This window comes from Chiloscyllium punctatum, chromosome 1 (genome assembly GCF_047496795.1).
Source record: "Chiloscyllium punctatum isolate Juve2018m chromosome 1, sChiPun1.3, whole genome shotgun sequence".
NCBI classification, from domain to species: Eukaryota; Metazoa; Chordata; class Chondrichthyes; order Orectolobiformes; family Hemiscylliidae; genus Chiloscyllium; species Chiloscyllium punctatum.
The window spans coordinates 125,136,869-125,208,957 of NC_092739.1; the positions used below are offsets into that span (position 1 = coordinate 125,136,869).

Here is a 72,089-nt window from a genome sequence, read left to right on the forward strand (position 1 = left end):
TATTCATGATGAACTGGCAGATTGTTGTTCTTTGACGGAAGGGCTTTAAGTCTGTGGCTATTGTGTATTAAAAGATACTGCTGGGGAACAAACAAGGCATTTTTACTCATTTGGTGGGTCAGAATTCTGAGAAGATGAAGAACACAACCAGATGTAGAATGAGGTTCCTCTTTACTCTGCTTTGAAAGTATCAAAAATATACACTATTAAGTGCCGCAGATGTCTGATGTAGTGTTATGCCTTATTTGGGTATCACGCTCGAAATCAAGTTGACTACTTTCAGAGTCGTCGCAGAAGTTGAATATTTTAAGAAGCATGCATAATCTCTCAATTCACCTGACTTTGAGACCCAGGTTGACACAAAACGTGAACCAAGTTTCTGTACTTTAAAAACTTGCTGTTATTACAAGTAAATATACTTGGTGAACCATCAGCATTTTACTCTGCTAGCTGAAACTCTAATCCCTCCTGCACACACACTCACAGATAAGAAATAAAAGATGGGTCTTATGGGCAGAAGGAACAACTGGGAAAGCAGTTCAGTGGCCTCTGTTCATAGGATCAGCTGAGATGGTTCTTATGCTGATCAGAATAATATTGCTTCTTTGTCTTCCGTCATGGGATGCTTTCATTGGTTTTCAGCAGGATCAGGGTGACTACTCTCTGATTTATAAATTAAAAACCATATTTCTTGTAGTAATTCCTGAAAATAAAGTAAGTTGTTTTTTTTCCAGATTTAAAAGTGTATTGTACTGCAGAGAACGGAGACAGCTCTTGGGCTGCTGGTAATTAGATAACTTCTTCCTACCTACTTCATAGTCACAAACTGATAAGTTACCTGGGACCACATCATAGAACTGTTCGCAGGTGGAAGGCCTTTGCCATGACAAATGGTCACTCATTCACAGATCAATGATTTACTTGTTGCCAGCTGAATCTCCATTTGCACACATGCCTGACTTGGTTGCACATTTTTCCAACTATTGTTTAGACCAGCAGTGGTAAACAGTAATTAGAATGAATATGTTTTTAAAAAATGCAATAATCTTTTATTTTAAAATAACTATTTCCCATTTCAATGCACAACTAAAATGTCTTTACACGAGAAACTATCACCTTGTCTTTATTCATATCATCATCAACAGAACAAAATATATTACAGCCCCCCCCAGCTTGTGCCAATCCAGATCCTCTATCTGAACCTATCATGTATTTTCCAAGGATCTGTATCCCTCTGCTCCTTGCCCATTCATGTATCTGTCTAGATACATCTTAAATTATGTTATCATGCCCACCTCTACCATCTCCGCTGGCAATGCATTCCAGTAACCCACAACCGTCTGCATAAAGAACTTTCCACACATATCTCCCATAAACATTTCCCCTCTCACCTTGAACTCATGACTCCGAGTAATCGAGTCCCCCACTCTGGGAAAAAGTTTCATGCTATCCATCCTGTTTATATCTCTCATGACTTTGTAGACCTCAGTCAGTTCCCCGCTCCCCCCCTCAACCTCCACCTTTGTAATGAAAATAATCCTAATCTACTCAGTCTCTCTTCATAGCTAGTGCCTTCCCTACCAGGCAACATCCTGGAGAACCTCCTCTGCACCTCTCTAAAGCATTCACATCCTTCTGGCAATGTGGCGACCAAACTGCATGCAATACTACAAATGTCACCAAACTAAAGTCCTACACAACGGTAACATAACCTGTCAACTCTTGTACTCAATTCCATAACCTATGAAAGAAAGCATGCCATATGCCTTTTTGCCCACTCTATTGACCTGCATTGCCACTTTCAGGGTATGTATATCACAGACAACAGTGGTCTCAGCACGGATCCCTGTGGAACACGACTGGTCACAGTTCTTCATTTTGAGAAACTCCTTTTCACTCATACTCTCTGTCTTCAGTTGCCCAGCCAGTTCTCTATCCATCTAGCTAGTACATCTTGGAGCCCACGCGACTTCACTTTCTCCATCAGCCTACCATGGGAACCTTATCAAATGCCTTGCTGAAATCCATGTATATACATCTACAATCCTTCCGTCATCAATCAACTTTGTCACTTAGAATCATAGGCTCATAGAGATGTACAGCATGGAAACAGACCCCACAGTCCAACCCGTCCATGCCGACCAGATATCCCAACCCAATCTAGTCCCACCTGCCAGCACCTGGCCCATATCCCTCCAAACCCTTCCTGTTCATATACCCATCCAAATGCCTCTTAAATGTTGCCTCCACCACATCCTCTGGCAGCTCATTCCATACACATATCACCCTCTGTGTGAAAAGGTTGCCCCTTAGGTCTCTTTTATACCTTTCCCCTCTCACCCTAAACCTACACCCTTTAGTTCTGGACTCCCCGACCTCAGGGAAAAGACTTTGTCTATTTATCCTATTCATGTCCCTCATAATTTTGCAAACCTCTAAAAGGTCACCCCTCAGCCTTCGACGCTCCATGGAAAACAGCCCCAGCCTGTTCAGCCTCTACCTGTAGCTCAGATCCTCCAATCCTGGTAACATCCTTGTAAATCTTTTCTTAACCCTTTCAAGTTTCACAACATCTTTCCGATAGGAAGGAGACCAGAATTGCACTCAATATTCCAACGGTGGCCTAACCAATGTCCTGTACAGCCACAACATGACCTCCCAACTCCTGTACTCAATACTCTGACCAATAAACTAAAGCATACCAAATGCCTCCTTCACTATGCCATCCACCTGCGACTCTACTTTCAAGGAGCTATGAACCTACACTCCAAGGTCTTTTTGTTCAGCAATACTCCCTAGGCCTTACCATTAAGTGTATAAATCCTGCTAAGATTTGCTTTCCCAAAATGCAGCACCTCTCATTTATCTGAATTAAACTCCATCTGCCACTTCTCAGCCCATTGGCCCATCTGGTCAAGATCCTGTTGTAATCTGAGGTAACCTTCTTCACTGTCCACTACACCTCCAATTTTGGTGTCATCTGCAAACTTACTAACTGTACCTCTTATGCTCGCATCCAAATCATTTATGTAAATGACAAAAAGTAGATGGCCCAGCACCGATCCTTGTGGCACTCCACTGGTCACAGGCATCCAGTCTGAAAAATAACCCTCTACCACCACCCTCTGTCTTCTACCTTTGAGCCAGTTCTGTATCCAAATGGCTAGTTCTCCCTGTATTCCATGAGATCTAACCTTGCTAATCAGTCTCCCATGGGGAACTTTGTTGAATGCCTTACTGAAGTCCATATAGATCACATCTACTGCTCTGCCCTCATCAATCTTCTTTGTTACTTGTTCAAAAAACTCAATCAAGTTTGTGAGACATGATTTCCCACGCACAAAGCCTTGTTGACTATCCCGAATCAGTCCTTGCCTTTCCAAATACATGTACATCCTGTTCCTCAGGATTCCCTCCAACAGCTTGCTCACCACCGAGGTCAGGCTCACCGGTCTATAGTTCCCTGGCTTGTCCTTACCACCATTCTTAAACAGTGGCACCATGTCTGCCAACCTACAGTCTTCCGGCACCTCACCTGTGACTGTCAATGATGCAAATATCTCAGCAAGAGGCCCAGCAATCACATCTCTAGCTTCCCACAGAGTTCTTGGGTACACCTGATCAGGTCCTGGGTATTTATCCACCTTTAACCGTTTCAAAACATCCAGCACTTCCTCCTCTATAATCTGGACATTTTGCAAGATGTCACCATCTATTTCCCTGCAGTCTAAATCTTCCATATCCTTTTCCACAGTAAATACTGATGCAAAATATTCATTTACTATTTCCCCCATTTTCTGTGGCTCCACACAAAGGCCACCTTGCTGTCTTTGAGGGACCCTATTCTCTCCCTAGTTATCCTTTTGTCCTTAATGTATTTGTAAAAACCCTTTGGATTCTCCTTAATTCTATTTGCCAAAGCTATCTCATGTCCCCGTTTTGTCCTCCTGATTTCCCTCTTAAGTATACTCGTACTTTCTTTGTACTCTTCTAAGGATTCACTCGATCTATCCTGTCTATACCTGACATATGCTTCCTTCTTTTTCTTAGCCAATTTATTTAGTCATCCAGCATTCCCTAAACCTGCCAGCCTTCCCTTTCACCCTGCCAGGAATATACTTTCTCTGGATTTTTGTTATCTCATTTCTGAAGGCTTCCCATTTTCCAGCCGTCCCTTTACCTGCGAACACCTGCCTCCAATCAGCTTTCAAAAGTTCTTGCTTAATACCGTCAAAATTGGCCTTTCTCCAATTTAGAACTTCAACTTTTAGATCTGGTCAATCCTTTTCCATCATTATTTTAAAATGAATAGAATTATGGTCGCTGGCCCCAAAGTGCTCCCCCATTGACACCTCAGTCACCTGCCCTGTCTTATTTCCCAAGAGTAGGTCTAGTTTTGCACTTCTCTAGTAGATACATCCACATACTGAATCAGAAAATTGTCTTGCACACACTTAACAAATTCCTCTCCATCTAAACCTCTAACAATATGGCAATCCCAGTCGATGTTTGGAAAGTTAAAATCCCCTACCATAACTACCTTATTATTCTTACAGATAGCTGAGATCTCCTTACAAATTTGTTTCTCAATTTCCCTCTGACTATTGGGGGATCTATAATACAATCCCAATAATGTGATCATCCCTTTCTTATTTCTCAGTTCCACCCAAATAACTTCCCTGGATGTATTTCCGGGAATATCTTCCCTCAGCACAGCTGTAATGCTATCCCTTATCAAAAATGCCACTCCCCTCCTCTCTTGCCTCCCTTTCTATCCTTCCTGTAGCATTTATATCCTGGAACATTCAGCTGCCAGTCCTGCCCATCTCTGAGCCATGTTTCCATAATTGCTATGATATCCCAGTCCCATGTTCCTAACCATGCCCTGAGTTCATCTGCCTTCCCTGTTAGGCCCCTTGCATTGAAATAAATACAGTTTAATTTATTAGTACTACTTTGTCCCTGCCTGCCCTGACTGTTTGACTCACTTCTGTTCTCAGCTGTACCCATCTCAGATTGATCTCTTTCTTCACTATATCCCTGGATCCCACCCCCCCACCTTACTAGTTTAAATTCTCCCAAGCAGTTCTAGCAAATTTCCCGGCCAGTATATTAGTCCCCTTCCAATTTAGGTGTAATCCGTCCTTCTTGTACAGGTCACTTCTACCCCAAAAGAGGTTCCAATGATCCAAAAATGTGAATCCTTCTCCCATACACCAGCTCTTCCGCCATGCATTCATCTGCTCTATCCTCCTATTCCTGCCCTCACTAGTTCGTAGCACTGGGAGTAATCCAGATACTACTACCCTTGAGGACTTCCTTATTAAATTTCTGCCTAACTCTCTGTAATCTCCCTTCAGAGTTTCAACCTTTTCCCTTCCAATGTCATTGGTTCCAAACTTGCTCAAAGCATTCTATTAAGCTGGTCAGACATGACCTTCCTTGCATAAAACCATGATGCCTATCACTGATAAGCCCATTTTCTTCCAAATGGAAATGGATCCTATCCCTCAGTATCTTCTCCAGCAGCTACCCTCTCACTGATGTCAGGCTTACCAGTCAATAATGATCTGGGTTATCCTTGCTACCCTGCTTAAACAAGGAGACAACATTAGCAATTTGCCAGTCCTCCAGGATCTCACCTGTGTTCATGGATGCTGCAAAGATATCTGTAAAAGCCCCAGCTATTTTCTTTCTCCTTTCCCTCAGTAACCTGGCATGCATCCCATTCAGACCTGGGACTTGTCCTCCTTTAATGCCTTTTAGAATATCCAATACCTCCTCCCTCCTTATGCTGACTTGACCTGGAGTAAGCAAACATCCTGGAGGACTAAGGGGCAACTTTTTCACGCAGAGGGTGATACGTGTATGGAATGAGCTGCCAGAGGAAGTGGTGGAGGCTGGTACAATTGCAACATTTTAAAGGCATCTGGATGGGTATATGAATAAGAAAGGTTTGGAGGGACATGTGCCAGGTGCTGGCAGATGGGACTAGATTGGGTTGGGATATCTGGTCGGCATGGACGAGTTGGACCGAAGGGTCTCTTTCTGTGCTGTACATCTCGAAAACTCTATGACTACTCAGGTTTGTTAACATCTGGTGTTTTGAGACCCAGAAGTCCATATGTGCCTTTCCCTTCCCAACCCATCATGACTACAGTGTAGGCATTACACTGTAATGGGCAACCTTGTCTATGTATCCTCAGCTCCATGTCTGAACATAAAACCACTGAATCCTTCCACCTTTGGTGGGAAGGTGGCTGTGATATGCTCCAGAACAGCAGTGATGTCTTCAGAGGCAGCAAGGCTGCAGAATTGCTTGGACAACCTGTGAAGCCTGGAGTGGGGTTCTTGTTTCTGCATGGAGTGGGATCCTGGTGGTGGCATTGTGTGGGCTGGGAAACAAGGAGTGGGATCCTGGTGGTGGCGTGGCGTGGGCTGGGAAACACTGAGTGGAATGGTGGTGGCAGCATGGCGTGGGCTGGGAAACATGGAGGGAACTTTGGTGGTGGCATGGTGGGCAGGGAAACACGGTGTGGGACTGTGGTGGTGGCATGGTGTGGGCTGTAAACATGGAGTGGGTTTGTGATGGTGGCAAAGAGTGGGTTGGGAAACACAAAGCGGGTTTGTGATGGTGGTAAAGCATGGGCTAAGAAACACGGATTGACTTTGGTGGTGGAATGATGGGAGGGGAAACACGAAGTGAGACTGTGGTGGTGGCATGGCATGGGCTGGGTAACACGGAGCAGGATTTGGGTGGTGGCATGCAGTAGGCTGGGAAACAGTGAGTGGGACTGTGGTGGTGGCATGGAGTGGGCTGGGAAACACGGAGCGGGGCTGTTTTGGTGGCATGGTGTGGGCTGGGAAACACGGAGCAGGATTTGGGTGGTGGGCATGGAGTGGGCTGGGAAACAGTGAGTGGGACTGTGGTAGTGGCATGGTGTGGGCTGGGAAACAGTGAGTGGGACTGTGGTGATGGCGGCATGGCAAGGACTGGGAACCACAGAGAAGACTCTGGTGGTGGCATTGTGGGTGGGGATTGAACAGAGATGAGCAACCTCTTCCAACTCCCAACAATGAAAGAAGTTGCAATAGCCAAATATTCCTCATTTCTTACGAACAACCAACTCCTTGATGGATAAGAGTCTTAAACCTCAGGAATACTTGAACTGTAACATTATTGGCTGCAGCCAGGTCAATGTACTTTGAATTGGATGACGCCAAAGTTCAAGACAATGTGCAGTGATTGTGGCAGGATCTGGCCTGCAGAGATGATTGCTCACTTACACCTATCTTGGAAGTGGGAGATTGAAATGAGTAATGATTTCACACATTTCTGGATGTTCATTCTATCTTTCAGCTTTTCAAGGGAACGCACTGTCACATAAGGCATGTTGACTCTCTGTCATGGTGTTTGGCCTGTCGATAATGATGCCATAATACGCTGACTCCCTTTGGTTCGACTCAGGAGATATTTGTTTGCTGACACCAACCTGTACAAACAATGATGGACATTGAATGGCATATTTACAAAATAATAGCTGAATGGCAACCAGGGTAAATATCTGGTGATCTTCAGCCACCTGGTACAGACTCTAACTTACAAGTTGGGAATTGGTTTCATCTAGTTTTGTGGGGAAGGTAAGGAGAATTGGACTTGACATATACAAAATGCAGAGCTGAAAATGTGTTGCTGGAAAAGCACAGCAGGTCAGGCAGCATCCAGGCAGTTTCTTGAAGAAGGGCTCATGCCCGAAACTTTGATTCTCCTGCTCCTTGGATGCTGCCTGACCTGCTGCGCTTTTCCAGCAACACATTTTCAGCTCTGATCTCCAGCATCTGCAGTCCTCACGTTCTCCTTATACAAAATGCAGGCTTGGACTTCAATGAGATGCAAATGCATGGAACAGGGTAGTCACCACTCAGGGACAAGAGTATGAAGTCATCATTTAAAACTTGAGGGGAAAATCACAAATTTTTTTCTCGGCTCGTGATTTTGATTTTTTTCATTCTCTCCGTATTTCCCAGCTTCCTCTCCATTTCTCATGGCACGTCATCTCTTTCTTCTGTTATCTCTTTCTTCACAAGAAAAGATGAGACAAAATACCAGTCTGGCAATGTTGCGGAACAAAGACTATAAAGTGAATAAGAAGTTTAAAGAAATTTGTATTAGTAAAGAAATAATATTGAAAATAATAAGGGACTGGTATGCATCCATACGTTATGAGAAAGATGCTGAAAAAGATATCGATGGATATATTTTGATCTCTGCAGAGGAATCATATCGAACTCAAAATGTTAAATCAGTTTTTCTCTCCACAGATGCTGCCAGATCTGCTGAGTTTCTCCAGCTTTTTTTTATATTTTAGATATCAAAAATAGTTAAAAAGAATCATGGATTTGTGAAACGGAGATCACATTGATCAAATACGTTAAGAGTTGTTCGATGATGTAATCTCCACGTTGGATGAATGAAAGCCATAATGTGTTTGTGAATTCAAAATAACATTTTGCTAGTTGCCAACCAGATAGATTGTTACTTAAAATTAAAGGTCCCTGAAGTGGAGGTGGTTGTTTACTATCTGGCACAATGGCAGTCTCCCCATCTCCCAGCCAGAAAATCTGAATTCAAGTCCATCCTACTCCAGAGATGTATCACAGCATATGGAGAAAGTGAAGAAGAAACTGCAGGAAGATGCCGCACAAAAGGACTTGAGGGCACTGCAGCTAGATTTTCTCATTCAACAGCTGCGAAAGATCCTATTTCACTATTTTGGAGAAGAGCAGAGGTGATACCCCTAACGTTCTGCCAATATGTATTGCTCAATCAACATGACAAAACAGATTATCTGAATATTATTACATTGCTGTGTGCAAATCCACTGCAGGGTTCCCTGCATTACACCAGTGATTCAACTTCAGAATAATATAATTGGTCATGGAGTAATTTGAAACCCTGGTGGTTATGTAATAGAATGCAAGTCTTGCATTCTCTCTAAGGAGACTGAGCTACATGAAATACTCACTAACTGCAGTACTTGGACTTAGTTTTCTTTATACTTCAATTCCTTAGTAATTAAGACTAATTTAGCATTTGCTTTCTGAACTGCTCCTTTACCTATTTCTTAACTTGCTGTGATTTCTAATGACACACAAGTCCTTCTGCATTCCAACATTGTTACACAAGGCAGTCAACACTATTCGTCACCGTGGCGTAGATTTGCTGTCACAATCCTCTTTTACCTTGGGATCTACAGGGCTTGTTTTACCTGGTGTGATGGAGGGAAACTAGTTGTTGAACAAATGGGGAAGAAGTTTTTGCCTTAAACACGATGCAGTTTACTTTTTTCTCTTTTTCTATGGCCCAGCCAGCACAGAGTTAGTTCCCTAAATTGAGGAGATTCTAAATCTCCTAGATATAATACCACCTCCCCCCAACATCTTTAGTGCTATTTCCTGGTTATGTCTTTATTTTTCTTTCTTTTGATTTTCAAACCCCCACACTACCGTCTAACTGCAGTAGTGCTAATATTTTCCCCAATGTTGTGCGTGTACAGGTGTGAGACAGAGTGATAGACAACAGGTGTACAAATCTTTATTCGATTTCCACCACCAGGAAGCAAGGAAACACTCGAGTGGCCAGTGACAAAAGAGAGCTTTAAACTGGTGCCTCCTAAGAATTTGGAATGTTAAACCAGAACCTTAGACCGCTCAGCCACCATGATGCAGTTTATTACTGCAGCAAAAACAAAATCAGAAATTGCTGGAAAACTCAGCAGGTCTGGCAGCAGAGTTAACGTTTCAGGTCAGGAGTGTCAGTTCTGAAGAAGGGTCACTGGACCCGAAACTTTAATTCTGTTTTCTGTCCACAGATGCTGACAGACTTGCTGAGTTTTTCCAGCAATTTATGTTTTTGTTTCTATGTTTTTGATTTTCAGCTTCAATTGTTCTTTTATTTTAATAGTTTATTGCATGTTAACAAATATGTGCAAGTTACACTCATGTGAAAAAACATTATTTTGGAGTCTATGAGGAGGGCCTGGAAGGCAGGTCTTACTCTTTTGAGATCATAAACTGTTCTCCTGCCAAGTTCATATAACATTATCCAAACACTCACTTATATTAAATATTATAGCCTGTGTAACAGTATCCACTTAGAATCATAGAATCATAGAGATTTAAAGCATGGAAACAGACCCTTCTGTCCAACTCATCCACGCTGACAAAATATCTTGAATTAATCTAGTCCCATTTGCCAATATTTGGTCCATATCCTTCAAAACCCTTCCTATTCATATACCCATCCTTTTAAATGTTGGAATTGTACCAGCCTCCACCACTTCCTCTGAAAGGTCATTCCAATGTGTACCACCCTCTGTATGAAAAGGTTGCCCCTCAATTCCCTTTAAAACTTTTCCTCTCTCACCTTAAACCCATGCCCTCTTGTTTTGGACTCCTCCACCCAGGGGAAAGGACCTTGACTATTCACCCTATCTATGCCCCTCATGATTTTATAAGCCTCTATAAGGCTTATAAAACTCTCAGCATCTGACACTCCTGGGAAAACAGCCCCAGCCTATTCAGCCTCTATGTATAGCTCAAACCCTCCAACCCTGGCAACATCCTTGTAAGTATTCCCTGAAGGAAGACCAAAATTGAATGCAGTATTTTGAGAAGACAGATTGAGCTTCAGTTTAATGCCCCATCTGAAAGATGACATCCTCAAGAGTGTAGAATTCCCATTTGGTTTTGCATTTGAGTGTCAGACCTGATTATTTTGCTTAAGTCTTAAAGGTGCAACTTGAACTCAGAACTCTGTGATGCAGAGATGAGAAGGCACCATTTGAGTCATGGTCATCACTTCTAAAGGAGAAGGCATACAGCCTTAAGACTTCAATAAAGGCAGTAGTACATTTCCTGAAATGAGGAGATTGATGAGGAAAGATTGAATAGATCAGGTGTAGGTTCACAAGGGTTTAGAAGAATGATCTTTATGTAACATACATCATTTTTAAAGAGCTTTGCAATGCACATACTGGAAGGCTCAATGCCCATTTGACAGGTGATAGGATTCTGCTATTAGAATTGAGATGAGGAAGCTTTCTTCTCAGGGTTGTCATTTCTTTAAATCCTATAGCCATGGAACTGTAGATATTCAATGATTACATTTACAAAGGGGGTTTATAGATTTTTGGATCATAAGAGAAACAAGGGATATTAAAATAGTATGAGAAAGTAGAGAGTGAGGCAAAAGATCAGCAACAGTCCTTTTGAAAGGCAGAACAGGCATGAAGGTCTGAATGACTGACCCTGACACCTCGACCTTATTTCCTTACATAGCTAGTTGAACAAAATTAAGAATATAAAATAGTATTTTAAAATGTTCTAAGCCAATTAATAATTTTGTTAAGTAATTGCAGTCAGTAATTGTACCACTGTACTGCTGCAGGAGTCAGTTATCCAAATTCACATTATTACAGGATATTGAGTGAGTTAACAGGATATCGAACATATAGCATTCTTAAGGGGCTTGACAGGGCAGAATGAGGAGGAATGTCTTCTCTCAACAGTAGTGAATCTATGGAATTCTTTATTGCAGACTGCTATCGAGGTTGGGTCATTAAGTATATTCAAGGCTGAACTAGATAGATTTTTATTCAGTAAGATTTTGGGAAAAGGCAGGAAGGTAGAGTTGAGGATTATCACATCAGCTACAGTTTCATTGAATGGTGGAGCAGACTTGATGAGCTGAAGGGCTGACATGTTATGGCCTTTTATGATCTTAAATGTGGATGAGTTAGGGATGACTGTTTTTCATACAATAGAAAAACATGTTTTCAAAATCAACTCCATTATCAATTTTTGTAGAGGTGCGAATTTATGTAAAGTGTCATATTTATTTGAACTGAGTGCTCTCAAAAGTCTGGACTGGTGCAAAAATCATCATTGTGGGAAGCAAGTAATTTATTATGCGTGATAGGCAGTTCAGTGATTAAAAATCTCTGCTTTCAACATTTTCCATAAAGTGATATAGAAGCTGTTTAATTATATTTTTATGATTTGCCTGCATTTGGGGGTAGCTGTCAAGCACAAACACATCACATTCATTCAAGAGCTTCATGGGGGTTAGCTTCTATTTGAAGAAAGTCTTTATGACCTGTACATGGAATATCTACAAATATATACATTCTGGCCAATGTATTTTATGTTGATGATAAAAACTTACTTGTTAAACCATCAAATCTACAGAATTATTTCAGAACCATCAATATTTGGTAGTAAAATCAAAACTTATAGAATTTATTTGGAGATGTTTATAACAGAGCAAATGAGTGAAAGGACTGGCTCACTCTTTGATCATTGATTTGGATTAAATATGAAATGTAAGAAAATGTAGATGAAGTGTTTTCTCTTAAAGCTCCTCCTCTATCTTTGTATCTTCCCATATGCTGCTGCCAATCTACAGTAATAGTAATTTGCTGCAAGTGAATTGCTTAAAAGACAAGCCTTTTACTGTGGCCATGTGTAGAATGACCATTTATTAATAATGTCAGAATTGGCCGTGCATCACAAATTCTACAAAGCACTAATTCAAACGTTAGTGTGAATCAATGTTAATCCCAAGTGTTTGCTACCTCAAAGGATTATGAAATCCACACTAAATTTGATAAATATCCCACTAATTCTGAATAAATTAAAGTTTAACCTGTTAAACTTGTATTTCTAGGTGTAAGAGGCTATTTGAGGTAGACTCAAGCAAGGAATTCATCCATGTCAGGAAATCAATGAGCCCCTATGTACCCAGTGCTTTTCTGGATTATGAATTGTTGTAAAAGCTTTCCTCTTTGTGACTACAGAAGTACTGAATAATATAAAAAAGAGTGCACCATCCTGTGTTTCATGTTGCAATATTATAATTCAGTAACAGTATAATTGCATAGAAGAAGGGTTTAGATGCCAAGTGCTAGCAAATGGGACTAGATTACATTGGGATATCTGGTCAGAATGGACAAGTTGGACCGAAAGGTCTTTTCCTGTGCTGTACATCTCTTTGACTCTATGACTATGACTCTAAGACAAGCAGAAGGCTGGAAGAGCACAGCAAGCCAGGCAGCATTGGGAGGTGGTGAAGTCCCCCTGTTTCGGGTATAACCCTTCTTCAGGAAAGGTATACCTGAAACGTTGACTTCTCCACCTCCTGCTGCTGACTGGCTTGCTCTGCTCTTCCAGCCTCCTCTTTGTCTGCTTGGATTTGAGCATCTGCATTTTTTTTTGTCTCTTACTATAATTCCCTGTGGATGCAGGGAATTTGAATTCATGGAAGAAATGGCCTATTAATATTATTGCTAGATTGTTACTCCAGAGATTCAGATATTGTTCTAGGGACCCAGGTAATGTTCCAGGGACCCGGATTCAATTCCAGCAGATAGTGGAATTCGAATTCAATAAAACAAAGTCTGGAATTAAGAGTCTATTGCTGATCATGAAACAATTGTTGAATGTTGGAAAAACCCTTCTAGTTAACTAATATCCTTTAAGGAAGGAAACCGCCATCCTTACCTGAATTGCCCTTCATGTTACTCCAGACCCACATTAATGTGGTTGACTCTTAACTGCACTCTAAGCAATTATGGATAATAAATACTGACCTAGACAGTGACACCCACATTCCATGAATAAAGTTTTAAAAAGTAAGAATGGAAGATGCTGGAGAAACTCAGCAGATTTTTCAGCACCTGTCCATAATTCGGTAGAAGACTCATACATGCCCAAATGTTAATCTTGTTATTTTCACCACAGATGCTACTATGTTTCTACAGTACTGTCTGTAGATAGTATATATGAAATAACATCTCAAATTCAATATTGTCTCAGAAGTTATTTCCAATTATGTCCCAACATTTTCTGACTCTAAAAGTCTTGTTTATGTATCATTATCTATCAAGACTTCCTCCCTTTTTCTCCTCAGTGTTGCCATATTGCATGTTCTTCCTCTGCCCTGCATCTGCACTCCTTCCAATTCAATATATCCATTCCAATCTACCTAATGATGTAGCAAGCATTCAACATGGCAAGTCTATCTCAGTTGAAAAATGTCCTGGCATTACTAGCTAATAACAAAGACCATGGACAGACATATCTACTCTGACCTTTCCCAAATAGATTGGGCCCTGGGATTCTTCACCTATTGATTACAGAGATGCCACCATTTCTTTCTTAAAATCCTCCTTAGCCATAGAAGATGGTCTGGAGTCCAGAAAGTTATACTAATTTGATTCATTGTTTGAAACAAAGTTGATTTATATAACAGACAACATGAAATTAAACTCAAACCTCATTAAAAGAACTATTAACTTTAATACAAATAAACACCAAGTGTCAGAATGAATGTGGTTTGGTTCAGGATGTGATTAACAGTGGCAGTAACAACAGAAGTAAAATCATTCCAGGGAACTGAGGCTAAATGTAAATTATTTCTGATGGTTAAGGAGGTGAGGAATAGATGTAAAGTTTGGGCTAGCCCTTTTAGAACTGCAATTATATAGGATAGATTATGCAGTCAAAGAAAAGGTAGCAAAGGAAATAGGATTAATTAAGGACAAAAAGGAGATTTAGAAGGAGGGAAGAGGTATAGCTGAAATGATAAATAAATACTTTGTCTTTATCTGAGAGGCTGATGTTGTCCAGGATGTGGTTACAGAGGAGGAAATTCGGTTAATGGAAGGCATTAAAATTGCTAAGGATAAGTTATTGGGACACTGGGAGCAGATGTGATGCATCCAAAGATGTGGAAGGAAGTTTGAATGAAAATTTCAGAGGCTTTGGCAGAAATCTGTCAATCATCCCTAAATTCGGGGGTGGTGCCGGAGGACTAGAGAATTGCAAACATTACACCCATTCAAAAAAATGTTGTGAAGATCAGTCCAACAATTACAGACCAGTCAGTGGTGGGAAAATGTCTGGAAACAATTATACAGAAGAGAATTAATAGTCACATAAAAAGAATGTGGATCGATTCAGAAGAGTTGGTGTGGATATGTTAAGGGAAATCATGTCCAGCTAACATTTTAGAGCTTTGGAAGAGATAACACAGAGGGTTAAACGTGGCAAGGCTTTTAAAATGGTTTACATGGATCTCCAAAGCACATTAAATACAGTGTCACACAACAAACTTGTGAGCAAAGTTATTTGTGAGCAAAGATTTTACAATGTAGAAACAAATCCTTTGGACCACCTTATCTGGCACACTGTCATTAAATGTTCATCTATTCTATTCACATTTTCTGACACTTGACTTGTAGCCTTATACACTACGTCATTTTAAGTGCTCATCCAAATTGTTCTTAAATGACGAGAGGGTTCCTGTTTCTATCATCCTTTTAGACAATGAGTTCCAGATACCCACAATGCTCTACATGCAAAAGCTTTCCTCAAATTCCCTTAAACCACCTTCCTCTTAACCTTAAATCCATGGCCCCTGGTTATTATCCTGTCAAGGAAGAGAACTTCTTCAAGGTGGGCATCCTCGGAAGAAGCTTCGCAGTTAGGTTTTCAGCAACTAGGAGAAAGTGAGGACTGCAGATGCTGGAAAGTCAGAGTCGAAAAGTGTGGCACTGGAAAAGCGCAGCAGACCAAGCAGTATTAGAGGAGCAGGCATTAGCCCTTCATCAGGATCGTTTCCTGCACCTCAGCTGCTGCCTAGCCTGCTATGCTTTTCCAGCAGCACACTTTTCAACTCTGACTTTCCAGCATCTATGGTCCTCACTTTCTCCTGTTATCCTCTCTACTAATGAGAGAAGATTCTCCCTAGCTGCCCTGTCTATAGCCCTCAGAATCTTGTACAGCTCAAGTAGATCCCCTTCAGCCTTCTCTGTTGTAAAGAAAACAACCTCAGCCCATCTAGCAGGTCTGGCAGCATTTGTGAAGAGAAAGCAGATTGATGTTTCGAGTCCAGTGATCTATCTTCAGAACTGGGCTCAAAGCATTAATTCTGCTTTCTCTCTATAACTCAGAACATTACCAGACCTCCTAAGCTTCTCCACCAATTTCTGTTTTTGTTTTAGATTTCCAGAATCCTCTTTTTTGTTTTAATTTCTATTATCCTAGCCTATCTAGTCTCTCTTCATAGCTAATCACTCCAGCCCAGGCAATAAGCTGGTGAATCTCTTTTGCAGTCTGTCTACTGTGCATCCTTCCTATAATGTAATGACCACAACAGCACACAGTACTCCAGCTCTGACCTAACTGAAGTTGTATACAGCTGAATCATAATATTCTTGCTTTTGTATTCAATACCTTGATTAACAAAGGCAAAGTTCCCATATGTTTTCGTAACCACCTACCTTCCTGTCCTGCTGCTTTCAAGCACCTATGAACATACATACTAACGTCTAGCTGATCCTGTATATTTTCAAGGTTCCTACATTCAATGACTATTCCCTTGCCTTATTAGCCCTCCCAAAATACATCATCTCACACTTTTCAGGATTAAGTTCAAATTTGTCACAGTTCAGCTCATTTGACCGGCCTATCTATATTGGCCTGTAGTCTAAGACTTTCCTCCCCTTACCATACCATCAATGTTTGTGTCTTTTGCAAACTTACTGATCATACCTGTAACATTCATGTCTAGATGATTAACAAACATAATAAATAGCAAGGGACCTTGTACTGAATCCAGTATTCCCCTACTGGACACAAGCTTCCAGGCATAAAAACATTCTTTAACTATTACCCTCTGCTTCCTATAACTAAGATAATTTTGGAGGTTATTTGTCAAATTGGCCTATAACCCATTGGCTCTTAGCTTTTAACCAGTCTGCTATGCAAATCTTGTCAAAAGTCTTACTGAGGTCCATGTAGACTACATCCTCATTACACACCTATTATTATAAAACATACTATTCTAAAAGGTGTGCAGGAATGGAGATTTGAAGTCATTAAAGACAGCAGGACGGGAGAAAGAAATGTTAATACATCAGATCTCATTTAGGCTTCATTAATAAGATAATAGAATACAAGAATAATGAGGTCATGATTAATTTATATAGAACACTGGTTAGATCACAGCTGGAATATTGCATACAGTTTTGGTTGCCACATTATAGGAAGAATACATTGGAGAGTGTGCAGACAAGGCTTATAAGAATAGTTCCTGTGATCACAAACTTTTTCTGCTTTTTACAAGAGTAAGAATCAGAGGGCACAGATCTATAGAGTTTTGTTAAAGAAGGGGGCTGGGAGGTAAGAAACAATAATTCATTCAGGAATTAAGTAGGGCCTGAATGTACTGCCTGGAAGTGTGGTGAAGGCCGGTTTAATTGAGATATTCAAGAGGACATTAGATGATTATTTAAATAGAATCATTGTCTAGGGTCACAAGGAAAAAAAAGGAGATTGGCACTACATCAAATTGTACATGGAGCTGACACAGACATGATGAGCCAGATAGCCTCCTTCTGCACCACTTCTGTGATTCTATGATTTAACGATTATTGTTCCTTGAAGGGTGGGAAATGCAGTTTAGATTTTCAAATCCAGGACAATATCAGCAAAATAAGAGAGCCAGAAACAGCATCCGAAGTGTCTCAGAGCCAAATTGAATGTCAAAGGTGTGAACTAATCAAAATGGAGAAACTATTTTCACCCATGGTCACAGGGACTCCAGCTTCTGTGAGACCTTGGCCTGCTGTTGGGTGACTGCCTCCAAGGAGATGCTGTGCTTGACACTCAACAGGAGCCTGCTCCAATGCTGAGACAGTCAGGACATAGTCCTTCCTGCATTCCTCATCAGCCTGATAATTATGAATTTTATGTTTCTTGCCATTGTCAGGAATATAGATGCTGCTGTTCCTGATTCGCCTCAAATAAGATTGCTCACAGGCGGGAATGCATTGGTCTCATTCCAAGTTTGATCCGATCGTCTAGGCTGTGTATGTGTGCGTGCGTGTGTGTGTTGTGTGTGTGTGTGCCTTGATCTGTAGACCCGAGTGAATAAATGATTATCTGTAAGTAAGAAATACCATTGGCGATGTAGTACTCCAACTCAATCACTTCTCTTCTCACTCTTTATTTCAACATCAAAATTATGTTTTTTCTCCATGTTCTGACTGCAAATAGCATATTGAGCAGATATTGGGTTCAATTGCAGCAAAAGTACTAACATGATTGGAATGTCAGCAAAGGAACACCAGCCTTGGTAGGAACACATAAAATGACCTCTTTGACATAATATCCACAATGAAATTTTCCTTGCTGCTGTTGAGACGCTACCATTCAGAAAACTTTCATTCAGTGGCATACTTTGAATTCATTTCTATAGAAAACATATTTTGCTGTAAGTGACTGAAACTTTAAATGGGTGAATCGCTGCAGCACCTGTTCAGGCAGCCTGAGTGAAACCTTTGTGTGAATGCAGATGTTTGTATTTAAAACAACCCTAATCTATATTATGTTTGTATTATTAAAGTGACAGAAACATATTTGTCTCAATTTTCTTGCTTATTTTGTTGTAAGGAGGAGCTTGGCTGTCAATCATTGTGATGGTGAACAAAGGCCCTGCGATTCTAAAGAAATCCTTGGTCATTAACTGCTTGAGTATTCGTATCTTAAAGAGATAAAAGTTACCTCAAAAGCTTTTGGTGGCTCCACAGGTAAAATGCATTGTTTGATTGGTTGAATTGGGCATACATTTTATGTCCTAATCTGAAACTTGTCAGTTTATCTTAACCAGGAGACAGAAGTTGATCTGAATACCCTAAAACTATGAAATGCAAATGCCAGTCATTCAAAGGAGGTTATTGCAAAGAAAGCATGTACTGAAATGATTGGGAATCTGCAATGATTTTCACAGTTGACCTTTCCACTGATGCTTACATGAAAGAAACCATTTGAATGAGCTCTATCCAAAAAGGGAGATAAAAATATAGAAACAAAAAACCAAAAGGACTACAAATGCTGGAAACCAGAAACAAAAACAGAAATTTCTGGAAAATCCCAGCAGGCATGGCAACATCTGTGGAGAGAAATCAGGTAACCTTTTGGGTCCAGTAACCCTTTCTCAGAACTGATGGTTGTAGGAAAATGTTGGTTTTTATGCAGCAGATAGAATGGAGTGAGGGGGTAAGGGATAAGTGGTAGGTGAACATAAAGCCCAAAGTGAGAGAAACACAGTTGGACAGACAAAGGAGTGGTCAGCTAAGGAGGATGAATGCCTATTAATGGTGACCATTAGTGGCTTATTAAGGGCAGTGTGTAAAGGCAGACCTTGTGATTACAACATCTGGTGGGCGTTGAGGTAAGCCCACAGAAGAAGCCCTAATAATTTTAACTCTGATTTCTTATTTAAACACACACCTAGCATAAAGTGTATAATATCGGTCTCCTGTGTTCCCTGGAACTTCCCTTGCTGTTGCACATAACTCTGAGCACAGTGTTTCCCAATGTCTGTGTGGCCATGCAGCTATATACTTAGAGGAAACATTCTGGCCACATATTTAAGGAAGGATTTCAATGCAGTGAAATCTGTTCAGATAAAATTAACTAGATTAATACCTGGACCATTCACGGAACACTTCTGGCTGAATATTGTTGCAAGTGCTTCAGCCTTATCTTTGGCATGTAGTGTTAAACCTCCTTCTTGAACTGCTGCTGTCCATTATGGCTAGCTATAAGTTAAGTTCCAGGATCTTGACACAGAAACAGTGAATGAATGGCAATATAGTTCTGAGTCCCTGGGAACATAGAACATAGAACAATACAGAGCAGAACAGGCTCTTCAGCCCTTGATGTTATGCCGACCTGTGAACTATTCTCAGCTCGTCCCCCTACACTATCCCCAAAATCATCCATGTGCTTATCTAAGGATCGTTTAAATCTCCCTAATGTGGCTGAGTTGACTACATTAGTAGGTAGGGCATTCCATGTCCTTACCATTCTCTGCGTAAAGAACCTGCCTCTAGCATCTGTCTTAAATCTATCGCCCCTCAACTTGTAGTTATGCCCCCTCGTATATGCTGACGTCATCATCCTAGGAAAAAGACTTTCACTGTCTACCCTATCATCTTGTATGTCTCTGTCAAATCCCCTGATCATCTTGTATGTGAAAGATTAGATTATATTACTTACAGTGTGGAAACAGGCCCTTCGGCCCAACAAGTCCACACCGCCCCGCCGAAGCGCAACCCACCCATACCCCTATATTTACCCCCTACCAGCACTACGGCAATTTTAGCATGGCCAATTTACCTGACCTGCACATCTTTTTGGACTGTGGGAGGAAACCGGAGCACCCGGAGGAAACCCACGCAGACATGGGGAGGACGTGCAAACTCCACACAGTCAGTCGCCTGAGGCAGGAATTGAACCTGGGTCTCTGGCGCTGTGAGGCAGCAGTGCTAACCACTGTGCCACCGTGCCGCCAACTAGTAGTAAAAAGAGATCAGTGGTAAAGAGAGATCAATCCCATTAGCAACAGAGCAATGGCCAGTCAGAAAACATGTAAGACCTATTTCAGTAATATACTCATTGAAATCGGAGCCATTGCTGTCACTGGACTGGGATGGGATTAATCTGGTCAGCAATCTGAAAGGAGCTTAGACAAGGATGGCTTGACCACCCAATCCTGTCTGCTTCTCAAGGAAACAAAGCATCTAAAGCACGGAGCGGACATTCACTCCTGTGTGTTTTATTGAACTGTGTGATGATTGAACTAACAGAAATCAAATGACGAAGAATATTTGCTTTGGCCTGCAAGATGGTGTATAGTGTTGAAGGAAGCATTTTGTTACTGGTGCTCTCATGCAACTGCAGCCATTTTCTTTCTATGTGGTAGAGGTCACAATTATGGAAGATGCAGTCAAAAGAGTCTTGGTGCATTGCTGCTGTGCATTTTGTGCGTGCTACATGATACATGTTGTGGTCACATCCCACACTCCCTCTAATTTCGCCCTTTGTTGCGTGGATCTATGAGATCTGTGTACAGCACTGTCAGGGGAAACCAGAATGAATGTGCTGGCATTCACTGATCAGTGTGTATGAATCATTGGAGCAGCTTCACGGCCACGCAGCTCAGCCTGAATGTTGGTCCTGTCCATCTGAACCATCCTGGATAAGTGTGCGTTGAATCACTGCCATGAATCCATCTTCTTTGTATAAGTTTATAAGTTACAGATTCCTAAATGGGAAGGATGCCCATATAAAATTGTCAGCGTAATTTGGCTCAATCTTGACAAAATGAACACGTTTATTACAAATTACTTAATAGTATTATAAACAGAGATGCTTTGGTAAGACCTCAGATTATTTTTAAGAATACTGAAATACTACTACTCAAAAATGTATACACACACACACACACACATATACCTACGTGGGCCAATGAAAGCGGCTCTCAATTGTTTGTTGATTGTTAAAGGAATGTAAACCTTTGTAAGTTGGTCGTGTGTTTTTCTTTCTGCATCCAATAAATTAGTTCCTTCTTAGGGGTGATTATACACTTCCCTTAAGCTATGTTTTAAAATTGGCACAAAAGATGACATTTTGAGTTGAGCTGTATTTTGAGTTCAGCCCTTTTTGCCTGTCCAAGTCAGATTTGCTGGTGTCAGCCAGTGTGGCTGCCTCATTTGGGCAGGCTTGTTTTCATGGTTAGGCTTAACCCCGAATACTTCAAACATTTAACAACAGTCAGACTGTCTTTGGCTGATGTTTCTCATGAGCTGATGGAAAAGTTTCATCCCTGACTCTATGAATGATTGTGCAAAGGAAAGCCTTGGCTACAAAGATGCTGGCTAACTGAAGAAAGGATTTGTATTATTCAGAGTTTGGAGAAAAAAAAGTAGTTTTGTGAATACACACGTTTCCTGTATTTGGTGTTTGCGCCCATGAATGTAATTGCAACAGGTTGACATGCTAATGAATATTTAGGAATGCTAATGGAGCTCCCCAGCCATGAAGAAAGCCAACCCATTTGAAAGGTTCAGAGAACCTAACAGCAAAACCTTAACCTCCCATTGGGAAACTGAACTTTTGCCTCCCACCCAGCAGGTTTCCCCACCGACCCTTCCAAACTCTGAGTGTGCCTGGAAAATTCCACCGATTGCATTGAGCTATTAGTATTCAAACCACTTCTCCAATCCTCTTTGTAACTTTCTCCATGTTCGTGTATGTTGTAGGAGTCAATGCCTCAAGTGTTCTGTTTTTATTTGTGAGTGAAATTCTCTCAGCTAAATATGCGGCAATCATATCAACCCCAGTTCCAGCCAGGGAGATGACAATCAATTCTAGAGAATCATGTAATCCATTATTCCTCCTTTTGTATAAAATGAAAATACCTGTAATCATCTACAATGTGACTGGAGAAAGCGGTGATGGTTCATATTCAGAATGTGCACATATGAATTCAGTTGTCATTGTTTATCATCCATTTCTCAATGGCTTTAGTTACTTTAACTATAGAAACTGACATGACATGGTTTAGAGTTTATTCTTATCATTCATAATGTAGCTGCAAACCAAAAGGTGAATGATTATAAAACATCAAAATAGTTAAATTATGATCTTTACGTTGGAAGACCTTCCCTAACAATGCTTATTTACATTAAAAACATCAAAACATAATCTGCTGTGTGAAAATCATTTAGTTAATGTTCAGAGGTACAAGAACATTCAGTTATTTTTAAACAAAAGCAATTTTATCCAGAATTTGGTACAGCTAAACATTTGGAGAAAAGAACATAATAGTCTCTTTAGATTTGTTTCTGGCAGGATTGATATAATGTATTCAACTTGGGGTTTCATCCTTCAGCCTAGTCAATTGCAGAAGATAATCCACCATCTGTCAAAGAAGAAACATTATCAATTAGCAAAAGCTTTGTCATTGTAATCATTTAATTAATTGAGAACTGTTTAAAAGTAACAAGATGAATATCTAATTATCTTCTTATTATTCAATTGCTAGTGACACAGAAAAGATCAAAGTCAGAGTCTTCTGTAGCCTTCAGTAACACACTAGCCCTTTGCAGATCTCTGAAAGAAGGAAAAAAGGATGAGATCAGATTCTTTCCAAAGCGAATCACTCCACCTTTTGGCCAAATGGGAAATTTAACAATTACTCAATACAGGAGCAATTCCATAACTGGAATCCTGACTATCCATATGAAAAAGGCAATGACAAAAATAGAAAACTTAATGAAAAGATGATCTATTTAATTTAAAAAAATTGAATAGCTCTCACAATGGAATAAATTAAAATTAGACATTTTCCAAATTGCTTTAATTCTTAGACATATATTGATGCCAAGAAATCAATGATGTGTGTCTCCATGTACCATAGTTGTACAATGTATTCCATTCATAATGTAGCCAAACAGGTTGGTTATGAATAATGGTAAAAGCAAGAACATTTCCTGGTCAGCCAGAACAAAGTAGTACCTGAAGCACAAAACCTGCAATTTCTTGCCATAGGATGTACTCCATAGTAAGAATCCTCCTCATTTCGAGGAATTAGCAGAAGAAGGCAATATATTCATGCAATATGAACTAAACACAACAATTTCAACATTTCCAGCATCTGTCTACCTCATATGGATTTACATCTTATTCTAACCACTTGGGCACCTTCAATTTTGATTAGTTTACCATTAGTGACAACTCCTTCAGCTGTCTGGGCCTTAAGATTTAGAAATCCATTCCTGTGCCTCTCTGATTCTTTACCTTACTTTCCTGCTTTAAGACTTTCCATAAAATCTGCCTCTTAGAGCAAGATTTGAGTAATTTTTCCTGATATTTCTTACTGATGCTCAGTGTTATACTTTGTTCTATTAAGCACTCTGGACTGCCATGGGGTATTTTATTATGATAAAGGCGCTACATAAATATAAGTTGTTAATATTGATGCCTGCTATCAATATTAAACAAATGACTTTCACAACACGATGACACAGCTGTGGCTAGAAACAGTTTGGGAAGAGTTAACATGGTCAAATCAGGAACAGTAAGGATCTGGAGTGGGACAAGGATCATTAGCGAAAGAGTGAAGGTTAGTGGGCACAATGTGAATGCCAATTGGAAAGATAATGTATTTGAAACAGGCAAGACTAAGTTGGAAGAAGCTTCCCAGATAGAAAAAAGAGAAAAGATGGTTTACAGTGTAAATAGAAATACTGAAAAAAAACTTCCCTCAAAGTAAAACTACAACAAAAGAACTCAAGTTCACCCTACAGCACCAACCAATGGTCAATGTCTGCACTGCAGACAAACTGAAAACATTTTCCTTATCAAACATGCTCTTATTTTGCTGGATTAAGCCAAGTGAGGGGTGTAAGGAAATTCTGACATGACACGACAGACTCAAGTATAGCAAACACATTATCTACGCATTGAAAATATGCAAGAGGAAAGAAGTTAGGAATCATTCCAGTAAAGATCTGTTTCCCAAAGAAACCAACAAAAATGTTAGCAAGGGCTGGGCCTAAAGGGGATCGAATGACAACGGCATTTATTTGTGCTTAATCATGGTGTTGTTGAAGCTGAACTCTAATACATAAGTTGTTGAGTTCATGTTATCAATTCATACAGTTTCAGATAAAAGCGATGCATCCAGGTTGCCATGATGGGCTTCAACACAAACCCAAGTTCACCTGTGAAATGGAACAGTCTAATAAGCTCTCTTTTGTCATTGTGCTAGTTGAAACATCTGAAATGGGTTCTGTATTGTGGTCTACTGAAAGCCTACCATTGCTGCTCAACATACTTAGTGGGAGTTTTACACTTTTACATGCTATAAAATTGATCTTAGAAGCTCACGTTGCAATTAAGCTTGAGCCAACTGGTCCCTTTGTATGCTTCAAGCCAAGGTACGACATATAACATGTATCATGTAGAATACTGATGACCTAATCAGATCATTGCTCGCTGGAACTCACATTAACTCATGAATGTGTCTAAGGCCATCAATATTTCACTGAGAAGTGCCCAGTCCACCTCAAATGTGTCTCATAAAATTAAGCAAGATGAAGCCATCCTCTTCACAATAAAGTAATGTTGTCTTTAAACAGGAAGCTATCAAGTTGAAAAGATGAATATGTGATTTTCAGCATTTATGAGTTGCCAGATATTTGGGCATTTTGCCCAGTGACTGATGGATGTGTCAAACAGCATGTTCCTTTGGTTGTTTGCAACTGGCTGTGCTCAGTCTGTCTATGTTAACAAAATTCAGACCATACTGAGAAAACATTCTGTCATCAGATAGTACTTATGAAACAGTACCAAGTGCTATGAATTACACTAACAGTTCAAACCTGTATACGGCCACAGATGGCTGCAGTATCTATGAAAGGTGCAGAACATTGTGCAAACATCAGTGAACATTTCCACTTCTGATGTTATGATGGAGGGAAGAGCATTGGTAAAGCAACTCAAGATGTTTGGGCCTAGTGCATTACACTGAGGAATTCCTGGAGTTGCACCATCAGCCACAGGCCCGTCTTGCAATTAGGCCCTTTATGACTTGGCCAGCTCAGTCAGAGCTGTAGTGCTACTCTTTGAAGTCCCCAACCCATGGACTTTGGATGGTGGCCTCAAGGAAAGCTACTTCACATTTCTATCTCAGTACAAAACCCAAATTATTCACCTTAATATTGAAATAGAAACTTCACTAGTGTTGAACCATTTTAGAACTGGGTTGCAGTTTTTCCTAAAGGTATCACTGAAGCTCACAGACAAATTCAGTCTGCACCAATCTGAGAGATAGATTGTGCAAAAAGAGAGAAGCAGCAAGTCTCTATCATTCATGATAAAACCAGCTGTTGTGGTCACATGGAGCAATAGGATGAGAAAAGAGGTTCTGCTTGTGCATTATGAACTGCTAAAGACTAAAATAGAAAGCAGAACCATGAAGGTTATAATCTCTGGATTGCTACCTGACCATGGGGTCAATAAGCTTTGGGAATTTAATGCATGGCTCAAAGCTAGGTGTGGGATAAATAGGTTTTGACTCATGGGGCACTGCATCAGCACTGAGGAAATTCAGGAGTTTACTGTTGGAACAATCTTCACTCAAATCATCCTGGAATCAGTTTGCATAAAGGTTAGAAATAGCAAAGGTAAGAGGGCACTTGTAAAGTAGTTTATAGGATCCCTAACAGTAACTACATTGTAGGAAGTGTATACATGAAGAAATAATGAGGGCTTGTAAGACATGTACTGTAATAAACATGAGTGATTTCATTTTAATTTAGATTTGACAAATCAGATTGGCAAAGGTCGCCTAGAGGATGAGTTATTAGAGTGTGGTCAGGACAATGTCATAGTCTAAGTACATTTTAGTTCCAACCAGGGATTATATTATTTTAGATCTGGCAATGTGCAATGGGACAAGATTAATTAGTGATCCCACAGTAACAGAACTCCTCGGTGATAGTGACTATAACATGTTGAAGTTTGACATTTCAGTTTGTGGGTGAGAGGATTGGGTCCAAGACCAATACCATAGATCATAGAATCAATGTGGAAACAGGCCCTTCTGCCCAACAAGGCCACACCAACTCTCCAAACAGTAACCCACCCAGACCCATTCCCCTAGACAATTATCCTATATTTACCCCTGACTAATGTACCCAACAGGGGCACACTGAGGAAACCCACACAGACACTGGGAGAATGTGCATACTCCACACAGACAGTCACCCAATGCTGGAATCGAACCCGGGTCCCTGGCGCCTTGAGCCATGGTGCCACCCAGTTAAGTTTGATATCTTAAACTTAATTGAATGCCATTCTAATGATATGCGATGAATGAAGTAAATAGGGAAGATAGGTTAAAAAGCAGGAGAGTAGATGAATTATAGCCAACATTCTGAAAGTGTAATCAAAGGTATATTCCATTGAGAATGAAAGATTCTTTCAGAAAAATGCACCATCTTGATTAACAAAAGATAGCATCAAATTGAAAGAAAAATATAGAAATCTGCAAAGATCAGTCACTGATAGGTCAGGTAATTGGGCAAGTTTCAGAAATCAATGAGGAATCATGAAAAGAAATTAAGGAGGGAGAACCAAGAGCATAAGAGGAAGTCAGCTAGATATATCAAAGGTTACCACACAAAATAAAAGCTCATGGTGTAGGTGTAAAATATTAATTTGAACAGATGATTTGCTAGCCCATGGCTAAAGAAACACTGTAATGTTCACCATAAGTTTAACTTTATTTCTTTATTTTTCTACTTTGTACCTAAGTTTTGTATCTAAGATGGTGCTGAGAATGGTGACTTTGTACACCTTTCACTGTACTTGTGTATCCCTGTACTTGAGAATATGTGATAATAAAACCTAATTTTAGTTCTAAAAGGAAACAGACATTAGGGATAAATGAGTCTTTTTCAGGCTTGTGAGCCAAAGGGTCAGTCCTAGGGATTCAACTACTTATAATATATAAGGTCTTGGATGAACATAAAGTTACTAACTTTGTTTGTGACACCAAGATTGGTAGAAAACTAAGTACATAAGGAGTCTATGAAAGGATTTAAACAGGTTAAGTGAAGGGACATAAATTGACAGAGGAAGTATAATGTAGGAAAATGTGAACTTGTCCACTGTGGCAGGAAGAATGAAAAATTAGGGCCAGACAAAAATATTGTCTGAATGGAGAGAAATTGTAGAATTCTGTGGTGTGGAGAGCTCGGGAATGACCAAAGGTTGGTTTGTCGGTGCAGCAAGTGATTCAGAACGCAAATGGAATGTTAACATTTATTGCAAGGAGAATGGAATATAAAAGTTGGGAACTTTTACTGTATCTATACAGGACTTTAGTGAGACTGTATCTGGGGTACTGGTTTGATCTGTTTACTCTAGGATATAACTGGATTAGAAGAAGTTCAAAGGAAGTTCTTATCGTGATGCCTATGATGCAGATGCTTTCTCATAAGGAAATTTTGAACAGGCCGAATCACCGAAGTTTAGAAGAATGAGAGATGATCTTATTGAAGCCTATAAGATCCTAAGCAATTGAAAGGGTGTATGTTGAGCGAATACTTTCCATTATTGGAGAGTCTAGAAACAGGGTACATACTTTTAAAAAATTACAGTCTGCCATTTAAGACCATAAGGAGAATTTTTATTCTCTTTCAAAGAATTGTTAACCTATGGAATTCTCTTCCCCAGACAGCAGAGGAGGTTGATTAATTGAGTACACTCAAAGTTGAGTCAGGTAGATTTTTGATTAATAAGGGAGCACAAGGCTATGGGGAGCCGACAAGAAAGTTGAGTTGAGGCTGCAGTCAGATTGGCCATAATACTATCAAATGGCAGATAGGGGCTGAAAGACCTACTTTTATTATTAATCGTAAAGCTTTTTTATTCTTAGACAGAAGAAGACATATGATTTGAGGGGGCTGTGATGTTTCATTTACTATTAGAAGAGGCAAGTAAAGGTAGATTGCTGCAAAGTAAAGGTTAAGCTAAAAAGGATGTGGTTGATTCTGGATGGAGTTAAAATTGAGAAAGAAGGTATCAGCCTGAATGGTTGCACTTAAAGCTCATACATCATGGGAGCATATAAATTACATTTGAGGGTACTAAGGTAAGCAAAGGTGGAAATTGTGGGCACTTTGGCCTTCACCTTCCAATTCCCTTTTGAGGGCACAATTTCAAATTTTTAGGTCATGCAGACCTAGGATTGGATCAATAGGTTTCAAGAGAACATAAACAGAGCGGTGGAATGGATGGACAAATGGCAAATGAGATTTAATGCGTGGAGTGTGAAATGTTGTTCTTTGCTAGGAAGAGTGAGGTTAGGCATTACAAAATAAAAGTAAATTTCCAAAATGTGGTCAGGCGCAGAGGTACTTTGACTCATACAAGAAATCCGTGAAGGTGGCAGAGCAAGCTATAAGAAATTGCTCAATAAAACATCTGGAATCCTGGGTTTTATAAATAAAGACATAGAGGACAAGGAAGTAATGGTAAGCCTTTATATAAAAAGAAATTGGTTCAGCCTCAACTAGAGCACCATGTGTGATTCTGGAAATCACACTTTAGAAAAGATTTGAAAGCTAGATTGGCAGTAGCACTGAGAACTAAAGGACACTAATTTAGGTTAAATGGCAAAAGAAACAAATGCAACAAGGGAGGAATGTTTTGATACAATGAGTGGTTAAGATCTGGAATTTATTGCCTGAGAATTTGGTGCATGTAAATTCAATTGTAGTTTTGAAAAGGAATTCTAATTATCAAGGAGAAAACAAAACTGCATGGCTACAGGGAAAGGGCATTTGCAAGAAACTGGCATGGACATGTAGGACCAAATGGCCTCCTCTGAGTGAACCATTCAGTGAAACACCACAATTAGTCTCAGGAGGAATCAATTATTTTTGCCTATTGTAATTCTGGAAGACATAGAAAGAATTGTCATCAGCTATCTGCAGCTGGGAATTCTTTGAATACTTCAGCTCTGAGGGTTTACATACACCACGCAGATATACAGGTTCTTGCCTCCTCAAGGACATTTAGGAATGAGCAACAAACACTGGTCTTACTAATGATGGTCATATTTCATGAAATAACTTTTTTAAAAACTTTTCAAAAACAAATTGGTTTGAATTCTCAGCGTAGCCTCCCTAAGTAGGTTTGCTCGCTGAGCTAGAAGGTACAAACCTAGCTCAGAGAACAAACCTAATCCAGAACCTCAACCTAAGCTACAAATCTTCTCAAAACGCAATAGTATCTCTAAGTCTGGCAACCTTATTCATCTTCGTAACTTCAGCAATCCTTCAATTCTGGTCTTTTGTACATCCCTAATTTCCCTCCCTCCACCACTGAAAGCCATGACTTCAGATGGGGAGATGTGCTTTTAAATCTGTCCTCATACATTCTGTTACATTTGAAATGACATTTTATATTGTAACACATGGGTATGCCACAATTCTGATCACCCTGGAATTTCAGCCACAAAGAGTTTTATGTTGGCGCTTAATAATTTAAATACTTAGGTATAAAGTTTCTGCAGGGATTGTCTGCCATTCCACTGTAACTTTTTCAAGTTTCACAGAGACACCAGTAAAACAATATAAACAGTTCCACAGATTTTCCATTGTAGGCAGGCTCATGAGAGAAATTGTTTCCAGTGTTTCTTCTTATCAATACTCTTCCTATTTTAAGAGTGTACTATTGTACCAGAAGCTCCTCATATTTATTACATATTTTGTGATTTATAAAAAATTCAATCACTTTCTTAGCAGGGAAATAAGACTGAGTATCATTGAAGCTTGATACTGTTGAAATTTGATGTTCCCTTTTTTTCTGATCTGTGATGGCTCTACCACTCTCTATCCCTCTGAACTCTGGCAGCCTCACTTATCTTTGCAATCTTGACCATCTTTTGACTCTTGTGCATCCCTGATGTTAATCACCCGACCATTGGCAGCCATGAATGCAGCAGTTTTGGGACTGAGCTCTGGAATTCCCTTTCTAAGTCTTTCTGCCTCTCCGACTTTGTTTCCTCATGATACTTCTCAAAACCAACTTCTTGTGTTTTTCTCTATTCGTTCACAAAATGTGGGTGTCACTGGCTTGGCAGCATTTATTGCCCATCGCTAATTGCGCAGAAGACAGTTAACCAACCTTTTCGTCATTTGTCTAAATATTTGCTTAGCAAATTGCTCTAACTCCTTAAAGCATCTTGAGACCTCTTACTACATTAAAGGAATTATATAAATCCAAATTGTCATTGACTGCTGTCATTATACATTGCACAGCTATAACTTTGATGGAGTGCATCATAAGAAACGTTATTTTACAGCATCTAAATCAAAATTGTTCTTCTTCCTCCAATATTCTCCATCGCCCTCCTAATGGAAAAATATATTTCTGTAGACACTACCATTTCCAGTACCCAACAAAATAAATACTTTCTATGTCTTATCTACATTCTGGTTGTTGCTATTCTGCTATTCCCAAATAAGTGGCAGCATTGTCAGCAGGCTATGCTTCTACTCAAACTTTCCAACAGCAGTTAATATATAGTAATCAGGAACCAATATTCTAGATGAGTTCCTCAGTCTAGTTCAGGAAGGATGGAACACTTGTGTGTTAATATCTTCAGTGTGATCATCCAACTTCCAATTATCAGTGATTAAAGTACTGATATTTTTGCCCTATATGATCAGTTACTTTTTTTTTGCTAAGCAATCCGAAGGAGAGTTTTCTCTTTATTGCAAAGTAAATTGTGTATACTTACCTCTTGGACGTCATTGTCAGTTGTCTGCCATGGCTTCTTGGTAAATATTGGAAAGTATTCCTTTGTTGGCTGAATCTTTCTGGATGTGACTCCTTCCCACAAACGTAAGAAATCCTTGGCCAGCTCAGCCCATTGCAAGTTACCTTCTGTCTGCTTGGCGTATTCTGATAGAGCCATGTTGTCACTGCTGGCATAGCCATAAAGGCCATCATCAATGCTTTTCTTCCCCATCAAATGACCTTAAAATCAAGAAGATTTACACTAAATTTGAAGTATAGTACCATATAAGCATGAGAGGTGGGATTGTTTTTAATTAGAATTACTTTGGCTTCAATGGCTCTCTGGAAAGATCATCCACCAGAAGCAACAGTGAACATAGAATAAGTCTGCACTAATATTTCATTTCATTCATTCACACGATATGAGTATCTCTGGCTAGATCAACAAAACCAAGAAGATTGATGAGGGTAGAGTGTTAAAAAGGACTTAGTAAAGCCTTTGACAAGGTTCCACATGGTAGATAACATGGGATTCAGAGAGAGCTTACCAATTGGATACAAAATTGTCTTGACAGTAGAAGACGGGGGGTGGGGAGCGAAGGGGGGTGGAGGGCTGTATTTCAGACTGAAAGCCTGTGACCAGCAGTGTTCAGCAGAGATTGGTGCTGGGTCCACTTATGTTTGTAATTTATACAAACAATTTGGCTGAGAATTTAGGAGACATGGTTTCTACTTTTGTGAATAGACACCAAAATTGGTGGTATAAGTTGATAGTGAAGATGGCTATCTAAGATTACAAAGGGATCTTGATCAATTGGCCCGATGGGTTGAGGAATGACAGTTGGAGCTTAATTTGAGTAAATGTGAGGTATTGCATTTTAGTAAAACAAAAATGGCAAAATTTATACAGTTAATCGTCGGGTCCTGGATAGTGTTGTCAATCTGCTAGAGAGAACAAGGGGTTCAGATGCATAGTTCTTTGAAAGTTGCATCACAGGTAGACAGGGTGATTAAGAAGGCATTTAGCATATTTGCCTTCATTGCTCAGACCATGGAGTGTAAAATTTAGGACATCATGTTGAGGTTATACAGGATGAGGCCAATTTTGGAGTACTGTGTACAGTTCTGGTCATCCTATTGAAGGACGTATTTGATTAAATTGAGGCAGTTCAGACTTGATTTACCAGGAGGTTGCTAAGTCTGGGGGGTTTGAGTGAAAGGGACAGGCTGGATAGGCTGAGACCTTTTTCACTGGAGCATTGGAGGTTGAGGAGTGACCTTATGGAGGTTTATAAAATCATGAGGGGCATAGATAATGTGAATATCTCAACCATCTTTTCCCTATGGTGGCTGAGTTCAAAACTCAGGGGCATATTTTTAAGGTGAGAGGAGACAAAATTTGAAAGGAACCTGAGGGGTAACTTTTTAACATAGTAGATGGTTCGTGTGTGGAATGAACTACCAGAGGAACTGGTAAATGCAGGGACAGTTAAAACATTTAAAAGACATTTGGAAATGCACATGAATTGGAAAGGTTTAGAGGGATTTGGGCCAAATGCAGACAAGTAGGATTTGTTTAGTTTGGAAAGCTTGGCAGGGATGGACGAGTTGAACCAAAGAGTCTGTTTCCATGCTATATTACTTTATTAAATGCCCACCCCTAATTGTCCAGAGGACTGTTGAGTCAACCACATTGCCGTGAGTCTGACATCACATGTAGGCCAGACACAGTTTCCTTCCTTAAAAGACATAAGTTAATCAGATACGCTTTTCCCAATAATCAACAATGGTTTCATGGTCACCATTAGTCTCTTAACTCCAGACTCCAATTGAATTCAAATTTCACCATTTGTCATGGGACTTGAACGTAGGTCTCCAGAACATTCCCTGGATCTCTGAGTTCATAGTCTAGCAACAATACTACTAGGCCAATGTCTCCCCCTTAATATGGATGATATACTAAATTTGATAACAAATGTTGCACAATGTATTTCACATTATTTTCATTCACCATTATTGCCAGAATGCATTTTTTTCAAACATCCAGGATTCTTTTGGTTGGTGCTGAAAATTTAAAGCTTCATGTTAGCCTTTTCAGTTGATATTGGGCCATTGAGACACTTTGCAGTCATTTCAAGTTCCACCAAAAAATCCAATTCAAGCTGGTGTTAAAGTATGACAGTGCCTTTACTATCAAAAATGTCCTTATTGTCAAAAGACGTATACAATAACAGGTGACAACACCATTCTCAGGATCCTGGAACTCCTTGGTTTGAATTCTTGGAATATAATTAAACATCATTAGCTACAAAATGATTAAGTATTTTCAACATTCTAACTATGCACTACTCCATTGTATACCTATGAAGGACAAGTTGCAACAGTGTTATAGTTCTTGAATTGTAATTGCTCAATTCCTTCCAAAAGGTTGACCGAAATACTGCCAAAAACTCAAAAATCAAATTTTGTCAAAAAATTAATTAATGAGATATGAATGTCTCAGAAATGACTAATACTTTTGCCTGGCTCTAATTATCCTTGCAAAATGATGGTGTTCTGTCTTATTGAACGTTGTAGTCTATGTAGTGTTGCTATTACCTGTCTGTGAGGAAGTTCCTGGATTAAATTCAGTTTACAGTGAAGGAACGGCAATACAATTCCAAGTCAAGCTGGTATGCCACTTGATGGTGAACTTGCAAGTGTTGTTAAATGTGCCTGTTATTCTTGTTTTTCTCGGTGGTAGAGTTCACAGATTTGGAAAGAGCTGTTGAAGGAGCTATGATCAATTACTGCAGTGCATCTTATAGATGGTAGACGTTACTGCCATTGTGCACTAGTTATGGAGGGAATAAATATTTAAGATGGTGGATGGTGTGACAATCAACTGGTTTCACTTTACAGGACGATGTTGAACTTGACTGTTGTTGGAGTTGTTTTAACCTGGGAAAATTGATATTCCTTGTAAGTAGTGGATAGGGATTGGTGATTTACAGTGAGTAAATTATTGCTGAATTCTCAACTTCTGATCTGTCATTATATTTATTTGGCTGGTCCAGTTAAATTCCGAGCCAATGGCAATGTTGATAGTGATCGCATTGCAGTTTTATATCATGGGAAGATGGTTCAATTTCCACTTTATTGAGATGCATATTGTCTTGCATTTGTGTGCTGTGAATGTTACTTTCCATGTAGCATGGATCCTTTCCAAGTCTTATTGCAGGCTAGCAAAGGCTGCTGCAGTATCTGAGGAGCTGTGAATGATATTGATTCATTATTGAATAATCATGGAACATCTACTCTACTGAATTTGTTCACATGTAAGTCACTGATGAAGTAGGTAAAAATGTCTAGGCTCGTGACACTAACCTGATGAATTCATGTAGCAATGTCCCAGGGCTGATACATGACTCCTATAACCATCTTTCTTTGTGCTAGCCATGATTCCAAGCAGTGCTGAGTTTTCTCACAGTTGCCACTGACTTCGGTTTTGCCCAGGCTTCTTAATGCCAAATTCAGTTAAATGCTGCCTCAATATCAAAGGCAAGCAGTAACAATTCACCTCTGGAATTCAGCTCTTTTGTTCATGTTTGGAGCGGGGTTTACCAACTTAATAGAGCTCTTTGAAGAAGTGACCAAGTTGATAGATGAAGGAAGGGCTGTTGATGTCATATGCATGGACTTTAGCAAGGCTTTTAGATTAGATTAGATTAGGTTCCCCATGGTAAACTAATAGAGAAAGTGAAGTCACATGGTGTGCAGAGTATTCTAGCGAGGTGGATAAAGAACTGGTTGAGCAACATGAGACAGAGAGTCGTAGTTGAAGGGAATTTCTCAAAATGGAGAAAGGTGACCACTGGTGTTCCACAGTGCTGGGGCCACTGTTGTTTGTAATATACATAAATGATCTGGAAGAAGGCACTGTTGATATGATCAGCATGTTTGCAGATGATACGAAGATTGGTGAAGTAGCAGAAAGCATAGGGACTGTCAAAGAATACAGGAGAATATAGATTGACTGGAGAATTGGGTGGAGAAGTGGCAGGTGGAGTTCAATTCAAACAAATGTGAGGTGATGCATTTTGGGAAGTCTAATTCTAGAGCAAATTATACAATAAACGGAAGAGCCTTGGGAAAAGTTGATGAGCAGAGAGATCTGGGAGTTCAGGTCCATTATACCCTGAAGGTAACTGTGCAGGTGGATAGAGTGGTCAAGAAGGCATATGGTATGCTTGCCTTCATCCGACAGGGTATTGAGTATAAAAGCTGGCAGGTCAGTTTAAAATTGTACACGACATTGGTTTGGCCGCATTTAGAATACTGTACACAGTTCTGGTTGCCACATTACCAAAAGGCTTTGGAGAGGGTGCAGAGAAGATTTACGAGGATGTTGCCTGTATGGAAGGTGCTAGCTGTGAAGAGAGGTTGAGTAGATTAGATTTGTTTTCATTAGGAAAAAGGAGACTGAGGGGGAACCTGATTGAGGTCTACAAAATCATGAAGGGTATAGACAGAGTGGATAGAGACAAGCTTTTTCCCAGGGTGAAGGAGTCAATAACAAGAGGTCACACTTTCAATGTGAAAAGTGAAAAGTTTCAGGGGGATACACATGGCAAGTACTTTACACAGAGGGTGGTAGGTGTCTGGAACACATTGCCAGCAGAAGTAGTAGAAGTAGGCATGGTAGATTCATTTAGGATTCGTCTTAAATACATGCATCAGTTCTAATGGTAGGTGGTCTTTACATTAAATGCATGAATAGGTGGGGAGCAGAGGGATACAGATGCTTAGGAATTGGGTGACAGGTTTAAACAGTAGATTTGGATTGGCTCAGGCTTGGAGGGCCAAAGGGCCTGTTCCTGAACTGTAAGTTTTCTTTGTTCTTTGTTCTTTGTTATGAAGAAGTCTGGAGCTGACTGGGTCTTGCAGAGCCCAAAATGAGGCTAAGTGAGTAATTGAGTAAGTGACACTTGATAGCATTATCAATGACAACTTCTACCAGTTTACTGATCAATGAGAGTCAATTTTGCAGCAGTAACTGGTCGTTTAATTTGTCCCTTTTTTTTGTGGACCAGACAGATCTAGCAAATTATCCATTTTGGGTAGATACCAGAGTTGTAGCAGCACTGGAACAGATTCAGATCAGATCAAAATTCTGAAGTCCACCTACATCTAGACATCAATAGTGGTAGATTAGCAAACAACTAACCTGAGGAGGAGACTCCACAAACATCTTAATGCTTAATGAAGACAAAGGCAAGCTCATAAGTGCAAAGACAATGATATGGCATTTGCAACTACCTTCATCCAGAAGTGTCAAGAGGATGATTCATATTAGCCTCCTCCTTAAGTATGCAGCATCATGGATGTCAGTGTTAAGTCAATTGAATCACTCCTTAAAATTGCTGAAGGGACTGGATACAGTTCTAATGGGCTCTGACAACAACTTACTCAAGATAAACAATGTAAACCTTATCTCCAATATACAGCATATTATGTAAAGCAGTCTTATTTCTTCAAATGCACAGCAGTTGCTCAGCATTGAAAGAAAGGTTTATGTTCTGTTCTAACCCTTCAGCTGAATTGCCTGTTGGAAATTTCCAGCATTGTCTCTTTTTATTCAGAATTCTCAGCAGTCCTGATTTGTTTCTAATAATGTTCTTCCTTTTGCATATGAGGTAAATCATGTTTTATTCTAGTTATAAGCAGCCAGCTGTAAACACTCCATATTATGTTTATCAACAAATGGAAATGTTTTATCTTGATACATGCATCAGTTCTAATGGTAGGTGGTCTTTTTATTAAACTATGAACTATGAAAATTGCTTACTTTGAGCTACAAGCATTTCAGTACTGGGGAGGCAATGACCTAGTGGCATTATTGTTGGACTATTAATCTAGAGGTAATGTTCTGGGGACCTGTGGTCAACCCTGCCATGTCAGATTGTGGAATTTAAATACAATAACAAATCTGAAGAATCTAACTATGACCATGCAACACTTGTCCATTGTCAAGAAAACAAAATCCCATCTGGTTCACGAATGTTCTTGTGAGAAGGAAGTCTATTAACCTGACCTAATTTGGCCAACATATGACTCTAGACCTAGCAGTGGTTGACTTTCAACTGCCCACTGGGCAATTAAGGCTGGGCATATCCAGAAATCCCCACATCCAGTGAATGAATAATAAGTAACAGTCCCACAGTACTGTTTCAGTTCTGCTCTCAAGTTGATCGTCTTTGCTCTAGCACTATAGTTCATAGCTGGAGTTAAACAAATCCAGCCCAAATGCAGTGCTTTCTGACAATCATTACAAAATTTCTGACAAGATGATCCATGGTAATGATAACATTATTTATTTCTTGTCAGTTGCATCATTACTGTATTCAGTGTGTCTGCTACAAGTTCCCGACTGACTTCTTTAGAACAAAAAAAAATTTATAAAATACCTTTCATATCTTCAGGTCCTTCCAAAGTGCTCCACGCTTTTGAAACGCTGATATGTCCAAGAGCATGATAAACATATCAAACATCACAGCAAGAGACAGAGCCAACTAATTTATTTTGGTGGCTTTGGTTGAGAGGATTCAAAACAAACATAGCAATGTAATGTCCTCAAGGCTATATGGGGACAGGAGAAGGTTGATGTTATTTGGATAGAAGATTAACTATGATCATACTGAATGGTGGACCAGGCTCAAAGGGCTGAATAGCCTACTCCTGCACTGATTCTATGTTTGTGTGACCATCTCAGATAATGCCCCTGTGGAGACAAAGTCATTTGATAGAACACCTCATCACCTGAACTTTCTGTCAAGCACAGTACTGGCGGTGAGATGGGCACTATCTGTCAGATCTTTCATGCATGCTCTCTAAAGTGCCATATGCTGCCCTTGAGATGGCTGTGGTGGTGAAGAGACACCACACATCTCCTTCTGGAATGTGCCTTTGCAAATAACATCTGGAGAGAGAGACAATCATTTTTATTGTGATTCATGCTGAACATCTCTGTGATATAGGATTCTGTGCTCCAGGGATTTTTCACAGGAGCACAAACCAAGACAAACATTGACGACATTTGGAGGGCCATCAAATCAGAGAAAGACACTCTTTGACGTGCCCAAAACTTGTTGGTCTTCCAGGGCAAACAGTTCATGTTGACTGAGTTTATGGACTGGCGCATTCCAAGGGGCAAAACTATGTGCTGACAGACACACTAAAGATTGGAGGAGCTGTCACAAAGGAACAGTAAGAAAAGGCCTCTGTCTGAGGCCTTTTTGCTTTGATATCCTAAGGGTCTATTAACTATAACACCACGTCACTTGTATAGAAATGCATATACTTCTGGTTGTATTAAATAAATGTTCCAAAGTTGCATTTGGATGGAGGCACCTAAGAGTAAAATGATCAATTGAAAATATTTATTGCATTTTCTATAAAGTCTGACTTGTGAAGAAGGCATTTGGTATGCTTTCCTTTGTTGGTCAGACTTTGAGTACAGGAGTTGGGAGGTCATGGTGTGGCTGTACAGGACATTGATTAGGCCACTGTTGGAATATTGCATGCAATTCTGGTCTCCCTCCTATCGGGAAGATGTTGTGAAACTTGAAAGGGTTCAGAAAAAAGTTACAAGGATGTTGCCAAGGTTGGAGGATCTGAGCTACAGGGAGAGGCTGAACAGGCTGGGGCTGTTTTCCCTGGAGCATCGGAGGCTGAGGGGTGACCTTATAGAGGTTTATAAAATTATGAGGGGCATGGATAGAATAAATAGACAAAGTCTTTTCCCTGGGGTCGGGGAGTCCAGAACTAGAGGGCATAGGTTTAAGGTGAGAGGGGAAAGATATAAAAGAGACCTAAGGGGCAACTTTTTCACGCAGAAGGTTGTATGTGCATGGAATGAGCTGCCAGAGGATGTGGTGGAGGTTGGTGTAATTGCAACATTTAAGAGACATTTGGATGGGTACATGAATAGGAAGGGTTTGGAGGGATATGGGCCGGGTGTTGGCATGTGGAACTAGATTGGGTTGGGATATCTGGTTGGCATGGGCGGGTTGGACCGAAGGGTCTGTTTCCATGCTGTACATCTCTATGACTCTATGATCTATTTTGTCACGTGATTTTACGAAATTTATGAATAAGATATATTTTGAAAAAAAATGGCTTTAAGAATTGTAACAAAAATGCAGGAAGACCAAATTTTCACCACAGTAAATTTGTGTGGCGTTAATCCAGACTACACTGACATATAGAAGTACAATTCATTAGACACAATTCCCAATTTGTCGAAAGAATCTACATATCGGTTTAATTGAGAGATCAAAAGGGGTGCGGGGGGGGGGTTCAATCCAGCAGTGGTACTATTTTGACGGTTAGTTTAATCGGCGAGATAGTCGTGCTGCAGACTCCTGCATTGTGGTTCAGATCCAGTGGTTACTATAAATATAAACAAAAGATGGCGCAAGACGCTCATCAAAAAAAATGGAATCATGGAGTGAAACTGTGTCGTCCTTTAGGTTCAGATTTTTATTTTTAAAACGAGGGCCTAATAATATGTAAAATCTGTGATTCATGGGACTGATAAAGCAGAATTGCAACTGCATGCTTCAGAGTTCGAACTGTGCTGCTGACAGGTTCCCGGATTTCGGAAATGTGGTCTGAATGCAGGACATTGGAAGTAAAGCTTGTAAAATTAATTTTACACGGGTGTAATTGAAAGCTTATAGTTTGTTAATATGCTGGTGATCCGTGGCCCCAATTCTCTCACTAGCATAACCTATTTTAGTAACGCAAAGGTATACGCTATTTTTAAAAATTGTAACTCAGTCGGTATTTCGTGTTTGGATGGTTCTGTATCTATCCTGCGTTTCGCTTTAGGCTGCCCCTGAAATTACTAGCGTACTCCTTGAGGTGTTGGGGGTGTAGGAAAGAGCGGTTACTGGAGGCGGTGAAAGTTCTGCCTGCAAACTGGAATTCCTAGACAGGGAAAGAAAATCTGAAGAGGGCGAATAATGGCAAACCGCTAGCCTACAGTAAACGATGGCTTTGTTCCACTCTGGAATATGCCTCCTTTTCCTTGCTGTATTCATCACTCCGAAAGAAGGACAAACTTTTATTTTCATTGCAAACTAGAAAAGGGACGAGGTAGATTTAGCATTGTCTGCGGTCCGACAGATTGCAGCGGACAGATCATTGGGTCTTCAGACCTCTTGGATCTTGGATATATTGGCATTTTGTTCGCGTTAGTTTGCCTCCGGTCGGATTGAGGTTTCTACTAAAGACTTTTCCGAGTTTTCTTTATGGGAAAGGCGAAAATATTGCGGTTGCTGGAGTTTCTCGAGCATTTTGTATTTTTTTTATTTCCGATTTTACTTATTCCGCTGAATCCTTGGCACGGGTTGGAAACCCGGGTACAGAAGACATTCCGGTTAACAGGGGTTTTTTTGTGGGGCAGTGCTGGTATCTCGATGGCTGGATCAGAAAGTTCCAATCCCACCTCCCCCAGATAGGTATCATAACCTATCCAGACAGGCTGTTTAAGAATATCCACCAGGAGTTCGAAGGTTTGTTCCAATCGGACACCGAAATTTAAGAAATAATCCTAACGATTAACGGGGAGACAAACTGGTTTGCATGTGCGCAAAAATAAGCGCACTATTATTCCAGTTTAGTAAAAGCACACATGGAATAAAGCGCCGCCCGCCTGGTAGGGAAATAAAACACCTTCATTTAAAATAAAACAGCGCTTTGCACTTTTTAATATAGTCGAGGTGCCGGGTTTAATCCAGGCACATAGTCCACCAATATTCAAGGCAGAAAGGCACTTTAACGATTGGCCAAACGTTGAACGGTTTGGTTTCAGGGACGACAGTAAGGGATTCAATGTCCAATCTGTCTCCTCGCTGAACGGCCAATGTCTAGGCTCGAGTACATTTGCACACGTCTACGGCAAGCAACAGTTGTAGCATTAAAGCGAATACTCACCCACCGCCCAATGACTGCCTCTGGGGAACATCTTGGACAAAGTGCCTTGATTTTCAACAGGAGCTGCGTGTCCATAGTGGACCTTAGAACATGCAACACTCAAAAGGATCAACGAAAAGAGCAAACGGTGCTTCCATAAAATAAATTCAGACCCCATTTCACAGTAGCAGCACACGTAACTCCCTCCCTTTCTCCCTTTTCTCTCTGTGTCTGCCTTGTCTGGGTCTGCACTGAAACCGTCCGGAATGATTCAGAAGAAGCTTTTATCGCCCCCCAACTCTTCACTTCCAATAGATGGCCCCTTGCTTGCCTTCAACTGTGAGTGCAATTTATATGAAACTATGACGAAATCATGGGGAGCTGACAAAATTAAACTAGCTGACGATCGCTTACGTGAATATTTTCGAATAGTATAAATCAAAGGTCACGTTATCATTCATCTCTATTTTGGAGTGATTTATTCTGAGTTGTATCGCCCAGCACCGGATATGTTGGCATCATCCTTCCACGGGGGATACAGTTGTCGTTACTTTTTGCAAATTGACCCAAATTCCTCTACAGTGCTGAAAGGAGGCAGTGCCCCCTTTTGTATACAAAAGAGTTTTGTATATTTTTGGTTCAGTGTCCCTTAATACGTCCACAGTGAATAGTCATCAGTTTGTCGTCCCTTTTACGAACAGCCTTGTGTGTAATGGTGGCAACAAATGCTCACCAGGTGGCAAGCTGAGTTAGGTGTACTTTTTAAAACAACAGCCCCTGTTTATTAAACACTCCTTCGGATTGTTAATGATAAACCAATCCCTCTTAACCCACGTTGTTGACAATATGTTTAAAATTTACCAATACCAGTAACGGGAACCAAACAAAGCTAAAAAGCTGAAAGCATTCCTATCGCACCATAAATCACATCCTGTGGTCATTCTGTGGAGGGCCAGTCCACCGCCTCGTTCTCTGTTTTTACCTTTGGAAAAATATATCTTGGATGTTTATTCTTTTTTTGTCTTCATTATTTAGTTTATTCACATTTCCCAAAGCCTTGCAGATTCTTAAAAATCAGTACTTCTTGTATTTTGCTTCAATTGACCTATTGTTAACATCCCCCTTATTTGTTTCTGTTTTACTTTTTCAGTCATTAATCCCTCTGTCTTCATCATCCTGTCAGTCCTATTGTCCTAACATTGAAATGATGGTCCTGTTAACCGGCACAGGCACAGTGAGTTTACCTTTTGTATAGGACTTCGAGTCAAATCTAAGTTAACAATGTTTATTTTCACACTAAAGCTATTCTGGATACTTATTAAAATAATAATATTTTTCAGAAGTTACATTTCGAATGTAAGGAGTAGGATTACACCCGAATGTAAACGATTACTGTCTCTCGTCAAAATCTTGCCATGTAATAATTTCAAATTAAATACAAATGTGCCGAGTATCACTGTCTCCAACACAAGGTGTGCATTTCCATATGCCCAGGGGCTATTTAATCTTTGTCATTTTCTAATGTTTCGTGAGCAACTCGTCTCAGAATTTCAGATGGACATTACAATTCACCAGTTCAGTTCAGAGATATGTCTGTGCGAGTTCGCAGATATATCTGTGCGAGTGATTCATGGTATACATTTACTATTGAATCATCCTATTTTGAATGAACTCTTACAGTGAACAATTCTCTGCAGCTCAAAACGAAGAAATTGGTGAAAGTACACAACAAATAGCCCGAACAGAAAACAAAGAGTTAATGTGGACGCTTTCTTGTGAGCTAACCCCAGCCAAACAGACAACCTCGATTTCCCCTCAGATCATGACCTATCAATTTTGTATTTTTCGCCAACCTTCCATCAGTGAAATATATCCTTGGAGATTATGAATATGGTAATCACCAAGCAATTACTTTCAAGGGGATGATTAAGTTACCGAGTGACTCCCTCTATTTTACATTTTTAACATTTCTTACGTTGATTTACACTGTTTTTCTCTCTATCACGTCTTCATCTTTGTGAATGTGTAGCTCCAAGGGAAAGTGATTGGCAGGTTCTGAATGCTCTCTGGACATAGCATTCAACTAAGGGGAAGGACCATTCTGCGGTCGTACGAAACTTCAATCCACTCGCCGAGCGCTCGGCCTGTGCAGATTCTAAGAGAGCATTCCGTTCATCCCCCTGTGATTACCCTGAGAGCTGAAAGCAGTAGCCTCGTTTCGTGAAGTTAACGTCAGTCTGCGAGCCTCTGACTCCAGCAACCGTTTGATCTAAAGAAGTGATAAACTCAGGCTGTGGTGGGGTGAGGTGGGGCATGGTTGGAGATGGTGGTGGGCATGTGATACATATTCGTAACATAATTCAGCCACTCTTCTAAAAGCCAATATTTAATAGTCAAAACCACGCAGCACAAAATATTCAACCCATCGTGCCTGTACTAGATATTAGTGTGGGGCACCCTGAATTGTGAGGCACCAGAGCATAATTTGTGTGGCAAAAAAGAGAAAAATTTATGTGTTACCCCGAAGTGCTTCATTGGTGCAGTTACCCATTGTTGGGAGGGAAATTCCTAAACAGCGCTATTTTGGATGTGTCCATACCCAACCACCAATTACAGTATGCCTTCGCAGTTATTTGGGAGTAGATGTTCCATAATGACACTTCCCTGATTCAATAAAATAACCTGGAGAAACAAGGGATGAGAAAGTTGCATTTCTAAGCGGTTCTCCTACCTTCCTTGTTCGGAGAAACATAGTTGCGTTTAGTGTACTGGCCAGCTTTCTGTACTTCTACCTCTGCCTTTGGTACCTCAGTGAGTAATCGGTGGCACCCATTGAACGCACGTCACTTGAAACACGTGTCAGGAACGGGGCAGATAAAACTATGTGAGTTTTCAGAGTTATACAACAGCCGGCTACTGAAAGAATTAGCAAAGAATGTGATTTTTAAAAAGCTGCAGCTTTGCTGAGAGAGTCAAAATGCCTGCAAAGTTTCCATTACCTGCTGTATATAGGAGATATGTGACAAGATTGATTCTTTTACCAACTTCGATGTCAAACTTATGGATGGCTGCAGAATGACATAAAAAGCCTGAGCAAATTGAAGTGGCAACCCTGCTATCAGTGCAGGGGAACAGCGCTGCATTGCTGTATTTTCTCCATCTCACTGAAGAGCAGAAAAACCTGACAATGGGGATTTTACAGGCTTTGAAGATGCACTTTGAAGCCCATATTAATGTTTATTCAATATCACAGGTAAGGGAGACTATTGATCACACTGACACATCTAGCTGGATCATCTGACTTTGGCCAACTGAAAGGTAACACCATCAGAGAAAGGATTGTGTTCAGTATTAGAGATCCTATCATGAAAGCACACCCTGCTGAGAGAGTAGAAACTTATTTATATATGCAGAAGCTCTAAGGTCATCAATCATCAGCTAAAGCATATTATTGGGAGAATATATTATACTTTACATTATGCTAAAAGATATTCTAAGCCATACAAGACAATATGTTGCAAAAACCTAAACAAAAATGCAGAAGAGCCAGTATAAAGATCAAGATCAGAGGGAAGGGTCTAAATATTGTGATGGACATCACATACTAGGCAAGGAAGCATGTACAACTTCAGGAAAGGTTTGTTCTAACTACAGGAATCACTTGGCATGCAAGTTCTTAGCTAAACATAATTTTAAAAAAGAAGCCGATAAAGATGGCTGATGGAAATGTCAGCTGATGATTCTGACATATCATTTTACATAATATAAGAGGTTGATATCATGAAGTTTAATGGGGATAAATAGGCCTTCGAATAATGACTGCAGAAGCAGAATATTAGTGAATGTGAAGTGTTTTTTTTCTTTGTATTACATCATGAGCTTTGCATATCTATGTGCAGTCACTGAAAACAGTGCCAAAATTTAGCCCCCAAAGACAAAGTTAGCACTATGTGATGGAATGATACCCACCCTAAGATGACAAAAGAAAACTGAGAGCTTAATGTGTTGGGAAGAACAGGGATCTTGAGTTCCAGATAGTGGATGCAAAGTAAAATTCACTCATATCTGCTGAAGCAAATCTAAAGCTTAGACAAGTAGTGCTAAATGTGCCAGAAGAGATTTACAGCATTTTGCAGGCCACTAAACCACTGACTGCTGAACTGATCCTAAAATATATTCTTAATTTTACCTATTTTCTAATCAATGATGTTATTACACACCTCTGCAGCAAGTGGGATTTGAAGACTGGCCGTCCTGGACCAGGCTTAGGAACAGTACCACAACACCTCAAGAGAGCTCCCATCTTTACAGATCTTGTATGTTTTCTTAGTGAATATTATCCTGAAGAAAATCAGTGTGTGAAAGACCAACTTAACAGCTTTTGCAGAGTTCCAGCCTTCCTGAAGTTCAACCTGAAAGACAAAAAAAGTAAAGCAGGACAAAAGGAGTATTCAAGAAGATGGCAACTGCTAATCACTGGATTAATGGCATTGTATCAGGGAAAGAAACATAGACAAACTGACAGTATGCATAAATCCAAAGAGTCTCAATGAAATTTCAAGTGATCTTAACCATTCTATCTGAAATTAAGAATCTAATGACGACCATGGATCCATTGTCAATTGCTGGAAAAATCTGGTTCACTGATGTCCTTCAGAAAATGAAATCTGCCATCCTCACCTGATCTAGCCTCCATGTAACTCCAGAACCAGAAGCAATACGGTTGATTCTCAACTGCCCTCTGAAAGGCCTAACAAGCCACACAAGTATATCCAAGGACAACAAGGCATGGGCAATAAATGCTGGCCAGCCACATCCTACAAGAGAATAAAAAAAACAATTATAGAAGAAATGTTGCCATATCTTGCCAAGACAAACCTCTGTCCTGCACTCATTGTGAAGCATGACCATTGGCAAGTGAGGCTGGATGAAAGCAGAAGCTTTCTAATTACATTCCAGACAACATTTAAGAGACACAAATGGTTGCAAATACTCGTTGGCCTTTCCAGTCCTACAGAAAAATATTAATGCAGACAGCATGAGTTAATTAATGACCTTCCCAGAGTAGTAGCTATTGTAAATGATCTTCTGGAACTATGCATTCATGCAAACCATTAAGAAATTGAGTCCAATCTGAGAAAGGTAAGAGAAAGGCTCTCCTGGTCAAATGTGAGTAATGAGATTAAGGTCCACATCAGCCAGTGAAGTTCTTGTAACAAATACCAAGCTAAGCAAGTTAATGAACTGCTTATGACACATGATATCGCAGACAGATGATGAGTGAAGCTTGAGTAGATCTCTTCATTCTTACAGGAACTGATTATTTTGTCACCATCAACTACAATTCTGACTACTAGGGGTGAGACCTGATATCAACCACTGCCACACTTCAGTTATTATGGCATTCCAGGCACTGTGATTCAATTCGATTGAAGGATTCAATTATTTTAATACCATACAGCATTAGCAAGTTTTGAGATTTGTTGCTCATGTTGACATTCTGGATGTAGGTTTGCTCACTGAGCTGGAAGGAACCTACATCCATCGTACAGCATCTCCACAATAGCACCAGTCAAATGCTAAACATGGAGGCAGTAGTAAAAATGATCAAAGTGATCATAAAGAAATAGGCAAATCTAGCATAGACTTGCACAACGCAAGCCTTGAGTGGAGAAGTACCTTTACTGAAGTCATGAAAAGTAGCCCAGTCCATATATTACTGTCATGCAGCATCCAACTACTTTGCCAATACAAAATAAAACACTGAAGCCACAGTTAGTTACAAAGGTAAGTAACAAAATCAAGTCGAAATGACAGAAAGACATACTTCACTGATAAAACCTTTACTTTGTTCTAATGAGTGATTTGTTTAGTGATTTACATTCCATAAAAAGATTGTTTATATTCCTGGTAAAGGTGCTGTAATAGCAGACACATTGTCCAGATGTAAAAATGTTGGATATTGTTAAGAATTTTAGGGGAAGATTACAAAGGCTAGAATAAAGAATGGATAAGGTAACACGGATATACATTTTGAGACTTGTTGTCTATGTATCATTTACCTTGTGATGAAATGCATTTTTTTAAAATGGTGCTTTATCTGCCTTAGATGTGGCACTTTTTTTTGGAGTGTGGACTAAAACATGTAAAAATATATTGCTTTAAACCAAGAAAACTGTGGAAGAAGGTGTTGCTCTTTAAAAAAAAATTAGTGGAATTCATTATGAGTTGCATCTTTAATGTTGCTTCATTCAAGCAATGGGGAAGGGTGCTAGACAGTTCATCTCCATGCGTATATATGTTCAGGGAGAAAGTGAGGACTGCAGATGCTGGAGATCAGAGCTGAAAATGTGTTGCTGGAAAAGCGCAGCAGGTCAGGCAGCATCCAAGAAGCAGGAGAATCGACGTTTCGGGCATCAGCCCTTCTTCAGGAATTATATGTTCAGGGCAGTTTTACCCATAGCCAATCCTTTGATTGGTTTTTCAATCAAGACCAGCTGGGTGTGTTCAGGAGATTTCAGCACAGCAACAGCTTCTTGATTGGTTCCTGGCCAAGTGACTAGAGCTTTATGTTTGGACAATACATGCAAAGCATCCAGCCGCTAAATGGAATCCACTAACTCTCTCTCATCAAGAATAAAAAAAATCTCCTGGTAGCTGTTCTCATTCACCATCGCATTATAAATTTCTCTCTGTAAATTCTCTTTGTTGAAAGAAAAAGAGAAAACCTAGCTTCAGTGACACTGAACGGGTGAATTATTTACCACTGAATAAAGACTGAGGATACGCATATACATAATCTTGTGTCCTCATCTAAGTGTCATAAGGAACTGAAAAAAACATTGATCTCTGTGATCGAACTATACTTCACTGACTGTTTTCCCTTCCCTACCCATAACCTTTGTGTCTTAATTTGTCTCTTTGTGTGTTTGCATACATATAGGAATTTTAAAAAGGGTAAAGTTTAAGTTATAATATTATAAGTTAGCAATCCACCTATCTTTCTTGCCATTGGTTAGAAACTTTTTAATTACAATAAATAGTGAGTTTCTTGTTCATGATAAAAAAGAAAACAAGGGCCTATCCAGTGAGTCATGACAAGAGAGAAACAAAGTTAATATTTTTCTTCTGAATGCAACTAAAGGAGGAGTGATTAAAGTTGTAAATACATGGAAGGCCAGAATTAGAAGAGGTGAAATGTCCCAGATGTTTGTGAGGGTGGAGAAATTTAACAAGGGAGGGAGGGGCAGCACTGATGGCACTTATCCAAGTTTTTATGGTCCCTGCTTTACATAGTCCACAGCTCTGAGCCAAATAGGAGGCTGGCTATCACTGTTGCTCTCTAGACCATGAGTCCAGTTCCTGGGTTGGTGGCTCTGGTCTTCACATACTCTTGGTGTCAGGTGACTGAAAGCTGTGTTGCTGACACACTAAAGGCTGAGCCTTATTATTGATGTCTGCCTTTGTTGACAGTATATATGTTATAGAAAGTGGTTCACTTTATCATGGAGTTTGATAACCAGGAGTCAGTGTGATATGGCAGAGACACTTGTCTGATGAATGTTTAGTATAAGTCTCATGCTCTCATTAGCCTTGGTGAAAGTGTTGATAATGGCTTGGAGCTCAGCCTCCCAGTGTGTGCAAGTATCATCTGCATATTGTAGCTCAATCACAGAAGGGAAGATTTGGATCTGGTTGTTCTGTAGATTAACCCTACTCCAAAGAAGGGTTTGCTGAGGGGAACATGGAAGACTTAAGCAAGGAAGATTGAGAATAGCATCTGTGCAAAGATACTGTTTGCTTGACCCTGAACCGAGCATGAAGTGTGTCTGGAGTGAATCCATTGCTTAAGATGCAGTGCTTGCATGTCATTGTGAAGCAAATGGGAGACAAACCTATGGTGACATGAAGGACACACCATAAGTCCTTGTCAAAGGCCTTAGGCCAAACAAAGCCTTTGAATATTAATGCAGCAGCTTATTTACATCATGTATTTTCATAAATAGAAAGCACTAAGGTAAGAAGCATTAGTCTTACATGTGTTACAAACTATTAGAGAAAATAAAATTATATTAAGTTGTAGAGGTCATAGAGGTCTACAGCATGGAAAAAGGCCCTTTGGCCCACTGAGTCTACCCATCAAAAACAAGCCTTCCAGCCTCATTCTTGATGAAGGGCTCCGGCTTGAAAAGTTGATTTTGCTGGTCCTTGGATGCTGCCTGACCTGCTGTGCTTTTCCAGCAACACACTCGCCATGTCAAAAATAAACACCTTACTATTCAATTCTCATTTCTCAGCATTTGGCACATAGCCTTGTAAAGGAGGCAAAATGTATGGTGCTAGGAAAGCACAGCCGGTCAGGCAGCATCTAAGGAGCAGGAGAGTCAATGTTTCAACGGGGGGGTGGGGGGAGGGGTGTGGGAAGATAGGATGGGGCTGAGAGGTAAATGGAAGGGGGTGGAGCTGGGGGGAAGGCAGCTGGGAATGTGATAGGCAGATGAAGGTGGAGGGGGTGATGGTGATAGGTTGGAGTGGAGCGTAGAGTGAATAGGTGGGAAGGAAGATTGACAGGTAGGATAGTTCAAGAGAGTGGTCCTGAGTTAGAGGGTTGGATCTGGGATAAGATGGGGGAGGGAAGATGAGGAAACTGTTGGAATTGGCATTGATCCTGAGTAGTTGGAGGGTCCCAAGGCAGAAGATGAGGTGTTCTTCCTCTAGGCCTTGGGTGGCTAGAAGTCAATGATGGAGGCAGCCCAGGACATGTATGTATCTGGTGCAGTGGGAGGGGGAGTTGATGTGGTCGGCCACAAGGCAGTGGGGTTATTTAATGCGTGTATCCCAGAGATGTTCCATTGATCTTAAATTATCATTGTCTACAGGAATAGTGCCAGGAGACTGGAGGATAGCAAATGTGGTTCCCTTGTTCAAGAAGGGGAGTAGAGAAAACCCTGGTAAGAATAGACCAGTGAGCCTGACTTCAGTTGTTGGTAAGGTGTTGGAAAAGGTTATAAGAGATAGGATTTATAATCATCTAGAAAAGAATAATTTGATTAGGGATAGTCAGCACAGTTTTGTGAAGGGTAGGTTGTGCCTCACAAACCTTATTGAGTTATTTGAGAAGGTGACCAAACAGGTAGATGAGAGTAAACTGGTTGATGTGGTATATATAGATTTCAACAAGGTGTTTGATAAGATTCCCCACAGTAGGCTATTGTACAAAATGCAGAAAAATGGGATTGTGGGAGATATAGCAGTTTGGATCAGTAATTGGCTTGCTGAAAGAAGACAGAGGGTGGTAGTTCAATAGATTTGGGATCAGTTCCTGCGGATTGGAGGGAGGCTAATGTTGTACCACGTTTTAAGAAAGGTGGGAGAGAGAAAGCAGGAAATTATAGACCAGTTAGTCTGACCTCAGTGGTGGGAAAGATGTTGGAGTCTATTATAAAGGATGAAATTACGACACATCTGGATAGTAATAACAGGATATGTCAGAGTCAGCATGGATATATGAAGGGAAAATCATGCTTGACTAATGTTCTGGAAATCTTTGAGAATGTAACTCTGAAGATGGATGACGGAGATCCAGTACCTAGACTTTCAGAAAGCTTTTGATAAAGTCCCACATAGGAGGTTAGTCAGCAAAGTTAGGGCGCATGGTATTGGGGGCAAAGTACTAACTTGGCTTGAAGTTGGTTGGCTGACAGGAAACAAAGAGTAGTGATAAACGGCTCCATTTCGGAATGGCAGGCAGTGACCAGTGGGGTACCGCAGGGATCAGTGCTGGGACTGCAGCTTTTTACAATATATATTAATGATATAGAAGATGGTATTAGTAATAACGTTAGCAAATTTGCTGATGATACTAAGCTGGGTGGCAGGGTGAAATGTGAGGAGGATGTTAGGAGATTACAGGGTGACCTGGACAGGTTAGGTGAGTGGTCAGATGCATGGCAGATGCAGTTTAATGTGGATAAATGTATGGTTATCCACTTTGGTGGCAAGAACAGGAAGGCAGATTACTACCTAAATGGAATCAATTTAGGTAAAGGGGCAGTACAAAGAGATCTGGGTGTTCTTGTACACCAGTCAATGAAGGTAAGCATGCAGGTACAGCAGGTAGTGAAGAAGGCTAATAGCATGCTGGCCTTCATAACAAGAGGGATTGAGTATAGAAGCAAAGAGGTTCTTCTGCAACTGTACAGGGCCCTGATGAGACCACACCTGGAGTATTGTGTGCAGTTCTGGTTTCCAAATTTGAGGAAAGACATTCTGGCTATTGAGGGAGTGCAGCGTAGGTTCATAAGGTCAATTCCTGGAATGGCGGGACTACCTTACACTGAAAGACTGGAGTGACTGGGCTTGCATACCCTTGAGTTTAGAAGACTGAGAGTGGATCTGATTGAGACATATAAGATTATTAAAGGATTGGACACTCTGGAGGCAGGAAACATGTTTCTGCTGATGGGTGAGTGCCGAACCAGAGGACACAGATTAAAAATATGGGGTAGACCATTTAGGACAGAGATGAGGAGAAACTTCTTCACCCAGAGAGTGGTGGCTGTGTGGAATGCTCTGCCTCAGAGGGCAGTGGAGGCCCAGTCTCTGGATTCATTTAAGAAAGAGTTGGATAGAGCTCTCAAAGATAGTGGAATCAGGGTTATGGAGATAAGGCAGGAACAGGATACTGATTGAGGATGATCAGCCATGATCATAATGAATGGTGGTGCAGGCTCAAAGGGCAGAATGGCCTACTCCTGCACCTAGTGTCTATTTCCGCCTTCCGCAAAGACCGTTCCCTCCATGACTACCTGGTTAGGTCCACACCCCCCTACGACCCACCCTCCCATTCTGGCACTTCCCCCTGCCACCGCAGGAACTGTAAAACCTGTGCCCACACCTCCTCCCTCACCTCTATCCAAGGCCCTAAAGGGGCCTTCCACATCCATCAAAGTTTCACCTGCACATCCACCAATATCATTTATTGTATCCGTTGCTCCCGATGTGGTCTCCTCTACATTGGGGAGACTGGGCGCCTCCTAGCAGAGCGCTTTGGGGAACATCTCCGAGACACCCGCACCAATCAACCAAACCGCCCCGTGGCCCAACATTTCAACTCCCCCTCCCACTCTGCCGAGGACATGGAGGTCCTGGGCCTCCTTCACCGCCGCTCCCTCACCACCAGACGCCTGGAGGAAGAACGCCTCATCTTCCGCCTCGGAACACTTCAACCCCAGGGCATCAATGTGGACTTCAACAGCTTCCTCATTTCCCCTTCCCCCACCTCATCCTAGTTTCAAACTTCCAGCTCAGTAACTGTCTCCTTGACTTGTCCGACCTGCCTATCTTCTTTTCCACCTATCCACTCCACCCTCTCCTCCTTGACCTATCACCTTCATCCCCTCCCCCACTCACCCATTGTACTCTATGCTACTTTCTCCCCACCCCCCACCCTCCTCTAGCTTATCTCTCCATGCTTCAGGCTCACTGCCTTTATTCCTGATGAAGGGCTTTTGCCTGAAACGTCGATTTCGCTGCTTGTTGGATGCTGCCTGAACTGCTGTGCTCTTCCAGCACCACTAATCCTAGTGTCTATTGTCTATTGATGGGAAATGTTCATCCTGGAGTCCAGTTACCAGTGGTGTACCGCAAGGGTCGGTGTTCGGTCCACTGATGTTCGTCATTTTTATAAACAACCTGGATGAGGGCGTAGAAGGGTGGGTTAGTAAATTTTCAGATGACACTAAGGATGTTGGAGTTGTGACTAGTGACGAAGCATGTTGTAGGTTACAGAGAGACATAGATAAGCTGCAGAGCTGGGCTGAGAGGTGGCAAATGGAGTTTAATGTGGACAAGTGTGAGGTGATTCACTTTGGTCGGAGTAACTGGCATGCAAAGTACTGGACTAATGGTAAGATCCTTGGTAGTGTGGATGAGCAGAGAGATCTCGGTGTCCAGGTACACAGATCCTTGAAAGTTGCCACCCAGGTTGACAGGGTTGTTAAGAAGGCATACAGTGTTTTAGCTTTTAGGAATAGAGGAATCAAGTTCCAGAACCATGAGGTTATGCTACAGCTGTACAAAACTCTGGTGTGGCCGCACTTGGAGTATTGTGTACAGTTCTGGTCACCACATTATAAGAAGGATGTGGAAGCTTTGGAAAGGGTATAGAGGAGATTTACTAGGATGTTGCCTGGTATGTAGGGAAGGTCTTACGAGGAAAGGCTGAGGGACTTGAGGCTGTTTTCGTTAGAGAGAAGAAGGTTGAGAGGTGACTTAATAGAGACATATAAGATAATCAGAGGGTTAGATAGGGTGGACAGGGAGAGCCTTTTTACAGGAATGGTGACAGTGAGGATGAGTTGGCATAGCTTTAAATTGAGGAGTGATAGATATAGGACAGATGTCAGAGGTAGTTCCTTTACTCAGAGAGTAGTAAGGGTATGGAATGCTTTGCCTGCAATGGTAGTAGATTTACCAACTTTAAGTACATTTAAGTCAGCATTGGACAAGCATATGGACATACATGGAATAGTGTAGGTTAGATGGGCTTCAGATTGGTATGACAGGTCGGTGCAACATCGAGGGCCAAAGGGCTTGTACTGCACTGTAATGTTCTATGTTCTATGTTCTCTGAAACATTCTGCAAGTTGGCATCTTGTCTCCCCAATGCAGAGGAGACCACATCAGGAGTAACAGACACAGTAGATGATGGGTGTGGACATGCAGAGAAATCTCGATTGTTTTCCCTCCCCACCCCTATCTTTGTTTTGCAGAGACCATACCCTGCATTACTTCCTTGTTAGGTCCATACCCCCCACCTTCCCCACCAACCCACTCTCCACTCCCGTCACCTTCCCTTGCCACTGCAATAGGTGTAAAACCTGTGCCCACGCCTCCCCCCTCACCTCCATGCCCTAAAGGAGCTGGAGGAAGAACGCCTCATCTTCTGCCTTGGGACCTTCCAATCACATGGGATCAATGTCGATTTTATCAGTTTCCTAATTTCCCTTCCCCCCACCTTATCCCAGATCCAACCCTCCAACTCGGCGCCATCCTGTTGAACTGTCCTACCTGTCCATCTTCCTCCCCACCAATCCACTCCACACTCCACTTCAACCTATCACCATCGCTCCCCCCACCTTCATCTTCCTATTGCATTCTCAGCTATCTTCCCACCAGCCCCAACCCCCTCCCATTTATTTCTCAGTCCCTTTGCCCACCAACTGTCACATTCCTGATGATGAGCTTATGCTCGAAACATCAACTCTCCTTGCTCCTCGGATGCTGCCTGACTGGCTGTGCTTTTCCAGCAACACACGTTTTGACACTGATCTCCAGCATCTGCAGTCCCAAACAAAATCCTCACACCTCCTCCAATCCTCTTACCCCTGACATGAAGTCTATGCCCCTGGTCATTGGTCCCTCCACCAAGCGGAGTTCTTTCCTATCTACTCTGTCTATGTTCCTCGTAATTGTATGTATCTCAATCATGACGCCCCTCAGTCTCCTCTGCTCCAAGGTAAACAATCCCAGTTTGTCCGACCTCTCTTCATAACTGAAACTCTCCAGCCTGTGGTTCACTTTGGATGAGACAGTATAAAATATCCAAAAAGAGAAAATTCATTTTGATATAAATGGAGAGTAGACCAAATACATGGGGAATTCTTGCAGGATTATTATTTGAAACAGACATTGAAGTTAAGATGACTCCAGTTGGAGCCTGCTTTAAATATATTTTGAGGCATTACATTCCAGATTCTAACCATGAAAAGGTTTTCCTCATACCAGTATTGCTTATGTTGCAACATAAACAACAATCAAGCAAGTGCCTGGCCACTTTAAACTGGTCACTTAGATATTAAATCATTAATAGTCCTGTCTTGGAAAAAATACTTTTTAAAAAAGTATACTGTTATCTTGTTCTAGATTCCTCCATTAAAGGATAAGATTTCGTTTTGTAAATATTCTTCACTTTTTTTAATTTTAATCAAATTGTAACACGATTATGAACAGGAGAACATGACTGACCATTTCATGCACTAGAAAAGCTTGAATCCTGTATCACCTAACTGTTTATTCAACTATTACACAGATTTCCACTTTACTATTCTGTCTAAGAATCCATACTTAAATTTCACATTTTGTGAGATTGAGTTCTGATTTGCTCTCACAATTTTAATTCAAAATAATTTTCCAAGTTTGTATTTTTGATCTCATTTAGTGCCTCTGCACACATAAAAAAAATCTTCTTTTAAAATGAGATTTAGCCCATCACCATCAGGATTTAACCAGCAACAGGGGAGGCCCAGATCAAACATTCAGCCTGGCAGCATTCACTGAATGGGCTTGTGATGGATGATGGAAGGAATCTACTTATTATCGCAGGATTATTCCCTGGTCTACCTACCCCCAGCTGTCCCATTCCTTGGCCTGTCTGTGTCAGCTTCCTGTGCCCTTCATACTGGGGCCTGCCAGCCTGGCTCTATCTTTTACTAATTTACTGACCACTCAGTCTCTTTGACTTTGGGAATTGTGTGTAGTCCTATCTGCTTCTCCTGGTTGCGCTGCTGGGATTGGAGAGTTGATGGCTATTTGATTGGCTGCCCGGTGTCACAGGCTGGAATCCTTATTCAAATAAGAGTAGATGTCTAGTCTTGAAATGATGCCCATTGAAGTATGATGTGCTCCCTGTGCAGAAGCACATTGTCATCTGACTTTTTCAATGATGGGAGGGTGGGCATCCCATCATTTAATAAAATCAAGCTCATTGTCACTACTATAAATTGTGGATCTCTTTCAGCTTCTTTATTAACTATTCCTGTGTGAAGACATTTATGCATTGTCTATTTTCCTTCAAAAGTGAGGTACATTATGTCTGATTACATGAAATTCCATCTGCTGCTATTTTGGCCTTTAAATATTTTGTCCAACTCCTGGAATTTCTGAAATGCCTCTTTTGAATTCAAAATTTATTTTGGCATTGCATTTCTGATGTCAGAGACAGTCATAATCACAAACTAATTTCTGCAACAACTCACTTACTAGTTACCTCAATTTAGCACATTTTCTTCAACAAGTACTTCTTGTTTTTACTGTTCAACCACTAACTAATGAGTTCCCTAAATTTATTCAAAATTTCCAGAGCATTCAGTTTGACTCATAGTTTTTCCTCAGGGCTTGTTGTCAAGCACTTCCTTTTCTGGATTCTTATTGATGTGGTTATTATCATACATTTCATCTTTGTTTTATGGATAATCTATTTATTTTACATTGCATTACCCCTTAATGCTTTTTTTGAATAATAGAGCCCATGTTATGCGATGGAAACTAAGTCTCTTCTTTAAAGGTATCATTTTAGTCATTTATTGTTTGAAATTCTCCAGGCTCACTCTATCATTCTTAGAATGAGGCATCCAGAACTGAACACAACAATTCTAAAATTATTTTGACCAGTATCCTGTGTAATTGTAACAGTGCTTTCTTATTTTTAGATTCTTCATCTTATGTGGCAAAGCAAAGCATCTGAATTTTGATCTTTTTTGAGTAGTTAATCGTAAATGCACAGAGATTGCAAAATTTCTCTGTCTGTCCACACCTCCCAGTGTTTTTCTATTTGAATTAAATTAAATTTGCCATGTTTTTCTCCTATTTGTTCTTCATCACACTTAGTCACTTTCCAATGCGACATTCTGCTTGTTTACTTAATTTACATATGTTGAAATTTTTGTTTTTTTCTTCATGATTAACAATAGTGTTGTATTTAATCAGTTGTTCCAGTGGACTCCCCCTTTAGTTAATTTTCATTTGTTGGCAAGATGTGGGCAATGCTGGCAAGGCAATCACTAGTGACCCTGAAGGCATTAAAAGTCAGTCAGAACTGGTAAATGTAGTCTAGAGCAGAGAGGGATGACTGTGGGTGACTCCCTTTCCTGAGGGGTATGAGAAGTAAGGTTCTTAATATTATCTGGCAGCTTTATTGGTCATTTTATTCTGGTAACAATCCACAAATAACCAGATTTATTGGAGTAAATAGACCCTGCTGAGCTTTTAGGCATGAAGGGCATAAGCAATCTGCGGTAATAGCTGAAAATAAATGATAGCAAATCAGCAGTTTATTTAACAGTTGCTCAATTGTCTTTCTCATTAAAATGCAACCATCCAGAAAAGGCTACAGGTGGCAAGGGGGATGGAGCCAAAGGCAGTCCTTTACTCTGCTTTCAGGTTTCTGAACCTCATGGGGATTGAGGGCCCAGACTGATTCTGAGGTCTGCACTCCTGAAGGTAAAGGAGTAAATTTTCAATGCAATTATGAAAAAGCTCCCTCACTCAGGAGGACATTCAGGCTAACCAATATACTTATCTGGGAATGGGATGTTTGAGTAACCCTGCTCTCAGCCATGAGTTTGTCAGCCTGAATTTCTAGGGCCGTTAGTCGGTGGATTTCTGCAGGTCCAATCCCACACCAATTCCCGCATTGTTCTCACAATTTTCTGGGGTCAACAACAATAGACCAAAACAATATTGTTCCTGATGAATGTTTATAGCCACACGTCTTACTCGGAACTGTTTGAAAACTTGTTTATACTTGACTCCAGCTCTACATCCAGGTTATTTGTAAATAATGACAGATACTGTGGTTTTTCACTTCAAAAAGGGACTAAAGACAGTAAAGTTCTAAAATTAAATTAATCATAAAAACTGCTGGATGGCGATAGCAAAAAGCACAAAATTGTAAAATTATTCCTATGAAGCAATAGGTAGAGATCCTAGTGTTTATTTCTAAAAGTCATGACTTGTTGGTACCTCTTACACAAAAACATATTTATATCCAAGCTAGATGCCTTCAATCCGCCAACCAATTTCCCGTCTAAGGAAGGAGGTTACCTCTTGGCTCATTATGTTAAATTCTGCAACAGATTATTGGCTGGAGCCCAACATCAAAGTCCCCATACTTCTTCAATAACATTCATACACCAAGACTCCAGAATGTTCGTCCTTTGTTAATTATTCACTAGTCTATTTAAACCTGATGATAAGCTGAGAAACTACTGCAATAATATTTTGTGTTTATGCAGCACCATTAATGCAGCAAAATGTCACAGGACTGCTATAAAATTTCATTTTTAAAGAAGATATAAGGACGAATTACTGAAAGCATGTTCAGAAAGGTTAGCTTGAAGGAGAATATGACTGGATGAAAGAAAGGTAGTGAGGCAGAGATGTTAGCTGAAGAAACTCGAGAACTTGGAGCTGAAGACATAGAAACAGGGAGCATTTAAGATCAGGGATATTCAAATTGCCAGAAGTAGAGGAGCAGAGATATATTTTGAAGGGGGAGCATGTGTTAGTTCTGAGAAGTTCAACTGGATACAAGAACATGGGCAATATTGAAACAGGAATGAGAACTTTAAATAAAGAGATTGTAGGATTGGGAGACCATGTAAGTTAGCAAGCATAGGGCTAGAAAATAATTGAACTTGATTGTGAGCAGGCAATATCAAATAGCCAACTGACTAACCCTGGCAAGGTTCACACATAGCACTTGGGTGAGCTACCAGAAGACCGATGGTAAACATGGATGATGATCCATGAATTTTCCCACTCCTTCAACATGCAGCAAAAATAAATATTTTGCATTCTAAGTTGATGTCTTCCTATGTATGAAATTCAAGTAAGTCACATGTTTGGAATGATTGTAAATAGATGTCAGTTTTAGAAAGCTGGAAGGAAGCATCGGCTTTCAAACACACTCAACTGTTCTGCTCAAATGTTGAGATTGCATGATGATGGAAACTTGTCCATTTGACACTTTTTTTAAAGTATATTGTGATCCAGCTTGCAGGCTCTGAGTTTCACTTTCGCACTGTCTTTACATCCAAGTTTGGGATGTGTTGTGGAGTGGATATTTCCAAATGTATTTAGACTCCTGCCTTTGGGAGGTGGGAATCCTTCATATAAATCATACTTCCTGAATTCTGAGATGCATGCAGTCTTGAGGACATTTAGTGGCTTCAGAGATCTTTGATCATTCCCCCATCTCCACCACTAGCTCCCGACCTACACAAATCCCAAACCCCCACCACTCTCACCACTGACTACACACTCCTCCCAGACCTTCTACACATTACAGACATTTTGCTTTCTTGGGAGCATCCTCCACAATAACACTATATTTGACAACAAATTCACTCATCACTGGCAAAAGCAATCTCAGTACTTAGCACATTTACTCATAGATTTTGGAAAAACAGAGTTTGTCACAGAACAAAGATCAAAATCAACCAGACGGTAGTTCTTACATCACTCCTTCATGACTGTAAGTGTTATATTTATGCAACCTTATAATTTAAATATTGTCTTGAGGGAATAGACTAACAATGTAGGAAAAAGCAACTGGGTAGCACGGTGGCTTAGTGGTGCCTCACAGCACCAGGATCCCAGGTTCAATTCCAGCCTTGGGTGACTGTCTGTGTGGAGTTTGCACATTCTCCCTCTGTCTGTGTGGGTTTCCTCTGGGTGCTCTGGTTTCTTCCCACAGTCCAAAGATGTGCAGGTCGGGTGAATTGGCCATGCTAAATTGCCCATAGTGTAAGGTGCATTGTTCAGAGAGAAATGGGTCTGGATGGGTTACTCTTTGGAGGGACTGGTTGGGCCGAAGGGCCTGCTTCCACGCTGTAGGGGATCTAATCTAATAATATGAGATTATCTCTTCAATTGCTGTTTTCATGCAAATTGCAGTTCTCCATTGTTTCAATAGAGGGCGTTTCAGGTATGATTTCAAGGGTCCAAACTGGCACTGAATTTCAACAATAAAGAATGAGATTGAACTTTTTATTTCTAAGGCATTAAATTGCAGTTAAGAACAATTTGTTCTACCACCACTACAGCTTTATGTTTATCTATGGTGTTCCCAGTGATCACTCTAAGTGATCTTCAATCTTTTATCTGTCTAATAATTACTGAAATGCCATCTTCACTGGATTTAAAATTAATTGTTTAAAATCAGTTTATGCAAATCTCTAAGGATTGTACTAATGGAGAATAAGGAACACATTATAATTCGTATTATTGGGAAAAATGTGTTGTAAAAATTGTGCGGGCATTCACTATAATAGGGCTTCAACATTCCCCGGCTGCGAAAAAGAGACATTAATGTAATCCTAATCATTGTCCACTGACTACTAAGGGAAAGAGTTTTGTGCGTACAATAGGTGAATGCAAGGATTAAATGTGGGAGTAATATTCTCTGGATTTGAAATAACTTGCCAACTCACTCTTCAGACTCTTTCACCAAGAATGGCCACATGGTTAATGCCATGCTACAAGGAAAACTCATCATGATTGGAAGAGAAATTGGCAGAGCAAAGAAAGTGGGAGAAAATCAAGCCAGTGGATTTTTTAAATTTTCTTTTCTTTATTCTTGTGGACAGTACTGGCAAGCTATCAAGTGTTACCCACCCCTGATTGAACTGTCACCTGTTAAGTCATTTCATGATCAATCATGTTGTTGTTGGTCTGGAGCTGAAAAATGTGTTGCTGGAAAAGCGCAGCAGGTCAGGCAGCATCAAAGGAGCAGGAGAATCCTGAAGAAGGGCTTATGCCCGAAATGTCAATTCACCTGCTCCTTTGATGCTGCCTGACCTGCTACGCTTTTCCAGCAACACATTTTTCAGCTCTGACCTCCAGCATCTGCAGTCCTCACTTTCTCCTAGTTGTTGGTCTGGAGTCACGTACATGCTAAACATCATATCCCGAAGGACGGTAGTAAACATTTGGGTTTTTCTGATTCTGAATGATAGCTTAATGGTAAACAGTACTGAGATCAACTTTAAATTCCACATTTATTAATTGAATTTAATTCTACCATGAGATTTGAACTCTTGAGCCCAGAACATTATTTTGGACTTTTGGATTACTAATTCAGTGTCATTGCTACTAAGCAACCACTTCCCCCAAATTAGAACATTAAGAAACATATTTTTATGTTTAGAAATCCTTGGATAAAGCTTTTACTGCTGGCACAGCATATCAAGAATTTAGATCCCCAAGATTTTCAAATGAATGGACAAAGAATGATGAGTCATGCAAATCAAGTGTGCTTCCCAGTTCTGAATATACAACAATTTCAAATCCAACAAGATAATCAAGGCAGCAGGAACACCACCAGTTATAGAGTCATAGAGTCATAAAGATGTACATCACGGAAACAGATCCTTCAGTCCAACTCATCCATGCCGACCAAATATTCCAACCCAACCTAGTCCCACCTGCTAGCACGCACCCCATATCCCTCCAAACCCTTCCTATTCATATACCCATCCAAATGCCTTTTAAATGTTGCAATTGTACCAGCCTCCACTACTTCCTCTGGTAACTTATTCTGTACATGTACCATCCTCTGCATGAAAAAGTTGCCCTTCAGTCTCTTATATATCTTTCCCCTCTCACCCTAAACCTATGCCCTCTAGTTCTGGATTCACCCACCCCAGGGTAAGGTCTTTGTCTATTTACCCTATCCATGCCCCTCATAATTTTGTAAACCTCCACAATGTCACCCCTCAGCCTCTGAAGCTCCAGGGAAAACAGCCCCAGCCCCAACCTGTTTATATCTCAACTCCTCCAATCCTGGCAACATCCTTGCAAATCTTTTCTGAACCCTTTCAAGTTTCACAACAACTTTCCGATAGGAAGGAGACCAGAACTGCATGCAATATTCCAACAGTGGCCTGACCAATGTCCTGTACACCCGCAACATGACCTCCCAACTCTTGTACTCAATACTCTGACCAATAAAGGAAAGCATACCAAACGTCTTCTTCACTATCCTTTATACCTGCAACTCCACTTTCAAGGAGCTATGAACCTGCACTCCAAGGTCTCTTTGTTCAGCAACACTGCCTAGGACCTTACCATTAAGTGTTTAAGTGCTGCTCTGATTTGCTTTCCCAAAATGCAGCACCTCGCATTTAGCTGAATTAAACTCCATCTGCCACTTCTCAGCCCATTGACCCATCTGATCAAGATTCTGTTGTAATCTGAGTTAACCTTCTTTGCTGTCCGCTACACCTTCAATTTTGGTGTCATCTGCAAACATGCTAACTATACCTCTTATGCTCACACCCAAATCATTTATATAAATGACAAAACATAGTGGACCCAGCACCGATCCTTGTGGCACTCCACTGGTCACAGGCTTTCAGTCAGAAAAACAATCCTCTACCACCACCCTCTGTCTTCTACCTTTGAGCCTGTTCTTGTATCCAAATGACTAGTTCTCCCTGTTCTCCATGAGATCTAACCTTGCTAGCCAGTCTCCCATGGGGAATCTTGTCGAATGCCTTGCTGAAGTCCATATAGATCATATCTACCCCTCTGACCTCATCAATCCTCTTTGTTATTTCTTCAAAAAACTCAATCAAGTTTATGAGACATGATTTCCCACATGCAAAGCAATATTGACTATGCCTAATCAGTCCTTGCCTTTCCAAATACAAGTATATCCTGTCCCTCAGGATTCCCTCCACCACTGATGTCAGGCTCACTGGTCTATGGCTCCCTGGCTTGTCCTTACCACCTTTCTTAAACAGTGGCACCACGTTAGCCAACCTCCAGTCTTCCGGCACCTCACCTGTGACTATCGATGATACAAATAGTTCAGTAAGAGGCCCAACAATCATTTCTCTAGATTCCCACAGAATTCTAGGGTACACTGATCAAGTCCTGGGGATTTATCCACGTTTATGCATTTCAAGACATCAGGCACTTCTTCCTCTGTAGTATGGACATTTTGCAAGATGTCACAATCTATTTCCCCACATTCTACAGTCATCTTATTCCCAGGATAGCTGTGCAGGACTTCCTCAGAATAGTGTGCCAGGCCCACCAGCTCCAAGTGTGTAATCAGTGATCCTCTCTCCATCAAAAGACCAGAAGTGGGATGATCACTTTCAGAATTAACAGTACCATTCACATCTCCTCAGATACCTAAGCAGTCCATGCCAGTATGCAGAAAGACTTGAACAACATTCAGGTTTGGGCTGGGAAGTTGCAGGTAATAATTGTGCTTGAAGTAATAACATAGACGCCCCCGTACCCACATGGAATACATTCCAAGACCTATTGTGGAAGCCCGAAACTACAGATAGGTGCAAACCCATTCATTTAAAAATGGGAAATTTACCTTCCTGGCAGCCCCCGGTCCCTGGTTCTGGAATGTTCCCTGTAATGTGTTTGGGTTGTGGTAAACCACAGGTAACTGAAACCAACTCTGCGGAAATGGCGGTCACCCTGTACCATCTTGAGCTGAAACCCCACCATGATCCTGCAGGCTACCATTGACTAGAAACCTAAATAGACCAGCTACGTAAATGCAATGGCCACAAGAGCAATGGATTCTCAAGTTTTGTCAATTATTTTCCAGGCACAGGTCTGAGGTGTGATGGAATACTCCCTGTTTTCCTGGATGATGCAGTTCCAATAGCATTCAAGCAGCTTGACACCATCCAAGACAAAGCAGCCCTCTTGATTGGTACCACATTTTGTTTTATCCACTCAAAGGCTGTGGGCATTACTGGCTGGATCAGCATTTATTGCCCATCCTAGTTGCCCTTGAGAGGGTGGTGATGAGCTTCCTTCTTAAACCACTGCTGTTCATTTGGTGTAGGCAGACCCATAATCCCAAAAGGAAAGGAATTCCATGACTTTGACCCAGCAACACCGAAGGAACTGCAATATATTTCCAAGTCTGGATGGTTACCACTTTAGGTTTACACCCTCAACAGTAGCATACAGTGAGAGCAGTATGCATATTCTAGAAGATGCAATGCTGCCACTTGTCAAAGGTGCTCCGACAGCACCTTCTAACCCACAGCCTCAACAACCCAGAAGACCAAAGGCAGAAGGCACATGGGAACAAGTTCCCTTTCAAGTTTCAAAATGTTCTGACTTGAAACTATATTGCTGTTCCTTCATTGTTGTTGGATCATGTTCCAGGAACTCCCTCTCCAGCATCACTACCTACTGTATGTTGCAGCAAGTGAAGAAGATGAATCTGTATCACCTTCTCAAGGATCATTAGGGAGCAACAATAAATATTGTCTTTGCTAATAACATAACAAACAAATAAGAGTGCTGTGTGCTGGAAGCACGAACAATGAAAATTTACTGCTGTGTTTGAATTAATTAATCTTTCATGCTCAATCAGCATAATTCAGTACAGGAGAAAAAATGTTAAAATTAATAATAATATATAATTATGGACTTTAAACATTATATTAACATTTTAAGGTGGACATGATAGTCTGCTATTTATATAGAGCTCTAACTTCAGAGAAGATATTTTCACTCTAAAACTGTTTCAATCAAGTTGTTATATAAAGTAAGGCAAATCTTTGCTTCATGTGGTGTATAATTTTGACTTTGGGACTAATTCTTTTCAATCTATAAGTGGATAAAATAAACACAAAATGTTTAAACTCATTAAATAACAATGGTAGCATTTATTTGCTTATTAAGTCTCCCAGCCCAGTAGGGAAGCATACCCAACTGAGTGCTCCAAGGAAGATGCTGATTAATAGGAACCTTCAGCAAAGCATCGTTTATATTCTCATGCTCACGAATGAAAATTTGGCGTGGGAAGTCCTTGAGGAAAGAGAAGCGTGACACATACAAATGCTTAAATCTGCATGTGTTCATGATGTTATTATTTTTGTACATATTGTCAACAATAATTTACATTAGTATAAAACAAAATCCAAAGGCATCTTATAGAGAAGGAAACGAAATAGGAACAGAGAATGTTGGTGATCCAAAAGCCTGGGCTGATGCTTAGATACAGAAGTTACAATCCTTAAATAGCTTCTAAAGGAGTTTAAATTTAAGAAAGAAATCTGCAATAAAAAGATAGTGGATTAGTGGTGCTGGAAGAGCACAGCAGTTCAGGGAGCATCCAGGTAGCTTCGAAATCGACGTTTTGGGCAAAAGCCCTTCATCAGGAATAAAGGCAGTGAGCCTGAAGCGTGGAGAGATAAGCTAGAGGAGGGTAGGGGTGGGGAGAAAGTAGCATAAAGTACAATGGGTGAGTGGGGGAGGGGATGAAGGTGATAGGTCAAGGAGGAGAGGGTGGAGTGGATGGGTGGAAATGACCTGGGAGTTGCAGTGGGAGAAGGACTCCCTGAGATTCTTGTCGAGAGAGGAGGAAAACTTCTTCAAGGCAGGCATCCTTGCAAGAGGATTCACAGTAGGATTAAAATCAACGAGATAAAAACAATGACTGCAGATGCTGGAAACCAGATGCTGTGCTCTTCCAGCACCACTAATCCAGAATCTGGTTTCCAGCACACTTTCTTCACACTTTTTGACTCTGATCTCCAGCATCTGCAGTCCTCACTTTCTCTTAGTTCTCTGTTGTAATTTTGTATAGCTCAATCAAATCCCCCTGCAACCAGGCAACATCCTGGTGAATCTCCTCTACACTCTCTCCAGTGGAATAATGTCCTTCCGATAGTGTTGTGACCAGAACTGCACATTGTATTCCATCTGTGGCCTAACCAACGTTTCATAAAGTTGTAACAAGATTTCCTTACTCCTATATTCTATGCCCTGACTAATGAAGGCAAGCATCCTGTATGCCCTCTTCACTACCCTGTCAATCGGTACTGCGATCTTCAGGGATCTATGGACTTGTACATTAAGTCGTTATGTTCCTCAGTATTCCCTAGGGATCTACTATTCATTGCGTATATCCTTGCCTCATTAGGCATCCTAAAATGCAACACCTCACAATTATTGGGATTAAATACCATCTGCCATTGCTCTGCCCAAATTACCAGCTAATCAACACCAGACTGTAGACTGAGACCACCCTCCTCAATATCAACAAGACCACCAATTTTCATGCCATCTACAAACTTATCAAATATACCTTCTACATCTACATCCAAAGTCATTACTAAACATAACAAACAGCAAGAGTCCCAGCACCCAGCCCTGTGGTACGCTGCTGGTCACAGACTTCCAATTACAAAAACAACCCTCCATCACACTTTGTCTCCTACATACAACGCAATTTTGGATCCAATTTCTCAACTTGTCTTCGATCCCATAGGCTCATTGCCTTAGGAGCAGCCTTCTATCTGGGACCTTGTAAAATGATTTACTGAAGTCTATATAAATACATCAATTGACTATAATGATCAACATATATAGTCACCTTTGCAAAGAAACTCAATTAGATTAATCAGACAGGACCTACCCCTAATAAATTCATGCTGACTATCTCTAATCAATTTTCCCTTTGATTAATTCTGTCTCTCACAAATTTTCAATAATTTCTGGGGCATTTTGCCAAAACTGGGAGACCATTCAAAAACAGTGGGACATTGTCATGCTCACCAAATCCTACTTTACAGCCAATATCCCTGAGCCTTCAATCACTGTCTCCAGAGGTGGCCCAAGAGTTGCATATAATCAAGAAGGAATATTATTGAGAGTCTTGAAAATTGTATCTGGACTTAATGAGGTCTCATGGCACCAGGTGAAACATTGACAACTAACTTTCCTGTTGATTGCCACCAATCCATCTCGCGGCATGTAATCATAAAACAAAATCATTCTTTAGCCACTTTTATTCCGAAGGAGTCATGTCAGACTTGAAGTGTGAACTCTTTGTTTCCCTCTCCCAGCTGGTGCCAGACCTATCTATCACTTTCAGTTTTCATTTCAGTTGTCCATCATCCCCAGTATTTTAAATTTTTAAATAGCATTGTTCCCCTTAGAAGGGAGCTTATCGTTCTCAATTCTAATACATTCAGTATTATATTAGAGAGCACTTAATTGTGAAATTTAGAATGAAGCATTATGCCTCCAATAGCACTTTCCAGTCTCCTGACTCTGCCATATGGAAGAACAAGTGCAGCAGATACATGGGAAAAAACCACCATGTACAAGTGCTCCTCCAACTGAAGGCCATGCTAGTTTGGAAAGAGGTTGCTGTTCCTTCCTTCTTGCTGAGACAAAATTCTGGAATTGCCTACTTAACAGCACCATCAATGTACCCAAAAAGACTAAGCTATGAAGAAGACTCATCAGCACCTTCTCACAGGCAATTAGGAATGGACAATAATTGCTTTTAGTTGATGCTGAAATCTCGTCAATTGAAATCTTCGCTCTTGAATCCCCAAAGCCTATCCACCTTTAACAAAGCACAAGTCAGAAGTGTGATGGAATATTCCCCACTTGCCTGGGTGGGTGCAGCTCCAATAAAACTCAAGAAGTTTGTCTCCTTCCAGGACAAAGCGGCCCACTTGATTGGCAGTACATCCACAAGCATCCAATCCCTCCACCACCAATGCTCAGTAGCAGCAGTACTATCTACATGAAGCACTGCAGAGATTCACCAAAGATCCTTACAGAGCACCTTTGAAACCCACGGCCACTTCCATCTAGAAAGACAAAGACAGCAGATATATGGGAACACCACCACCTGCAAGTTCTCTTCCAAGCCACTCACCACTGTGACTTGGAAATAAATCCCTATTCCTTCACTATTGCTCGGTCCAAATTCTGAAATTCCCTCCTTAAGAGTATTGTGGGTCAACCTACGGCACATGGCCTTCAGTGGTTCAAGAAGGCAGCTCACCATCATGTTCTTAAGTGCAATTAGGGACAGACAATGATTTCTATCCAGCCAGCAATGTCACACATGTGAATAAAATAAAAATCCTTCAGAAGATTTGGATATCACTGGCTGGGCCAGCAGTTTTTGCCCATCCCTATAATTTTGAGTGGATTCTGCTAACCACTTAAAATTCAACTACATTTCCTAAGGAACTGAATATAGCTTTCATTGGATTTAAAAAATCTCTCATGGAATGTCGGTTTTGCTGTCTAGACCAGCATTTATTGCCCATCCTTGGTGGCTCTTAAGAAAGTGATGAGTGAGCTGTCTTCTTGAACTGCTACAGTCCATTTGGTGTAGGCACACCTACAATGCTGTTAGAGAGGGAGTTCAAGGAGTTTGAATCAGTGACAGTGAAGAAACAACAATATATTTCCAAGTTAGGATGGTGAGTGCCTTGGAGCAGGTGGTAATGCTCCCATGTATCAATAAAAGATAACCAACCACCATAGCAGTTGAGGATTTCACCTCTATGCTGACCAAACCATCATCATAGAGTATCATGGAAATCTGGCTGGCAGGAATTGAAGGCTGTGCAAAAATATGTCACTGTGATATAGAGAAGTGTGGATTTGAACCAATACATTCAGATTATCATACTAACATGTCTGATTTCTTGACAGACAGTCCCGGGAGATTACTTGCATTAAATTAGACAAATAAAACTGGGCAAAAATAGGTAGGTCTCATTATAGCATACATGCTAACGCAATGTGTGACTAGCATACACCTTTAATAACACTAACTAATACAATGGGATGCAGTTTGGACAAGGACCAAATCTGTAAGGGTCCAGGATTGATTTCTCATATTCACTCTCTCTGTCTCTGTCTGCTCAACCATCAGTTCCTTTCTCTGCTCGATTTCATGTCATGCTTTTAAAGGAATTAATTGAAATGTATAAACTAGCTGTTTACAAATGGAAAGATAGCAAGACAGCAGTTGGTAAAAAATGTTATTAACTGTAAGGTAGTCCTTTGACCCAACTTTCAGATCAATGACAATTACAGCAACACATGTACCCAGAGAAATCTGCTGCAACTTGACTGACAGCAAATTTCTTCTTCTTTGGTTGCCCCTGAGGATTGAGGATGATCTTTCACATAATGGGTGCATGAGTTCTATGGTGGCTGAATAGTCCAATCCTGGAGCTGCAGACTTTGCCATAGGTGGTGTTTGAAGGCAGAACGCTCCACATTCTGTCCTCTCTTTCCACTACTTTTGTCAGCTTCCTCGTGCTCCATGCAGTCACACTCAAAGTGGTTGGCACTTTAGTCGATGCTGCTCCTTCAGTTGGTGCATTCCAGAGCAAGCAATTCCAGTGTGTCAGTGGGCATGTTGCATTTGCTTCAGGGAACATTCGGGGTATCATTATAACAATCCCTCTGTCCTCCTTAAATCCCTGGAGAGTTATCACCAGTGCTGCGTTCACAAGATCCTGCAAATCCACTGGAAGGGTAAGTGTATCCCAGTGTGCGCATCCTCTCCCAGGCCAATATCCCCAGTATCGAGACACTGGTCACACACAACCAGCTGCAATGAATGGATCACATTCTCCACATGCCTAACAAACTATTCCCGATACAAGTGCTCGACTCTGAGTTCTGCAATGGTTATATCTATGCATAGATGAAAAAATGAAGCAGTTGAGATTTCCATGGCAATTTTACCATCAGTCTCTCAAGCCACCCTGAAACTATAAGCTGCACAGGTGAGGAGTTGGTCACTTGCAGGGATCCTCACCTGCAGTTGTAGAAGGCTGGAAGCATATCTGGGAAACATGCATTCAGCACACTCTTCTGTGTTTTGAACCTTAAAGGTTTGTCTCCTTGATGCTTTTGACACTGAAAATCTTCTTAGTACAGCTAAAACTCTTACTTTGCTTGGCTCCTGATGCTACCCCTCATCCTTTAAGAGCTACTCTATAAGAACACAAGCTGTGGTGTTTCTGACCAAGCCAAAATTAGAGGGGTGAGTGGGAAGAGGAGGAATCATTTCTCTCATGTTGGAATTGACAGACTCATCGAAATTCTTCCAATTCCCCACACACCTCACCAAAACCTCAGCTTTGCAAATAGAAAATTGGAAAATAGTTCAGCTTATCTTGTGGGGCCATGAAGCCCTCTTGCTATGGGCATAGTTGATAGTGATTCATAAGACAGTTTACCCATGTAACCATGCAAAATCAAGCCTGCCCCATACACAATACATTGGCGAAAAATTCACGGTCATCAGCCAGGCAGGTGTATTGGAATAGAATTTTATGTCCCTCCTTCTAGAGATTTCCAGACATGGACAGCTTTAAGAATTCCCCATTTGGCCTTCTTGCTGTCCTCTTGCCCGGTTCCAACTTGTTCGCCATTTTAGGTAAGGCAGGTAATGCCTAGGCTGGCTTGCCTACTCTTGCTCCAGTTGAGGGTTTTTAGCCATTAATCATTGGCCACTCAAGGGCTGCTTTCCATTCAACTTCCCACAAAGGCCCTTTTCTTCATTGTACCGTTCCCCCACGTCCACACAAGTCGCACATCACCAAAGGTGCTCCCTCACCTATAGCCATTGAGACTCCCACTGTGCTCTCTTTATCCCTGAAGTGTCAGCTCCCTTGATACCATGAGACAATCTCACACTTACCTGGTCCTGGCTTCTGGGACCTAGAATCTGGGAATTGGGAGAAGAAAACACATCAGCTGGAAAATGCAAACCATAAAACTTCTTTCAGTCTTTGGAAGCCCATATTCTATTTCTGCATAACAATTTTGTGTCAGAGAGAACTTTGACTCTTCACAAAACCATGCAAAATCTCTAATATAAGACGTCATCTCGAGATAATACGTGTCTGTCAGAACAACTGAGGAATGTCAGCTTATTGTGTACATAAAGAAGGCAAGATTTGCATTTATATAGTACTTTGCATGACCACTGAATATCTGAAAATGCTTTATAGCTAATGAATATTTTTGAAGTATTGTCGATGTTGCAATGCAACATGTGCCATATTATAAATGAATAAGGATATTATAATATTCATTGTATTGGTTCACAATGTTTTTACACAAATATATGTTAACTAGAATTTTATCCTTTACATGGTTCTTGAGATTTTTAGATGTCCAGAGCATTATCTTCCCCCACTGCTTACTTGATTTAATTTTTTTTCGCATGTAAACATTTCATGATATCATAATTTACTTTAGCATTACACTTGCTGCTAATCTTAAGTATTTGAATACCTTAAACAAGAATAGCCTGAAATATCAACATTTCAGAATAATTCAAACTCAACATTCCACACAAGTTATGCTTATTGCTTACCCATCTCAGAACGAATATAAAGTTTGAAGGAGCAGAATGTTTAATAGTGGTCAAGCTTAATTTCTATTTACAATCAGAAATTTCTATTAACAAGTTAATATGATACGAAAGTCGGAGGAGTTGTAGACAGTGAGGAAGGATATGGCAGGTTACAGCGGGATATAGAGAAGCTGCAGAGCTGGGCAGAAAGGTGGCAAATGGAGTTCAATGTAGCTAAGTGTGAAGTGATTCACTTTGGTAAGAGTAATAAAAAGATGGATTACTGTGCTAATGGTAGACTACTTGGTAGTGTGGAAGAGCAGAGGGATCTTGGTGTCCATGTACACAGATCTCTGAAAGTTGCCACCCAGGTAAATAGTGCAGTGAAGAAGGCATATGGCGTACTGGCTTTTATTGGTAGAGGAATTGAGTTCCGGAGTCCTGAGGTCATGCTGCAGTTGTATAAGACTCTGGTGCGGCCGCATCTGGAATATTGTGTGCAGTTTTGGTCGCCATACTATAGGAAGGATGTGGAGGCACTGGAACGGGTGCAGAGGAAGTTTACCAGGATGTTGCCTGGTATGGTAGGAAAATCCTATGAGGAAAGGCTGAGGCACTTGGGGTTGTTTTCATTGGAGAAAAGAAGGTTTAGGGGTGATTTGATAGAGGTGTACAAGATGATTAGGGGGTTAGATAGGGTTGACAGTGAGAACCTTTTTCCACGTATGGAGTCAGCTATTACAAGGGGGCATAGCTTTAAATTAAGGCGGGGTAGATATAGGACTGATGTTAGGGGTAGGTTCTTCACTCAGCGAGTCGTAAGTTCATGGAATGCCCTGCCAGTAGCAGTAGTGGACTCTCCCTCTTTATGGGTATTTAAGCGGGCATTGGATAGGTATATGGAGGATAGTGGGTTAGTGTAGGTTAGGTGGGC

The 72,089-nt window shown here is 40.7% G+C and overlaps 1 protein-coding gene across 1 annotated transcript; it reads right to left on the reverse strand.

The window, feature by feature from the left end:
• Window positions 1-22,622: 22,622 nt before the first annotated feature.
• On the reverse strand, window positions 22,623-41,583 carry grp (gastrin-releasing peptide). Its single transcript, XM_072580157.1, has 3 exons — window positions 41,209-41,583; window positions 31,232-31,470; window positions 22,623-22,834 (listed from the first exon to the last, which is right to left on the reverse strand). The coding sequence occupies exons 1-3, from the start codon at window positions 41,363-41,365 to the stop codon at window positions 22,781-22,783; spliced, it is 450 nt and encodes a 149-aa protein (XP_072436258.1). The 5' UTR covers window positions 41,366-41,583; the 3' UTR covers window positions 22,623-22,780.
• Window positions 41,584-72,089: the final 30,506 nt, after the last annotated feature.

Bases quoted from the DNA above. Each gene is read 5' to 3' on its own strand.
- grp (XM_072580157.1), bottom strand. From the start codon at position 41,365: ATGGGGTCTGAATTTATTTTATGGAAGCACCGTTTGCTCTTTTCGTTG. The intron at 31,471-41,208 runs GTGAGTATTCGC...CTTGATTTTAAG, and splicing joins AGGCAGTCATTGGGCGGTGG to GTCATTTGATGGGGAAGAAA. The intron at 22,835-31,231 runs GTAAGTATACAC...CTTCTTTGACAG, and splicing joins CTGACAATGACGTCCAAGAG to ATGGTGGATTATCTTCTGCA.